This window comes from Chlamydotis macqueenii, chromosome Z, assembly GCF_036417535.1.
Source record: "Chlamydotis macqueenii isolate bChlMac1 chromosome Z, bChlMac1.mat, whole genome shotgun sequence".
In the NCBI taxonomy this organism is placed as follows: Eukaryota; Metazoa; Chordata; class Aves; order Otidiformes; family Otididae; genus Chlamydotis; species Chlamydotis macqueenii.
The window spans coordinates 66,440,576-66,511,778 of record NC_141593.1 but is presented as its reverse complement, the minus strand read 5'-3'; the positions used below and the strand labels follow the sequence as shown (position 1 = coordinate 66,511,778).

At 44.9% G+C, this 71,203-nt stretch overlaps 3 protein-coding genes across 3 annotated transcripts; 1 reads left to right on the top strand and 2 right to left on the bottom strand.

Moving 5' to 3' along the window:
* Positions 1-35,307: 35,307 nt before the first annotated feature.
* LOC147596383 (E3 ubiquitin-protein ligase Topors-like) lies at positions 35,308-36,297 on the bottom strand. Its single transcript, XM_086771221.1, has one exon. It carries the CDS (start codon positions 36,295-36,297, stop codon positions 35,308-35,310), a length of 990 nt encoding a protein of 329 aa, XP_086627347.1.
* A 14,693-nt stretch (positions 36,298-50,990) lies between these two features.
* LOC147596382 (uncharacterized) lies at positions 50,991-52,816 on the top strand. The gene is made up of 3 exons (XM_086771367.1): positions 50,991-51,065; positions 51,725-52,250; positions 52,296-52,816. The coding sequence occupies exons 1-3, from the start codon at positions 50,991-50,993 to the stop codon at positions 52,814-52,816; spliced, it is 1,122 nt and encodes a 373-aa protein (XP_086627493.1).
* A 5,967-nt stretch (positions 52,817-58,783) lies between these two features.
* Positions 58,784-67,777, bottom strand: TMED7 (transmembrane p24 trafficking protein 7). The gene is made up of 3 exons (XM_086770590.1): positions 67,412-67,777; positions 64,502-64,747; positions 58,784-61,735 (listed from the first exon to the last, which is right to left on the bottom strand). Exons 1-3 carry the CDS (start codon positions 67,592-67,594, stop codon positions 61,499-61,501), a joined length of 666 nt encoding a protein of 221 aa, XP_086626716.1. The 5' UTR covers positions 67,595-67,777; the 3' UTR covers positions 58,784-61,498.
* Between the last annotated feature and the right edge of the window lie 3,426 nt (positions 67,778-71,203).

Sequence of the window (71,203 nt, the reverse complement as noted above, 5' to 3'; positions counted from 1 at the left end):
ATTTTCTCGTGAGACATGAAATCTGCTTTTTGACCAGATCTAGATAGGAGATCTTGAGCAGATGTAAGCCCTGGTGTAGCACAAATTGCAATAAAGACTCCTTGTCAAAGCAGATGAGGACAATGCCCTTCAGAGGACTTGAACCTGCTGCAAAAGCAGGAGTGATGAATACCCTGACCAGGAGGATGGGAAGACTGAGGAGCAAAACCATGGATGGTGCAGCAGCAAACTGGGAACTGCAGACCTTGCAGTTAGCCTGAAGGCAGTGTGCTTCAGAGCTGCACCTCATCTTGAATGAGAAAACTGCCTCTGCTGACCTTTTCCAACCCACAACTGGCTTCATCAGCAAGTTCTGAGGTTTCCCGCGGGAGCACAACAGAAATGTCCAGCTCACTGCATCACCTGCCCCGACCTGGGAGCAAGGAGCAAAGCACAAGCCAAGGAGCAAAGCACAAGCCCCAGCTCTAAAAAGGCATTAGTACATGGTATTTCTTTTACAACATGGCCATCCGTTTCTGTTTGAGCACAGGTCTTTGTTTTCTTTCTGTTCTTGATGATACCTGAAAAGCCCAAAAGTCCTTCTGCAGAAGAATTTGAGTCCTTTGGGATTCATTGCTGTCATGCCTCCTGTATGGCAAAGCAGAAAGCCCGTGAAATAAGGTAGAAGTGAAGTATTAATCATCAAGAGAAGGAAGGACTGAGTGAAAACAGAGAAACCATAATTTATGAACTTAATTTATACCACAATACTTTCCATATGCTTATGCTCTCGGAGAGATTTACAGCATTGTATGCAGTTTTACCATTACTTAAGTACTGACCCTGAAAACGAGTAATGTAATTTCACTGAGATGGATACTGTCTTTCATTGGCCTTTTTCTGTTGTTCCCCAGCTGCTTTTAAGCCACTGCCTTCCTCTCCCACACCTTGGCTGCACCTCCAGCCGCGGGGTGATGTGGGTGGTGGGGCCGGACAGCATGGCTGTCATAGCTGCAGAGCTGCCCATTGCAGGAGCGGGCCAGGCAGCAATGCTGGGGGCTGCACCCCTGCTCCAGAGTGCTGTCTGTTGGCACACAGGGGCCTGCAAAAAAAAGCATGGGTTAGCTGGGACAACGGATTGAGCAGCAAAATTTTCTCTCCGTCTCAACGCGTTGACTGCTGTCTCATCTAGATGCTCAGACTGAGCTTTCCTCCTGCTTCTTCTCACAAAAACTGCAGAAAGCCTGCCTGGCCTGTGGGGCTTTGTCACTGAAAAATTTTCTCTTGATTACTGGGGGAAAATAAATTTGCACATCAGGATGCAAAACCCCTCTGAGATGTGCTGTGCAGTGGGGAGCTGTGATGCTGCTAATGTCTGCTGAAACATGTGTGGTATGTTAATATTTTACCGGTGGTGTTGGTGTTTGGTGTGAGAACTACTGTTGTTGGGTGGAAATTGAGCATGCTACACCAATGATGAAGAAAAAGGGGAGGATCTCAGGGTGAATTACTCCTCACACGCGAAGTTGGCCTCTGGTGAGGTCCAGGGCTAGCCTTTGGCATCGAAGCAGTTTTAAGGATGAAGAGAAGGCTTGGGAGGAAGGGTGATGCACTACAAATAGAAAGGTGGATGTTTGGTGGTGGCTAAGCAGGACCCTCATGGGAGGTACTGATGCAGGTGAAATGAGTGGATTACATTTTATATGGCTGGTTCCCACCAGTAAGCGGCAATACGGGAGCCACAGATGGATCCACCAAGAGAGGAAAGAAGGACAAGAGCAGTGCTTGCAAAGGTGGCATTTTTCACAAGTGCAGCAGCCTGGCTTTATATTTAATCCCACCACTGACAAAAAGCGATCCTGCCACAGAACTGCTGCTAGTCCAGTGCCTTTACCCGACACGCTCCCTCACTTTGTATCACAGTTTCATTGCTTCTCCTCTGCATGGATTTAAGCAGGCTTAATCAGTCACCAACAACGCTCTAGCAGCTTTCAGGATCCTGGCACTTGTGAAAACCTGCCCTCCAAACATAAGATGGTAAGTGATAGATGTCCTGAGCTTTTGCCTGATTTCAATGTCAATAACTAAGGCATGGGCCCTGTCCCTCTTCCTGGGATGGGGAAGAGGATGGAGCCTGTACAAGTGGTCACTTAGACCACCCTGATCCTGACAGCATTTTTAAAAAGGCTACTGAAGAATGGAGGGACACCTTAAACAGGCACCGGGTTCAAGAACAGTGCTCCATCACCCTGCTGCTGTCCACAGCCCTCCGGACAAGCAGGCAAAGTGTAAGAAGGTAGGTATGGGATAATTTGCCACAGGCAAGCCCCTGAGGCCTTGACTTGACTTCCAAAACAGCAGCTAACATGGTTCTCTGCAAGCCTGGATACTTCCATTGTGTGTGTCAGAGTGCTTACTTCTTCAATTTTGCTAAACTCATGGGCACAGTGACGCCCAGTGGCAGTGACTTCCACAGCCTGGTGGTACGTGCCACGCTACAGACAAGGCCTTTTCCTCTCCTCCCTGTGCTCCTCTGCCTTACTGCATTTCCAGAGACCATCATAGCAGCCAGCAGCAAAAGGAGGCCCCTCAGCTCCCAAAATAAATTCTTCCCTTGTATGCCCACCAGCTGCGAATGCTGAGGAGGCAAGAGATTTCTTGGCTACACTGAAGCTCCATATGAAAAGGTTTATACATGAATAAACCTTGTTGCTGCAGAGTGATGAGTTTTCCAGATTACAAGATGCATTTTCCTCTCACAGTGTCCCGGGAAATGAGGATGTGCTGTCATTCCTGTTCTGGAAATGGAGATCGAATGACAGGCAGTCTGTGCAACTTGCTTACCAAAGGGGTTGACAGCAGAAAAGACACTTGAGTCACCTGCCTAGTGCTTTTCTCTTTAAGCTGTGTTTCCCCCCTGTTTTCCACGCTGAGGCGGAGGCAGTGCCGTGGGGCCAGCTGTGTGCTGGATGCAGAGCCCTGCTGTGGGACCCAGGGCAAGGCAACTCCTCTCTCTGTGTGCAACCACCACTTGTGGATGGGGCAGCGCTGGGGCAGCAGGCTGGCTACCTCCTTGGGGAATGCATAGCTCACCCCCTCGCTTGCCCATTAATCTTTCTTCTGCTCAGGTACCTGCCTGTCTACTCCACCCCATGCAGGGATGCTCAGAAAACATTTGCTCAGTTTTTGGTACTGTCTCTTCCTACTGCCCCTCCCTTTTTCCTAGGCTGGGTTCTCTGCTGCCTCTGCAGATAGCCTGATGCATGAAGAATTTTATTCCCCCGCCCTCCTCCCATCAGACTGTCTCCCTCACTCTCATCCTTCCAGACTGACTCGCTGCTGTTCCTGATTTGCATCCTGAGACTCATCCCGCTGACTTGCAGTTGGGAGCCTGAGGCGGGTAGCGCCAGGAACACTGAGCTAGTGAGAAGGGAGCTCAGCGATGCATGGGGACAACTCTCCAAAATAACCCCCCCGCTAGAGAAAAGATACCTGCCTGTGGTCCTAGGGATGTGACACCTGGCTGCCTGCCCTGCCCAGCCCCAAGGCGCCTGCTTCTGCTCCGCAGACAAAAGCACAGGAGGGGATGAAAGTCTCTAGGGCAGAGAGTTTCCAGCTAGCACCCATAGGACCAGGCAGGTCCTGGCACTGCTGGATCAAGCCTGGTGGATCGGTTGCCATGGAAACATGCTGGGGAAGAGGGATGGCGGCCATGGGAACAGAGAGCATCCATACTCACCCGACTGCTGGGGTGGGGATTTCCTCCTCAGCCCACTTACGGTGTGTGTGCAGGTGGCAGGGTGAGACAGTGCTCGGTGTTTCTCCTCTTGTCTGTATCAGAAACTGCTTCATGAGGTTGAGCTCTCAGCCCTCTTCATTTATTTGGGTTTTTCCTCTCTCCTGATTTCAGCCTCCCCTTAGGAGACTGTGAGGAGTGAACATGAAGGATGCCTCAGTGCTGCTTCCAGGCAGAAAGGGAGGCAATCGAGCAATGAGCTTTTCTTGAAAATGGTAAGGGCGCTTCTGCCCCAGGCTTTATGTGTGAGTACCTACACCAAGCTGTTAGGTACATGCACTGCAGACCAGCAAATGAAAATGCAGCAGAAGTAGCCAGGAGCAGGATATTGCACTGTGCACACACTGTGTGTACATGGCGCATATAGAAGTAGGACTGGTGTGGTATCCTCAGGGAATGCTTTGAAGTGCTGCATTACAAGTATCTGTTCAGTATAGAACTCCTAAAGTATGTAGTATATAGGCTTTGACATTTCATAAGGATTTGGTTCCTGCCTATCTTTAGCCCTGTGATTCGTGCTATCTGTGCGCTCTGCGTGAGCCTCCTCCTGTGTGAACCTGCCCATGCAATGTCCCAGCAAGGTTAAGGAGTCTTTGATGTAAGAGATGAGGAAATGCAAACTCCTAAACTTGAGGACTTTAACCAATATGTGCTCAAAGAAATCTGCATATTTATTGGACTTTAACCAATATGTGCTCAAAGAAATCTGCTTCCTTCCTCTTGTTAAGAAAGAGAGAGAAAAGGACAGAGGTTTCCAGTGCGTTGTTGGGAAGAGAGAAACAGCGTAGCTGATCGGGAGCAGAGGAAAGCAGTGCTTCCAGGAGAACTTCCCACACACCTCATTTGTTCTTCAGGAATAAACTGTGTGGGCTGGGAGGGGCACTGTGGATGTAACTTGAAGCTGGAAGGAGCATCAACCTGCTGTGGACTCCGCTCCCAGCCTCTGACCGTCTCTGCTTCTCCTGCTTCTTCCTTGTGTCTTTGAGCACCTCGAAAGGACTCACTGAGCAAGAGGCTGCATTTCTTTCCAGTGTTCAAAAAACATCCAGTGGGCTTTTTCATCCCCACAAAGTCACTCCTCCTGTTCACCTCCCTCTACAGCTGCAATGCTGGAGTTTCATGGGTGGGAAGCTCAGGAGCAGCCCGTGTCCTGTGAGGTGCATTGGGAGCATCCCGCCACAGCAGAGCCAAAATTTAGTATTTAATGCTGAATTCTCCGGGGCCTGATGCATGTAGAGTCTCACGAGGAGCTCAGCTGCTCTGTCTGCAGCGGGGAACGTCACTCTCCCAGTGGCCTGCACTGCTCAGTAAAGGTTTTACTTTTGCTGGGACAGGAGCTTGCCACATCCAGTCAAGCTTCTATCACACTGCAGTTGATAACGCAGTGAAATGGTGCCCTTCCCAATGAGGCTGGTGTTAGCATGTCATCAGGACATGAAACTTGAGCTGTAACGACTTCTTCCAGATCCTGAAATGTTTGTTCAGGCCAATTTATTATTTTAATTTGTGGATTATCACTGAGGTGGAGCCATTTTACTAGTGCAACTTCTGTTATCACCCTGAAGAAAAACACAATCCATTACATTGTTATCGTAATGAACTGATAAAAATGCTTGAACAAGACTTGAAGGCCCATTGTTAATGAGTCCCACTATGAAGACGGTGGTACAGTATGTGATATTCAAGCATTCATACATTTACATGTAAAGTCATCACATCCATGAAACAAAAATAAACTTAACCGAGATACTAATGTGAGTGGAGCCATAGTACTTCTCAAAGCAGCGCTGAATACATCTTTCTAAAGAACAAAGCCCGCAAGAGCTTTCAGAATGAAGTACAGTATTAAGAATGATGCTGATTAACAATAATTAGTATCTATCGCCAATTTACAGAAAATCCTCAAAATAACTGTCATTAATTAAGTGATTAATCTTACTTTGTTACACTCCACATATTTAACATTCTTTTTGCAGTAAGTCCCTTGGGGGAAACAGCAAGGATGTTTCTCCATCTGATTAAAAACTGCAAAACCCATAAAATTCCCTTTTTCATCCAGAGGACTTGAGATGGACAGATTTTGTCCAGCTGTTCAGAGAGGCTCAATAACTCCAGCCAAACAGTCTTCCTAGACTAGCAGAATTTGGTGTGATAGGCTGTCTCAGCTCCTCCAACACTGATGTCTGGTCTCTCCAGAGGGCATGAACAGACACCTTCAGCTCTCTGTCCATGTCACCTCCCCACCCTCTCTCAAAAAAAATCTGGGAAGTTGCTCCCTTACCTTGTCCTCTCTATGTGGGGAGAATGAAAGGCAACAAGCTGCACATTTCTTTTGGTCTGGAGCACTGCACATCAGGACTAGCTTGGAGACGAATGTAACTAACCATGCTCTACATTGAATAACTGCCTTTTTTTACAGTACTTTATGATTCTATTTTTTTTTCCATTTCAGAATTTCTCCCAACATGCTGGCATGATGGAGAAGCTAGAGATTTCAAGTGTGAGCAATTGCAGAAGAGAGCAAATAAGACCAGCATTCTAAAGGTGTTCAGACCTTGACCTCCCAGCAGCTTCCTGAATCTCGTGGGAGTGCACCGGAGCTGAGGCACACACGTACTCTGTCAAAGCCTCTCATGCTCTGCCCTTCCTCCTGCTGAGCCATGATGAACTCTGCTCTTACTTCTGCCTTCTTTGCTCTTTTCAAAAATCAGTTTTCGTAATACTGTGCCACATGCAACATTCACACACTCCTACCATTTTCTTTTTGTCTTTCAAACACAGTTTGAGGGCTGACAGCCACAGAGTGCATAAATGAAAGCTGTGATATATGAACAGATAGGTACATATACATTACATGTATTGTTTACACAAATGTATATGTATATACTTGTTTCTAATTATTTAAATAACAACTGATACCTTATAATCTATAATTAATCTACAGGAACTTTCCATAATAGCTCTGTTTGTCTGTTTTGATAATGATCTGCCCTGCCTGCATATCAAGCAATCTTTGGCTGTTTCCCATGCATTTCAGAGCTGGCTTGAATGCATGACATACCTCTCAGGTTTTTTGTGCTGCAAAAAAGCACTGGGTTAGTCTTTGGAAAGTCTGGAGAGGTGGGATGGGTGGCTGACCAAGTATTTTATGATTCTGTGACTGTTTGGTATGGACAGTGATCACATCATCAATCAAACCTGCTGAGTGCAGCCATAGATACTTAGAAGCAAGAGCAGCCCTTTATGACATTTCCAAATAAATTTGATTCCCTGTCTGAGGATCCAATTGAATTATTTTCCACCTGAAGAGTAAGGAAGATCTTATATTATAATCCGAATGTTTGGGCACAGTTCTGCAGCTTCAACGGGGAGGAGGCTGAGAGGTCAGCAGAGCAGCTGAGCAGGTGAGCTGAGCACCAACCTGCAGTCCAGGCTGAGCCACCTCCTTTTTGCAGGCATGAAGGGGCCAGCAGCCCAGGGAAACAGCAAAAGGACAGACAGCTGCCTCCTCCTGCTCTGCTGCCATTCCGCTCCCTGCCTTCCCTTTTCCCCCTGCACAGCCTGTGCCCACCATCTCTGCCTCCGAAAGGAGCCACGGCACGTGGCACTGGCAAGAAAATCGCTATGAGAGCTGTGCAGGATCTGAACAATATGCCTTATTGCTCTGCTGGTTGCACTCTTACCAAAATTGCCTGCTGTCATGCTGCTGAAATAGGCTGCAAGAAGAGGAGTGGCAGGAGCAGAGTGAGCAGAGGGCACAGCGCAGCATGCACCCCATGAGCAGGTGAGTCAACAGCCCCTAAACATTAAGTGCAGGGACGGATATTGCATGAAGCAAAGCAAAGAAAAACAACCATGCTACAGCTGTGAGTTTTCTTTGAAGAGCTGGATGTTTGGCTGCCTTACCTGTCCTTGACTCTCATCACCTTGGGACACCAGGGAAAGAAGTGAAGCTCAGTAGGGTGGCTGCCCTTTGTCCCTCACCCATTTAGTAGGAAGCAGGTCCGTGGTATCCAGAAATTCAGACCAGCGCAGCTCCAGATGAAGCATGTAGCAAAGACTTTTCCATGGGGTGTGGGACTGAGGGAAGGCACTTTGTATCTCCGCTCTGGCAGGAAAGGGGAAACAGAGGCTCGAGCAATGCTCCATGAGCATCAATCTGGAGGCTGATGCCAGATCTCCGCAAACTGCCGCATGTTTCTTATTCAGGGCAAGAGGGAGAGCCCCAGTGGACTCCACTTGCAAGAGAAAAGACCTTTGTAATTTAGGGCTGAACATCTGGAGGACATGGAGCTGGAGATGACAATCCACGTGTCTAAGGGCAGAAATCAGAGGAAAGCAGGGTTTTGAAGCAGTCTCCACAGGCACACAGATCCTTGATTTCTGAGGTGCTCCATCAGTAGCCTGCCTTGTATCCTTCCACAAACCACGTCACCTCTCTGTGCCTTAGTTTCCCTAAGTATGAAATGCATTAAACATCCCAGACCAGACACCCCACACCCTTGGCCATGTAAACAATTACAGCCTGTCACTGCTTCTTTCTTTCTTTCCATTTGACAGTCATGCTGCTTTACTGAAAATTGAAGTCCTTATCCAGACACATGTAGAGACAATACATGAAAGCTCACGTTTCCAGCTGTGGCAGGGGCTAGGGAAACAAATGCCTTTTTTAGCACCTGAGAAGGACTGTAAGGCACAAGCATATCCCTCTTCCTATATAATTTTTTGTGGACTTAGAGCTTTAAAGCCTCCCCAAGTCTGCAGTCACCTTTCAGCAGACAGAAGGCTGCATGCAGTGGATGACAGCAGAGACCAAAGATCAGCGGCTTCAGTGAGGCTAAGGGAATTATGTTCTCTCTGCAAGACAGAAGACAGAGTCAAATGCCTGCTTTACTTAATGATGTTTTCTTTGGCAGTGGTCTAAACAGGCAGCCCATCCCAAAGGAGGGCTGTGGCAGATTGCATACACTGCTGTGCTCAGGAGAAATAAATGTGAATTCAGATGGAGAGGTGCTACACAGAAGCACAGCATTTATGCTTTGGAGGGCTCACAAAAGGACTTTGAGGTTAGCAGGTCTATTCCCCTGCTGCAAGGCAGAGCTGGCTAAACAAACTGAAGGTATTCCCAACTTGAGTGCTCATGTCTAATCTGCTCTTAAAAGCCTGCAGTATTCGGGCACTTTCCCATTCTGCATTTAAACTTGCATCTACCTTGTGACAGAAAAGGTATGGACATGGGGACAGAGGAAAAAAGTAAAAACAAAAACTTGAAGTGAAAAATCTGGCCTTTTCCATACATTTTAGGAGGCTGCATTCTAAGATGGAGCCAAAGATTTATAGGCAGAGCCAAAGTCATTGTGAGTCTTTCCACTGATATTCCTGGGCTCTTAAGAAGGTGTATTCATAACAGTTTCTAACAGTTACCATAGAATCAAAACATTTTAGATTGAAATTAATTTTCACAGTGCCCAATCTGGCAATGACATCAGACATTAATGCAATTCAGAGAAATAATGTGCTTGTGATTGGTTGAGAATTGCAAAAGCTGGTCCTGTGCCACTTTCCACAGGACTTCCCAGACTCTTTTGGCTCTGTTGCAGCTTCACTAGTTCCAGAAAACTATCAGTTATGTTGAGCATCTCTAACGACCACCAGTATTAACCCAGCTCTACGTTGAGCTGGGCAGAAATCAGCTCAAAGATACTCCAGCTCTATGCTGAATCTTGTACAAAGGAAATTGCTGACAGTACTGGTAACTTCAGTAATACAAAGAAAGTTGCATATGCAATTATCCATTCACACACACTGCCTCTGGTGAAATTCTGCAGTGTGCCCATATTGTAATGCCCAGGTGCAATTTTGCCCAAAACTTCTCTAGCTCTGCCATTGGTACCAGCCAGGGGAGCCCCTTGCTCCGTGTGCCGTACCGTGGCGTAAGTCACACAAATGCGTAGTGCCTCCTTTCACTTTTCCACCTGCAGTACACTTGAATCTGGCGTCACCACCAGCTGAAGAACTTTCTCAACAATACATTTACTAAGCACGTTAGGTGCTAACAGCATGTACAATACACGTGATGTATGTTCCCCTGGGTTAAAACACGTATCAACTTTTCCAGCTGCTACTGTTCCTGGGCTCATAATGCTCTCCCTTTCCATGATGTCAGAATCTAATATCTGATCTCAAAAAAACCAAATTAAATTCAAAATTACTGACTGTGATTAGCAAAGCGCGTATGCACAGGCTTGGCTTTAAAGGTGAGCATGTGCTTAAGAGTTTTATTGAATAAAGATGGACTTTGGCTGTGCAATTTGATATAATTTCTGAAATTTGATGTTTCTGCCCCAGAAATCAGTGACGGTAAGTCTTAAGAAGCACTTTACATTCAGAGGGAATTTTGTTAGTAACTCTTACACAGTGTAGGCCTTATTTTCCCTGCCTCTTCTTCTATTTAACTAACAGTATGATGTGAAAGCTTCCTAAACAAATTTTTAAAGTTAAATCCAAAATCTTCAAAAATATAAAACAGTGCACGTTTGACAACTGACTCTATCTCCATGAAGGGTTTTGGGGCACTACTGAAGCAACTGTGCAGATTGTTCTGTGAATAGACTCATGAAGTCACTGGGATGGCATCCAACAGTGAAAAGAGATGCCTGGAAGATTGTAGGTTTAGTTATCACCGAGCTTCTGAAGTAGTTTTTAAGAGAAAGAACCTAAAGCAACTGGAGAAAACTGTCCCAATGATGCACTCTGTGAATGTGGAAAGAAATCAACAATAAATTGTATTAATGAAAAAAAACATTTAGTATGTCAGGACTTCATTAAAGAGGCTTACAGAACTATCGAGGTAGAGAGAAGGTAGACCCTAAACAACAAAAATAGGGCAATAGGTATGACATAAGGGTTTATGTCTAAATTTACAGTAAAAAAAATCTGTAAGTTGGGTTTCTTACAAGGTCCCCAGTATTGTAATATCTCAGCACACTATCTTAGAGTAAAGAAATGCAATAGACTGTAGACCTTAAGCATTGATTTTGTATCTGACTCTACAGCTTCGTAACATCTAAATACAGATCTTTCTTACATTTAATGAGAAAGGACTGTAGGAAAGCAACCTGGGAAAGCCGAATCCGTGCAATTAATTGTATGTAGCTCCGAGGGACAGAGGCAGATGCCATCTCTTCAGGCAATGGGGAGGATGCATCTTCTGCCTTCAACAGGGATCTAAAGGCATCTGTGCCATCCTACTGTGGAATAACCAAGGCGATTTTGTTCAATTTCAGTTTTATCTTAAGTCAGGGAATAACAGAGTAGCTTGACATCACTGACTGAATCATGGGATCGGTTTTATTTGCTGTGTATTCAGGAAGCTGTAGGAAGCATCGGCTCTGTCCTTCAGCTCTGCACCTACACAGACTGCTTTATGTATATTTAGGTATTCATTTGTGTATTTTTGGAAAGAAGAGAGGGAAGGGAGATCAGAATTGGACCCACTTAAAAAATTTCCCATCTCTTCCAAGTGAAGAGGAAATAATTTGTTCTTTGTTCTGCAATGGATATCTGCAATGGATGTGGACACAATTTTTACTGCCTTTTGAGGTCCCACAGATCTGTGCCCAGCTCTTCTCTGGAGGTGACACCTTAACTTCTCACTGCCTTTTCCACTGATAGGGACAAAGCGAGGTGGAATAAAAGGCAAGGAACAATAAAAGGCAATACTGACATGCAGGAACTGTCAGACTGCTGAAAAACATGGCTCTGGGTACCAACAGAAGCCACTTCCCTGTTGAAAATCTTGCTCAGCTGCGAGGTTTCAAGCCACCACATAATCTTTGGCCCCTCCAAAGTCGTTTCTGCCAAGACCATTGCAGAGGTGAGCTTTTAGTTTGGAGGAGCTGAACCACAGCTAGTGGCAGGAGCCATTGAGAACTGTCTTCTGCTTTTGGGCTGGTCATCCCCAAAGGCTGCTGGCCACACAGTGGCTTTGCTCCCATAGGTGTTGATGTGCGAGACTGATGGCACAGCACCATTTCTTCCCCAAAGTCATTTTGTGATGTGGATTGCTTAGAGTGAGGTCCTATTGACATCAAGAGTCCTATTGAATTCAGAAAGTGCAAACCAAAGTACCTTTCTTGTTTGGTCTCAGTAAGCATGGGCAAGTGCTGAGTGCAGATGAAAGACTTGCAAGAGAATAAAGGTTTTCATCAAAATATCTTTTTAATGGAGATATTTATTTTCATTGAAACTACTGACACAGGAAAAGGGGATTATTTGTCACATGAAGTATGTATCTTTGAACATTTTACAAAAAAGTATTAACAAATGTTTTCTAAACTGTGATTTTTATCAAAACCAGACCATATCATGTGAATGAGCTCAGGCAGTTACAGAGAGACAAATTAGAGTAATTCCCACTGTCCTTGCTCCTGCACAGAAGACTAAATGGAGATTCCTGTGTCTCATAGGCAGTCATAACAAGTTCTCTCTCTCCAATAGCAAGATCAAGGGAGGAAAAAAAAATGAAGGAAAGTGGAGAAAAAACTGCATACATCACAAATCTTGCTCCCAGTAAAATGCCTAAATATCATTCTTACTCAGCGTATCTGTCAGTAGGAATGGTAGAGTTGACACTACTCAAGAACAAGCTCTGTTCATTCAGTGTGACCAGTAGTGCTACGAAAAACGAGTTGTCATCCTCAGCAAGAAAAGTAAATGGCTGTTAAGGACGTCTGTGAAAACTGACTGAGTGCACTGGGTACACATACATGTCAGTATGGCAAGACATAGGGACAATAGGTTTGCAGACGTGTAATTAGGGTTAGTATTTGGCCTTCAGAGTTATTAATGCTGCTGCTGCTGCTGCCGCTGACAGAGAGCAGGACTGGTTCACACTTTTTACCAGAATACTTTCCAAAACCATCATAGATGCTTTCCAATTGTGATTTTATTTTAGGAAAGCATGAAAACATGTATTTTCTCTTTTTTTAATATTTCAACTTAGAAAGAAAGGAAAGGTTTCTTATGCTTCATAATGAATGCTTTAATCAATTTTGTTACAGGTCTGAAAATGTTTCTTCTTTTTGATTTCTTTTTACTTCGTTTTCTTCCATTTCTTGCCTCTATTTACTCTTTGCCACAGTGTCGTAATTCAGCCCTGATCGGAACCAGACTACGCAGTCTCTCTCTCACTCCCCCCACCCTCCGAGAGAATAGGGAGAGATGATGTAAGAAAAATGGCTCGAGGTTTGAGATAAGGACGGGGAGAAATCCTTAAAGTTACCATCACGGGCAAAACAGACTCGAATTGGGGAAAACTATTCATTTATTTCTAAAACTAGCAGGAGAATGAGACAGGGAACAAGATAACATCCCCCCACCCCTCCCTCTTCCCAAGCTTAACATTATCCCTACTACCTTCCCCCCCCCAAGCGGCACAGGGGAGAAGAGGGAATGGGGGTTGCGGTCAGTTCACCACACATTGTTTCATGCCGCTGCTTCATCGTTGGGGGAAGAACTCCTCTCATTCCTCCCCTGCTCCATCGTGGGGTCCCACCCACGGGCCACAGTCCTTCGTGAAACTGCTCCGGCGTGGGTCATCTCTTCCACGGAGTGCAGTCCCTCCAGAACGGCTGTCCCAGCGGGCCCTCTACAGGCCACAGCCACCTTCAGGCATCCACCTGCTCCGGCGTGGGGTCCTCTACGGGCTGCAGGTGGATCTCTGCCCCTCTGTGGACCTCCATGGGCTGCAGGGGGACAACCTGCTCTACCATGGTCATCACCACAGACTGCAGGGGAATCTTGGCCAGGATTCCTCCTGGCTCCTCCTCCCCCTCCTTCTTCACTGACCTTGGCGTCTGCAGCCGTTCCTCACAACAGGCTGGCAGACGCCTCTCAGGATACTTTTTACATCTCGTTCACTTCTCATCTCCTCTCCACTTCTTGCAGCCAGGCCGGGCCGAGTTGGGCCCAGTTGGCTGCCCGGTGGGAGGCCAGAGGGTGAGGCCTGCAAGGCCCATGAGGCTCGCGCTTCCCCCTCTCTGCCCCCACTCAGCTGCTTCACATCTTCTCCCTTTTTTTCCCTGTTTTCCCCTTCTTAAATACGTTATCGCAGAGGCGTTATCACGGGACATTCTGCTACCAATTGGCTTGGCCTTGGCCAGCAGCAGGTCCACCCTAGGCCCGGCCGAGTCCACTGAACAAAGGGGAGCGACTTCTAGCAGTTTCCTACAGAAGCTACCACCTTAGGCCCCCCTCACTAACAAAACCAGAACACAGAGAAACAGAGGACCAGAGGAATAAGAATAGGCTTTTGGAGGAAATTGATGTTCTTGTGTTCTCTTCTTTTCTTTCTTCACAGTGTGAAACAATAAAGAAGTAGAAATATGAAAAATCAAAACGGAAAGTGAGGAAAATGGATTTTGCATTTTTTAAAAGCTAAAATGGAGCACAAATTGAAAACTAAATTAAGCAAATCTTTTTGTCTAGAATATCTGGTAGAAAAATTTAAGACAATTTCAAAAAGGGACTTTTGTTGCAATGTGTTTTCTTGAGAAATAGCTTTGATTTTCAATCTGCCAAAAGCAAAGCAGAAGGCTTTGCTTACCAGAATAGCTGGAATTAGAATAAAGTCACTTCTACAGGACCAATATAGTTGACGCAGAAATTATTACTGACAGTTAGAATGAGGCGCCATTTCTGTAGACTCATTTTTGAAAAAAGAGACCAAGCACCAGGTACAGTCCCTCGCTCATGGTGCAGTAATGCCCTGTTTACTTTCTGCACAGTTGGTCTAAGTACCAATTCTTCTGGATCACCATACCATTAAAAAAAAAACTCATTTAATGACAGGCTTGCACATTACCATTTTCTGGCCTTGCCAAAATAATCTGCTTGTCAGCCAGCCCTGGCCATCAAATTTTTGCACCAGGATGTTTGTTACGGCTTATTATCTCACCGCAGCTCTTTCTTGATCCTCAACAAGGCCACAGCTACACTTTGATGCACTTGCTGGAACAACAAGACCTCCACATCACAAGGTTATCTCATTCAGGAAACGTACCTTTAATTTCACCTTTCACTGAGCTCTTATGTCCCACACTGGTTACTGTGCACCCGGAACAGACGTATCCAGAAAGGAGCTCTCTTCCCCACAGGTCTAAACTGTTCTGGGCTACATTTTTATTTAATATTTTGTTCAATACTGAACCATAGCTGCCTCACAAGCCCATCCTATGTGACTTGCAGCAGTAAATGGTCATTCTGAGGCTCTTTCTTGAGTCCCTCTGCAAAAAATCAAGGTGAACTTGAATGAGTTCAAGTTCTGCTAAGGCCTGCAACTATGACTCAAACTGAGCAAAGACAAATGCCAAGACTGTTATTTTGCTTATGTCCATCCACCGAGTTAGTAAAAGACTGGAGGAAAATGACAAAATGCTTGGCCTCCCTTCTGTTTCAGTGCTTTTTCTGCAAGCTGTGCTTTAGGGAGCCAGGCCATTAACATTTAGGCGTAGGCATGGGTCGGCAGCCGGCTGGGCGCAGCCTTCCAGCTGGAATGCCACTGCCTCTGCTGCTCATTAATTCTAATTGTCTCTACCACTGTTGTGCCTTGCAGCATCCCACTCCTCTGTGCTCTAGGGAGACTTTTAAACTGTAGCCAAATTAGCTTCTTCTTTGATTTGCATTATTAGCTTCTGACAGCAAGAATATCAGTATATAGCAAAAAGGTACCGGATTTGCTTTTAGGTTAGATTTTTCTGTATTAGTGCCTAAACTCTACTAATAATCTTGCAGTCGTTTCTATTCCCCAGGCCAATTCCATACGCCGTCACCAAATCTATATGAAATTTCTCTTAGTTTGACTTCTCCTTTACAGCTTCCAGAACTCGTTAGAGTTGGTGATAAGTTACTGCAGTCATTAATCTCACTCAAAAACATGTGCCTTATTTCTGCTCTGAATATGCCTACTTTCATTTCCTAGCTGTTGGGTCATACTTCTGAGTGACAGAAATGTCTGTTCTTTGTGCAAGCTGTTGCACTACTTGATATACTTATCTTCTTTTCTGCATAATGCACATCTACCTCCCAAGTCTTTCACTGACATGTCTTCCAAATCTCTGTTCTTGCAGCTCTTTTCTGATCTGTAGCCCACTTTCTAACATTCTGCTTAAACTGTGGCTGCAAGAACTGGACACATTTCAACAGAGAATGACCAGTGTGTGAAGAGAGGAAATAAGATTTCTCCCCTCCTATTTACCAGCCTACTCGCCAAACTTGTCAAGCAGTTAGCCTGCAGTTGAAGTGTCCTGCTCAAGTGTTTGAAAGCATGTGGTCAGAGCTGTTCATCAGTTGGGCTAGACAGACAGATAAATTAAACAGATTTTTATACCAGAAAGGTCTTTCATGTTGATCTGTGCACCTCTGTCACACTGTCGTACATCTTCATTTAGCAGAGCCTACATCAGGCTTGGTAACCCTGGCTGAGCTCCAGGACCTTTGGGTCTCAGACACTTCGACTAACAGAGAATCTCCCAGGACTGATGCAAACATGTTTATCTTCTCATTTTACCTCTGTACAGCATAATCCATGTAATCTCAATTCCTGTACCAAGGCCATCACTTCTGTTTCAGCTACGGCCTGCATGGTATCCTCATAATTATCCTGTAGAGCTATTGTTCCTCTTGTATAGGCATGGGACCCTGAGGCACAGTAATTTATCCCAACCCACATAGGAAAAGTGCAACAGAGAATTAAATTTTACTCACAACTCTTGGGATAACAAGACCCTCTTTGTACCCTTTGAATTCAATGAAGTCTGACTGTGCAGGTGATAAACCAAGGGGAATTATTTGCCTCTCCAGAAAGGTGAATTTCTTGCTGTTCTTCCAGTTACCATGGATGCACCTTAGATGTGCATGTAACTGCAAGTCTTGTCTCATTTCTTCTTGAGATCTTGCTCCTGAGACACGTTTTTCATCTCATTTCTGTGGGGAAACTTCTGTGGTCCATACATGTGGCTGAACAATTCCCAGGGGATTTTTGCATGCTTGTGTCAAAGTAGCCTTTTCTTTTATCAGCTCTGAGGATTGACTTATTCTACTTCAGGTTTATTAGCCATTGCATGACAAAAATATCCAAATGTGCCAAATTAAATATGCACAAGCAGATGTATTCAGAAGTATCATTGGAGCATTGGAGATCTTTCCCTCATGTAAGCAAGATGTTAAGGATAGAAGTGGTTTTAGCACTGTGTATAAAAAAAAAAAGCTATGAGTCATTCTATAAGTCAGTAGAGGGCAAAAAGAAGACAATTTTTTTGCAGGTGAAAGGACACAAATTGAATACAAGACTCTCCCTGAGTATGTATGGGAGCAAGCTGCAGTATACCTGCTAGCTTTTCTTTGCTAGAAGAAAGCACGGTAGTCAGGCAGCCATCGACATCCTACAAACTTTTATCAACCTAACATGTTTCCACCAGCCTGCTCTAGTGTGAAAGGTGGCAAGGCTTGCTCTGCAGGCCCATGTTATGGCAGGATGCTGTAAAGAAGTTACTATTTCAGCTAAGAACTAGTGCAGGTGTTCAGGTCTTTGTTATATGTATTGAACTTCCTACTCATTCCTGGATATTTCTTTTTTTTTTTGCCAAGAGGTGCAATTTGGTGTGGCTTCTTATGCTGTCAGATACTCTGTCATTGCTTTACCCTGTTTCTGATTTGTCTCTGGTGATGCAAGGCAAACACACAAAGTTTTGCTGAGGGATCCCCACAGAGCATGGAGGAGAGAGAAGGTGACAGGAGAGAGTGCTTTCTCACGAGGCACCAGAAACACAGCGACGTCCATTGGGCACAGAGGTAGAGGCATGCAGTGCAGGCCTTTCTATCATTACTGTCTATCTGGCCTATACCGTGCTTCCAAACCTTCCTGGCCTTGTGCTGTGTGTCTTTTTCTTCAGCTCATGTCATAACAATGAGGTGACAACATCTTCATTCTTTTTTGGGGGGGAAACTGATACCTAGCCCCACGATGGTCATGAGGAGAGTGATGGGTATACAAACAGGACTGCTCATAGACTCAAATCCCTGAAGATTTACTGTTTGCAGTGTTGATTACATGGCACAGCCACATTTTCAGTGATCTGAAATACTATTCTGAGACACAACACCACTTCAGAATTAGAATTTACATGGGTACTACATTAGGATCCAAGTAGGTTAAAGCTGGAAAATCATTATTTGAATTGGACTGCTATGTAAGTCTCAGGAAATGCAATGAAGTGGAACTGCAGGGTTCATTTTAGTGCAGCTACTCAGTGCACTGTGTGCATCAGATATTATTAAAGGTTTACTGAAAAATAGTTCAACCAGGGAAAAGAGCACATTTGGTTTTCCCATGGAGTTGCATTAAATTCAAGGGCAATTTGTGCTAATGCATATGATTTTCCTACCTGTTTCTGGATATATATACGTAATGTAAGTCTACAGTGTTCTGACAGCACTTTAACATATGGTCTGAATTTCAGACTTCTGCACAGAAGCCAGCACAGGAAGACCCTGTAAAAGTTTTGCAGTGGCTGAGAGCTGAGTTATCTGTTGTGGACATGCTACATGAGTAATTCAGGTTTTTCTGTTCCTGAGTTGTCTTGTGAACAACTTCAACATGTATTAATTTACTTATTAAGCACACCACCATGTACAGCCTGTGAAACAATTGAAGCCTGTGATTGGTTTGCACCTTTTGATCATTTTGACCCAGCGCAATTCCCATTGAAATGCTATTCCATTGAAAAGCTATTTCCATTCACTGTTTGCCTTGTGTGGTGTGTGATTGTCCTCTTGGTGAGGGGATGCCATTGCTTCTCCTCACTGAAATGTTAAAAAAAAATGAATTTGGAAAAGAATACTGTTGTCTGTACATGAATATCCTTATCCAAACAAAAAGGGTTGTCTGCAAAAAAAAAAAAAGCCATTCTGAGTCATTAATGGAAACAAAAACCTGTTCAAACCAATGACCAGGCATCTCAGGGAAAAAGCAGAAGTGTAGTCACGGTTGCACTGGTGCAGAAGAGCCTTCTGCAAAACACTCCCTGACTATCCCTGCAGCAAGAGCTGCCTCAAAGCCACACAGAAATACACCCTTGCAAAATTAAGGTGGAAATATAGACATCACACAACCTCTAAGTCACATTTGAGAACTACCTTTTGCTCCATCTGCACCATCTCACTGCACCTGAACCTTGTAGAGCCGTTGCCTAACACTCCAGCTGTTTTTCTTGGTTGGTGAGATCAAGACTTAAAAATTACATGCAAGTAGTTTCCATGTGGAAATGAGAGCTGTTTAAGTACAGGCACCAAGTACCTAAAGCTTAATGCCTCACACACCTTCTGAGCTATAGCAGCTTTCTTGGTAGTGCCTCCTATATTTTCATTGGCTCATTTTCACAGCTATTCTTATTCCCTAACTAAATGCTCTGCACCACACTGGAGAGCAGTGTTGTCTCAGGATGATGAACATGTTGCGTACTGGAGGGCTAAGGCAGCAACACAAAGTACAGCTTTTCAAGCTCTTGTCCTGCTCAAGTGGCCAGAACTTGCTCTGACTGCAATCACTGGAGGTAAGTGAGGACAGAATTTGATGTAAGGATTTTCAAGTGAGATTTTCAGAAGTTCTCATTTTACCACTGGCTTCCGGGCACGCACATCTAAGTCTTTACTGAACGCCCTTGAAAATCTCCTAAGTCCTATTATTGTCACTGTGCACCCAAGATCAATAGCAACAGTAGTGAAAATGACAGAAGGACTAAGAAATTCAGAGACACTTACTGCTTGCTTTGAAGCAGCTGTAATTAGCCAAGTAAGAGGTAAATCTCCTGTCTTCAGTTGTAATCTACCTGAAGCCTTTTAAGTACAGGGCAAAACCCCAAAGGGATGTTATTGTTTTGTATTATATAGCTTGTCATGTAGGCTTGTGGGTGGCTGCAAAACTTGATTTGAATTCTATGGCTACAAGTAAAGTATCTCAAAAGAGTAAGCTGTTTCTCTGATTCCCTTTTTATGCACAACTGTATGGATGGGAAATGAAACAAAAAAAAAAAACACTTCTTTTACAGATCTGTAAAAACAATCTGCAGAAAAGATGGACCAAGATTTAAATGAAATGCTAGTTTTTGCAAGGGTGGTAATGCCACCGATTTCAGACAGCAATGGGAAAGGTGCCAGAGTGAATGTCACACAAAGCGCTCTGCCATTGTCCCAAGGAGGATCCCATCTGGACTTCAGCAAGGGTTTTAAGACCTGGGAGGTCAGTGGTAAAATTCCTCTCTGTTTCAGCAGGAGCTGTGTAAAATATTACTTCTTACTGCAACATTACTTTATTGTACCAGTATGAATTAAAAAAAAAAAAAAAAGAAAGAAAAAAAAGAGTTTAACTGTTATACCATATACGGTTGAACAGAACTGTCTCTTGCCTTAGAGAGTTTCTCTAAGAACTTCTCTAAACCAGAGTTCAAAATTAGTTAATGTTTCCCAGATCTTTCCACCATGAGCTTCTGTTTTCAGTTGTTTTAGGGCAGGATTTGACCAGAGAAGTGAGAAGGGCATAGAGTCCAAGGTAGCACACACATACAGGTCAAATAATGCAAAACGAAGAACTGAAAATCTGTTGGGGCGTAATCCTCATGTTCAGAAAGTGTCTCTTCTCACCTGTCCTGACTTGAACCAAACTCTGAAATCTCCAAAAGCTGTAAAGACCAAAAGTGATGAACTGATGCTGCGCACCTAACCTATATATGAACAAAGGCTAGACTCTAAAGCAAGGAACACCAAAGGAGAGAAAGGAGCCGTGGTAACACACAATCACCCTGCAGCTGATAAAGGAACTAGAGACATCAGTTTAGGGAGGGTCTCTTCAAGAGCCTCAAAGCCTTGCTTTTTCACAGAGTCCCAGATGGAACCCAAAAGGCATTTCTGGCATGACGTATGTCCTTCCATTCTTCCCCTGAGCAGAGGGAGGAAGGAGGAAGAGAGACCAAGAGAAAGAGAAGGGAGTACCTCACTCCTGCTCTTTCTTGTTGGCTCTGATTTCTGCTGCTTTTGAATTGGTGTTATGGTGACAGCCGAGATACCACCACTGAAATCACACTGACCTGTCCAAGGGAAGGGAAAAGGTACGCTTGGGACTGACGGCCAAACTTTGGGTACACCAGGAAGAGCGAATCACTCTTCCTAGAGGGAATGAAAAAAAGACTTCCTTTCAGTTTGATTAATACTGCCAACAATTCACACTTTATAGCTATAAATATATCATTGACTTCAAGGAATCTAAGAAGTACAAAGATGGATTGGCAAAATCATTTCCATCCATGGCTGTCTGGGATATAGAATCACTTTTAAAGCAAAATATACCTGATTTGCCTGAAAACATCAGTTTTACCCTGGAGCCCATCAACATGCACGTACTTTCTGCTTCGTAAGGAAACCAAGCCCAGAGGACTTTCACTTGCATTTCACTCCATCCCCAGCAAGGTCTTGAGTTGGAGACATCTGGCTGTGATGCAAAAGAAAGCTCCTTTCAAATAATGCTGGGTGGGAGGAAAATGCATCCAGAAACAGGGACTAAAGCCCTTTCTGGCCCTTCAGTTGGGAAACTGCTGACAAACCAACAGCATTAGGGGAGCCACACCACTGCCTGGCAGTGGCTAATTGCAGCACCTTCTCTGATGTCCACCTGCCTTAGCTTGGAGGAGTCACCATGGTAGTCCACATCCTTGTCTGAATCCAGCCTGAACTACCGAGACTTGTTCTACCTGAGGCTTGCAGCAGAAAAGCCCTGAGCATCCTTTCTGCTAATTACATTTTTAACAGTGTATTTGCTCCCTACACTGTTCATTTCTGGCAGCAAGTCAAGCTGTTAATTGCTGTTAGCTAAGAGCTCCATTGTCTGAGTGACCTCTTCTCTTTGTCCCCCCAGAGCAACCGCAATCTGGTGACTGTGTATTATAGCTGCTAGCATTAAATGCTGCCTACTCTAAGGCAGCTGGGTTTAATGTGAAATATGTATGCATCAGTCTATCATCTTTTCTCAAAGGAGAAATATTTTGGGGAAATTTATCAATTTTGACCACGTTTTTCAGCAAGCACATAAGTTAAAGAGATCTGAAATGACAAATGATTTTTTTATTGAATCAGACAACGGTGAAATATTCAAAATCTGCCCTTCCCTTCTCTCCAATTAGGAAAAAAAAAAAGTCTGAAGGCTCAGAAACTGCTGTGAAAGGGATCTGTGACTCCCAACTTCATCTTACCCAACCTCCTCTGTGCACACAGCCAGCACGGGAGTGAGCAAAGGCTCCTCTGGCACGAGCCCCGCTGTGCACAGGGACTTCTCTCCAGCAGTGTCTGGGGGAGGTTGTTTTCATTTTAATGGATGGCAATGAGAATCTGGGGAAAAGTGACTTTGAGACATTTTCCCATGTAGACAAGAACTGAGTCTGGCAGGCTTCTAGAGGCACCTGCTAAATGAAACCTCCCATTGTGTTGCCTTCAGACACGCTGACTTAAACCACTAAATGCACATCAGAATTTTCCTGTACTTTTTCAAGGAGAATATTTGGTATCAAGTTTGGATTTTACTTGGGAGAAGTGAGAGACAGTGGCTCTACCAGTGTAATGCCACTTAAGGAAAAAAAAAAATGGAAAGCATTTTTGTCTCCAGAAGCTTTAAAAAAGGGAACATGATTTCTTCAGTTAGCAGAAAACTTCTGCTACCTACTGGAACCCTTCCATGAGTTCCTAACACTTCAATTAAAAATATATGCCATTTTATTTATTTTTTTTTAAGTATGAGTTCAATAGAATCTGAATTCTGATCAACAATTCTCACCTATATCGAGACAGAAGAAATTTTTGGAAATGTTAAAGACACGAGTAACTTCTTCAATAAAAAATGAAAGTATTTAATGTAAGCTTACATATTTTTATATATTCACATATTAATTTCAGTATTCATTTTACTATATTTAAAAGTATTGTGTATATGTTTCAAATATACATATCACTGAGGTTTCAAATAGCTACTCAGCAACTTTTACCTTAATGAGAAGAGAGAGGCAGAAGAAAAAGCTACCCACCTCTATCCTAATTTTGTTTGAGAAAAACACAGTGTTGGCTGAAATATTTGCCCTTGTTACTCCTGTTCAATGTTGTTTGAAGAGTCATCCTCACAGGCAGATATTTTTCTGAAAGTTCCTCCTAGATGAAAGCTCCTTCTTGCTTCATGCTAGGGCCAAACAAAGCCCACTTCTGTGGAGGTGATAATGGGAGTCAGGACCCTGTTGTGCAGTTTTAACCTCTGTCACCGGTGCCATGAGGCAAAAGCTGATGTGAATCTCTTTGCTCATTGCGTTATTTGTTTTTAGACATGGGAGATTGTATTAAGAATGAAAGTTTGGTCCACAAAACGGTGAGACTTGAACCTCCCTGAATTTGTTAACTATGTCCAAGCAGAGACTTTTCTGCTGAGCATCCAAGAGAAAACCAATATATTCGTGCAATTCCTTTGCCTATTTTCTTTAGATTTGGGGTCAGATCCTAGACAGTGTTAGGGTATCACTCTTCCCATATTTTAAGAAAGCAGTATCCTTGATAACGCTGTAAATGCTGTATTTTGCATTGTTGAGCCGTTTCCTTGTGGAAACTGCAAGGGCTCAAGCAGCAGAAAAGAGTAGTGCAGCTGTTTGTGTGTAGGGGATGTAACAAACTGGAGAGGGACATTGAAGAGCTTCCGTCTTGAAAGGTGAAGCTCCTGCAAAAGAAGTCTGCAGTCCAGCATTAGACTCCCAAGAGTAGCATTTTACCATATCTACATGCCAAAACTTTCAGTTACTAAATTTCTTTATTTTTATTTTTAGTTTTATTTTTGTCCTGGCAGCATGAATAAACAGCACAGGAACTTCTAACTCAGCATTTCTTCTGCTGAGTCATAGAGAAAAGGGAAGAAAGATCTGCTTTTGTCTTTACCTTGATTTGCCAGATATCACTGTAAAATATGAGAACCCTTATCAGCTGTAAATGTATGTATAGCCTTCTGGTTCCAGCACCTCACTGTTCCACTATTTTAGGATGGACACACACTCCATCATACAATACATGCAAGAGAAAATGATTTCTAAAATTCCCACCGGTAAATTATGAGTAGATTAGAAAATCACAACAACCTGCTTCACGGCCTGATACACAAGACCTGTTTGCTCATGAGACTGCAAGTTATGCCATAAACTAAAATGCTAGATTTAGCCTATGTATTTTCCTTTTCCCAGGAAGACAACTGCATTACTTTTCTAACATGTCCTGTATTTCCTGCACTATGTTTCTATTTGGCGTGATCTTTTTTGCTCCTGCATGCTGGCAGTTCCACTATGCGCAAGGTTCAATGGAAGTTGTGTCTTCTCTGATTTATTAACTAGATTCAAGAGCAAGCCATTACTCAGGACTCAAGAGAAAGCCGAGGAATGCACATGATCTGTATGCATAGCGCATCCCAAGGAACAATTTGAAACGACTGTAATTAATTTCAGCACTCTACTTTGAAAGACGCTGAGCATCCAGGATCCAGACAGTCCTGTGGAAAATGGCAGCAAGACTTCTGCGGGATGCTGCTGATGAATGGGAATGTTTCAGTCTTTTGAGATTTGCTGTGATGGTAGCTTGCAGGTCAAAAGCTCTTTGAAGCCAGGTGGCTTTGTTTAAGCTGTGAAAGATTTCACTACTTTCTTTTCCAGGGGTGTTTTGGTGTGAAAAACACTAGAACAACTTGTGTTAAGATCCTTCATTTTCCACAGATGAGAATCATCAGCCAGGTACCTGCATCAATAAATTAGTCCCTAGTTCAGGGATCTCTTGGGTCCAAAACCTCCACACCCTGTTGCTTTTGTAATTTTATTATTTGATGGGCTGATTTTAAACCACCAAAACATCATGAGTGATGATCTAGGATGAGTTGTGGTCAGACTGCACTTTAGCAAAGTGAATTGTGCACAGCTTTAGTAATGCTGAAGGGCTTGCATCACTGTTTCTGACTCAGTAAGAACAGCGAACAAAATTCAAGGGGAGTCTGGCTTTGCAATGGTTGCCTAAAACCTGCAAACTCTCATTTCCTTCTTCAAATCCAATCAGTTTTGCCTTGCAGCACTAATAACTGCCATTGCTGATAAGTTTCCTCAGTTCATAAAAAAACCTCTCTCTCATTGGCAGCACAGTTCAATTGTCTTTCTGCAAAAGAAGCCGGCTTTTGAGAAGCTTACACATTGCTGAAAAGTTCAGTTCCACTTTCATCCCTACCAGGTGCCAGCAAGCTCAATTCAGAGCATTGATATTCAACCGTGCCACATGAAATGCAGCCTTTGTTATGCTGAGAAATAATCATTGCACTCCTATCCTACCTGCCAAGGAACAGGCACGGCATATAGCCTTCTTGTTTTCTCTGTGCTTAATAGTTCAGTTCACTTGCTGCCCCCAGATTTGACTTTCCTCCAGCACTGAGGAAATTGTGCTTGCTCTGCTTTGCTCTTTTCCCACTGCTGTCACTTTAGAACTGTACCTTCACACTGGTAGGTCACAGATGTCATCTTCTCCCCCTGTGCAGTAAATCAGGCACAGGAAACCCCACAGTCAAGCAGCATGTCTTCCTTCCCAGAAGATCAGCATGGTAGGACCCGTCCAAGCTGACAATTATTTTCAACGTGTAGTTTGGTTGCAACTAAAGCTCAACCTGAAAATTAAAGCCAAGGGGTCTTTACTGAGGAGGTAACTAATCCCAGGTTTCAGGCCACCTTTAGGTGTTCAAGATCAAGATGCACATATCCAAGTGTTCAAGCAATATGAACTATAATTCATTCTCTTGAAATTACAAAGACAGATAGCAAGGGCTACTGAAGTCCTCCATTTCCACTTCTCTTAAGATTAAAATAAACAGAGCTCCTCACCTCTTCCCATGTGGCTGCTACTCTGTCATCCAGTTTCATCATATGGGGCAATGTCAAGGCTGATTTGGAGCCCTACTGCATGGTGCACGTGTAATGGAAATTCAAAGGAAGCCAGAGCCAACCCATACTGTAAATGTGAGAGACCTGTTAAAAAAAATCCCAAGCTGTAAAGTGATGTAAGAGGAGCATAACTTTCTTCTTTCTTATGGGATGAAGCCCAACACAAATAAAATAATAAAGTTTTATTCCTGAGCTTGCCATGGTTACCCTCTGAGCAAAAAAAGAGAAAGAAAAATCCATGCCTGAAGGGAAGGCTATCATGAAGTCTTTCTCTGTCAAAAGTTGATAAAATAGCATAAGATTTGTCATAGTGGAACTAGAGATAAAGTTTTGATGCAAATCTCTGCTCCAGACCAGAACTATCTCTGATTTCAGTGGCCATCTCTGGGTTTTTTGGGAGGCTCGTCTCTGCCTTAAACAGACCCATTGCAGGTAGCTGCTCCGGCTGAATGTCCTGCCTCCTGGCACTGGCTGATCTGATGCTCTTTGACAGAAATCTCACACCTCCCAACTCTTTTGACACACTCAGGGTTTTGTGGACTGCACACACTGTCTTCTGACACAGGGGGCGTCGATATCCCTAATATGTGTTATACACTCTTGCATGAATGCAGAGTGTTTAAGCGATCCATTCCTGTCTGTGGTAAGGGATACCTCACAACTTACACAAAATAAAAGGTGTAAATATATACTGTGAATGAGAGTGTTTCTAAGGGAGAAAAGTGTGGCAGTGACTAAAACTATAAGAGGAGTCTGAATTAATTTACAAAATATGTCCTCTGTCGAGAAATGTATTTTCTGCCTATTAGTTGTAAGAATGTGGAAGGCTCATTATAGGAAAACTGAAGGACAGAAACAGAAAATTACTTATGGAGTATACCTATAATTTGTCATTGCAGCTGTAGAGGTCTTGGAGCCATGGCTTTGTATCTGTGGTTTCCTGGAATTTTCTCACCAGTTCTTAAGTGTTTCTCCAAAAGGGGTTGCTATAAAACTACAGCCTATACATATGTGAATGCCTGATGAAACTATATTAGGAGACACTGGAGAAGATCAAGGCAGCATGTGCACCATCCAACTGTCAGTAGTGTGAGTGGCATATAGAAACCCTGTAGCTAAAGCCTCTCAAAAATGTCTTTAGTGAAAGAGAAATCCTCTTGCTTTGCTCAGTGGTGACAGGATCTTTGATCCTGGTTTCGATCACAGTAGTAAATGCTGGTGATGTCACTCAAGTCATACAGACTTGAAATTTGATATATTTTCTTCCTCATCACTGGATTAACATTCCAAAATCTGTTATCATTTTCATATGTATCAGCCACAGCCCGTACACAGTAAAGAACCTGTCTCCAGGGCAGAATTGTTTTAAAACCAGACAAATTAGAAAAGACAGAGATTATGATGTCCACAAGGAACTTTACTCTTCCAGGTTGGAAAGTTCTCAAAAACAAGTGAAAAATGGCACAAAACCAGAAAGTGACGGGAAAAAAAAAAGAGAAAGAAGGAAAAGAGAGAGAAAGAAAGAAAGAGACAGGACTCAGAGTTGCAGTTGGAAGCAATTTTAGGCTTTGTATTGTCAGGATATCTTTAGACCATTCCCCAGTGAAATAAGAAACAGAAAAATGGGAAATCACCCTTTTCTTTGTGCCTGGTGAGGACCTGGCAGAAACATACGGACCCCTTTATCCTCTGTCATTTATCTCATACCACCTGAACATCCCTGGCTTCAATGAATCTCACCTAGATTGGCACCCACACTGGCAAAGTGATCACAAATGCTTTGGATTCGTTATCTGTTATGATGAATGACAGATGTGCATTCTAGCAGTGGCAGCACCTAATTTTAAGGATTCTGGATGCATCTCCAAGGTTAGCACAACATCCCTCAGATTAACCGTCTGAGCGTTTTACTTGATGGATTTAATGGCACCTCTGGGAAACCTGTGGAAAGTCAATGAGCTGCTGAGGTAAGGAAGAAGAGAGGTTTGGTACAGATACAGATTACCGGACATCCCTGCTCACCCAGAGTGTATTAAGAGCTGCTAGTTAAGGCAAGCGATAAAAGTGAGAGTGGCTCTGGCCTTGCCACTGTCTATATTAATTGGCTGAGTACCGTTGATCTCAGTGGTGCAAGTTAGGACCAGCTTTCTCTGCAGGCAGATCTGTGCCTGCCATGGGTAGCACCATGGGCAGAAGCTGATTGAGACACCTGAAGGCACATGTCAGCCCTGAACATTGGGAACACAAGATTTTGCTTGTCTACTTGCTTTAGAAATGATATTTCAGTGCTGGATGACATTTTGTCACTTTTTCCCATGAAAGCATGGTTGAAACCTTTGATCCACAGTGCCTCTCCAGGTTTGGCAAGCCAGATAAATCACTCATCAAATACTATGACCCCTGTCCTGACAGACAATGTGTCCTCTATGTTTTTATCCTCTATATTAGCCTCCTCCTTTATTTTTTTCCTTCTTTTCACACATCTTATTAAATAGCTCATTTCCTCTGTGACACATCCCAGGAAACATGATTGGTTGGGTTTTTTTATTATTATTATTTTTATTTTTTCAAGGCTAGGAATGTTTTGGAATGGGAGGTCAGAAGAAGAACAATAAGAAGTAAGGGAGCTTCATGCAGACTACTTAAAGAAGTTCATTATGATGGAAAATAAGGGGATATCCCACGTAACAAGGGATATGATCTACAGCCGTCTGACAGAGGACCAAAGGGGTGTCTTCTATTCTAAAACCAGCTAAGTCACAGTATTCATGTGGGGAGAGCAGGCCACCCTTCACCTGCCCTTTCAGCACCATCAGACCAGGGTAGCTAATTGAGTGACAAAAGCCTTTACTGTTTTCCTCACAAGTACCCTGTACCAATCCTCCTTGGCTGAGTGTGGCCAGGATCAGACCATGGAATAACTCAGAGTCTCAGAGGTTTCCCTCCATCTACTTGGAGTTTGCAAATAGACGTGTGTATTCTTCTTCACAAATGTTAGTCTCACTAGCTAAATCCCAGGGTCTCAAGGTTTTGTTCTAGGATCTCAAGCATGGGTTTTCCATCGTCATATCCTGCCACAGGCAACAGTGCTCTGTCCAGCCAGGACTGCCTCAGCTGTGGATCCTGGCACTGGACTTAGTCAATCCCTTTCTGAAGGAGGCAGAAGATGGAGGTGCCTCCAGTGCAGCCTGCCAAAACAGTGCTGACCCTGCTGTGCTACAATGGGATGTTGGTTTTAAGTCAGAAATGTCAAATATTAATTCCCTCACAAAGTTTATCTGTTGTTTGAGAGATGCTCTTTCGTAAGGATACCACTCAGAATAATATTAGATCAGGATCTCACCCTCAAATTTCAATACGTGAGACAGGAGCTGCAGGAACATGTGTAACTAATCGTACTGCAAGTATAAAATAGAAGTTAATTCTCTCTTTAGTGCTCGGAGTGGCATAGTCTGTAATATTTCCTTAAGTCAGTGAAAATAAGCTTGTGATGTATACCAGTTAAAAAAAAGGTTTTACAAATGCTTCTAAATGCTAAGTGTTTCCCATTACGTTGTTCATTCAAAGCACTTAACAACTCTTCGAGTCAATGTTGGTAGTTACATGAGGACAAAAACTCCTCAAGGAGTCATCTGGAAAAAAAGTAGAAGAAAAAAGCACATCTGTCTTGTTTGAACTTCCAACCTGGGATCTGGATTTTCTAATTCTTTTTCTTGGAAGGAAAGGGAAAAAAAGATATAAAAGTTTCTGCAAAAGCTATGCCTCCTTCAGAACAGAAGCATGTGCCCACTTGTGAATACACCATCGGTGTCCATGTATAAAATAGACAAGCGTTAAGAAAAAAATCCATAACCATTTATTTCAGTCTTCTGTGATCTGCTGTCTGGCTTGAGCCACATTTTGCAGGGCTGGAAAAAGACCAAAGAGATGCCAAAGAAATATATACTAAAATGCAAGATATTTTTATAGACTAGAACTAAATCCAGCATTCCTTCCTAGCTTAACTCCAGTCAGATGTACAAACAGACACGAAGTGCAAACCGTTTTGATCTTACCTCCTACTTTCATCTTCTATTCATAATAAATACTGTGTTTAAGTTAGACCACTAGAGCCTGAGATTGCCATTCAAAGAATTTCACACAGATCAGTCTCAAAGTGTGTGCATGCAGGAGCATGATCCTCACCAACCATCCTGGCTAACATGGGGAGGGTCCTATCGCAGCTTCTGTGGTGGTGCTCGCCCAGGCTGAAGACCCTGGGACATGGTAAGAGAGGATTTTGTGTCCATGGAGGGATCCTGCTCAGCTGAGCAAAGGAAACACAATAAATTTGTAAGAAGGGACAACACTTCAAGCTCCTGACGCAGCAGTCAGCATGACAGTGTTTGGGCAGCCCTGGGGCTGTTTCTGTACAGGGAGTTGCTGACACTGCCAACACCTTGGTGAGTCCCATGTGCCCTCTTCAGCACTGCCCCTCTCTCAGTTGTACTGGTTTACCACGGGTTATAGTTATGACAGGGTGTATGTGACAAGAAAAACTGTAATTTATTATGAGAAAGGTGTTTTTCTTCAGGAGGGTTATTCAGTGTCTCCAGGAGCCCTCCCTGCTGTGTGTCTTTGCCTCTACAGGTGCAGAGCAGAATATCCCCTTTGCCAGGAGCTGTCCTTGTCCCCTGCGCTGCTGGTGTTCAGCCCTCGAGCATCCCAAGGGGTGATGCTGGTCCTCTTCCAGCACTGACCTCCAGGGCCAGGTGCCTTCACATGCTGTGCTGGACCAACCGTCCCTGCAGACCTTGCAGGTCGAGGACTCCCGTGGCCCCAGCTCTCCTGAACTGAGAGTTGCTCCTAAATTATTTATTCCACGTGGAACTGGGACTAAGAGTTTTGGGCTGAGCTCTGTGCTCATGACACCCACTCAAATCTCAGACCAAGGGGCTGGTCTGCCAGTGGAGCCTGCAATAGAACCATAAAGGCTAATTCTAATACAGTATTATTAGTGCAGATAATAAAGAACTGCATTAATGCAATTTTTGTAGTTGCAGATTAATGAGGGATAATTTCCTGTAAAGAATCAGAAATTTGGGGATGGGTTCTAGTCATTGTTTTTAGTCATTCAATAGTCATACTCCACTCATAGAAACTAAGGATTTTAATAAGAAAGAGTTGACTTTAATACAATTTCTATTTACAAATAGTAATCAGAATTTGAAAATGTTGAAGTGTTTTTCTCAGACATTTTCGAATGGAATACTTGTTTCCTTTTAAAATGTTATAAGTACTGTAAAGTGGACATGTAACAAAAATATACAAAGCCTACCCACATAAAATGAAACGGTCAAAATTATTTTCCTTATTTATACTGGAGTAGAGTGTACTTCACCATATCTTCAGCTTACAAGCATTTCTTTATCTTTTAACTTCTAATGATGATTTTGGATGGGAATACTTTTGGACATGAAAAGATTGTTCTTCAAAGCTCTTCTTTGTCCTGCTTCCGTCATGTTCATTCTTTTTTTTCTCCAGAGTGAGAAAACTTACTAGTTTTACTGGTTTCAACTTCGTTGTTTGAAACTATACATATCTTAAGTGATGTCATGACTCACATATCACACTAAGAAGATGGAGCTTCCATTTTGGTACAAAAAAAAAAAATTCCTGAACTTCTATATAATTTTTGCACTTTGGCAATACTCCAAGCATAAACTTTTCTTGCACTATGAGAAATGGAAAACTGCCCAAGGATTACTCCTCTTGTGTCATGTTAGCAACATCTGCTGATAGCTGAGTTTATCTACTAGGTTCTTATGTAGAAAAGACTATGTTCAATGTTTCTATATAGATGAATTCAGACGAACTTTTAATTACCAGTGTCCTCAGCAGTCTGACAAGAGGAAATCGTAACAGCATTGGAGTAAAGGAAGAAATTATTGCAGACCAAAACTGCTTTAGCAGGCATTCTCTCAGAGTCAGATCAGTCATGCGACATGCAATTAAACTATTATCTAAGACACAGCACTACAGGGACAAAGAAAACCCCAAACCCAGAATCCAACAACCTTACTAACTGCCAGTAATTTAAATTTGCCGTACATTTATAACATGCATATTGTGCCTCACATATTTGATTTTTCGGGGGCTCTATCTGGTATGATGGAAGTGTTATGTCCTTAATAAATGGATCTCCTTTCTGTTTTCACAGTGGTTTCTCAAGGACGAGGGAAGGGCATGTTCATCACATCCTGGCCCTCATGCTTCCCTCTGCTGTGCAACCAGGAGAAAGGCAGGAGCCTGCGGGAACCATTTCCTGATCTTTTGAAATGTTACTGTCGGCCTGTCTGGTGCATATCACCCTGGCATCAACACTGTTTATCAGACAAGTCTTATAAGAAGATTCATTTTAGATGGATGAGACATTTTGTACTGAAAAAAAATGTTAATTTTGACTTTGTGCAATTAGATAGTATTTTCAACTTAACATTTTTTTGGAATATTTTGCTGTTGCCAGAGTTTTTCTGCTTCTTGCACTCCTCTCTTACCTGAAGTACAATGCTTATGAAATGCATCATTTTGCATTTTATCCTGGAAAAGTCTTCCCTTGCCTTTTTTCCAGCAAACTTTTCTGTTTGTCTGGGAAATGATAGCTGCAGGTTGGAGCATGGTGATTCCCATTCATTTTTTTTTTCCACTGTGCAGCTGATGGTGAATGAGGCAGCAATGGTTTGACAAAGGCACCTGCCAAGAGCTGGAGGTGTCTTGGGAAGGAATGATGAGTATGGCAACAATAATTCCCTGCAGCCTGGAAATAGGGGGTGATTTATGGTGCTGCCTGGTAACACTACTGCTTTCTGAGTTTGTGCCCCTGTCATGACTGCTGCTTTAGACAGCAGATACTGGTTTTGTCCTCAGGAGCAGGGTGTTTTGAGATTCCCCAAGTTCCTAAAAACACATCAAGAAGTTGTTTCCCATGCAGGTCATGGCACCGAGGGAGGGTGAGGATGGGTTTGTGTGTAAAAAGAGGATGACATTGAGGAAGTCCTTCCTTCATCAGAACCAATCCCATCCTCTTGATTTCAGGTCACCCCTCAGGTCACCAAAGCGTCTCAGAGAACTGCTTCTCTCCACTGTGCTGGGATGAGTTCTATTAGCAGGCACATTCTGTATATTTGTCTATGTCTGTTCTCGCACCTCCTGCGAAAGTAGCTGGGCTCCTCTGACTGCCAAGAGACAAAGAAAGAAGGAATCTGTGTTATAGAGCAGTGTTCAAAATGCTGTCTTCTGGGAGAGAAGAAATCAGATACCTACAAAGAAGTACTCTGCTGTGATTCCCACTGCCATGGAACGCGGCAGCTGCTGACACCAGCAGCAGAAAGATCAGCTCTCTGCACCCTCTTGTGAACGTTCTCCACAATTACACCATCACAAATCCACAGAAGCATTAGAAACGGGGGAACTCACTGGATTATTCAGCCAGTACCTTGGCAGGTCGGTTCCTTCCACACCCAGCTTTTTCACTGCTTCCAAAGACACCTGAAACTGAGCTCTACAGGCACATACACAAAGCCCTCAGCCTCCAGCAGGACAAACATCTGCCCACCTCGGAGAGGTTCCTGCTTTGTCACAGTCTGTGGGGTGCAGAGACAAGTGCTGGATGTGGCAAGGTTGTAGTTCAGCCCAACTCCTTTTATTGATCATAACAGAACTCAAGTTCAGTCCATTTAAAAAAAAAATCAGTCTAAATTTACCTTTTTAAAATTATTTTATCTATTTACTCATTTTTATGGTACTTTCAACTTCTGTAAACAGTCCTTTCCTTCCTTTGATATTTCTACTTGTTCATTTTTTTGCACCCTTCCCTTCCTGATTTTCAGCTGAGCTATTTTCAGACCTTTTAGGTACTTTTTTTTTTTTTTTACCCATCTGGTGCCAGATCTGCCAAAACAATAATAATTCTCATTATTTTGCCCCTAACTGCCTTCTCTTTGGACCACCTTCACAGCTGGCAAAGTTTTGATCTTTCATCTGCAATAAGGTAAGTAAGGACTTAAGCAGGTTATCTCCTAAGGACTGAAGTGCAACAATGAGCCACAAGACAGACCTATTCTCTCTCAAGCAAAGCTGCTTTGAAAGGACTGAAGAATACCCATAATGGAAATGAAGAGATGTTGACAAAAGATCCAATAATCCCGGGCTGCATCAAAAGAATCATGGCCAGCAGGTTAAGGGAGGTGATTCTCCCCTTCTACACTGCCCTGGTGAGACCCCACCTGGAGTACTGTGTTCAGCTCTGGAGCCCCCAACATAAGGAGGCCATGGACCAGTTGGAGGGCCACGAAGATAATCAGAGGGCTGAAGCACCTCTCATATGAATTCAGGCTGAGAGAGTTGGGGCTATTCAGCCTGGAGAAGAGGAGGCTCCGAGGAGAACTTATAGTGGCCTTCCAGTACCTAAAGGGGGCCTACAGGAAAGATGGGGAGAAACTCAACAGGGCCTGTTGTGATAGGACGAGGGGTAATGGTTTTAAAATAGAGGGAGGTAGATTCAGACTGGATATAAGGAAATTTTTTTTTTACAATGAGGGTGGTAGAACACTGGCACAGGTTGCATAGAGAGGCAGTAGATGCCCCATCCCTGGAAACATTCAAGGTCAGATTGGATGGGGCTCTGAGCAACTTCATATATTTGAAAATGTCCCTGCTCCTTGACGGGTGGTTGGACTAGATGACCTTAAAAGTCCCTTTCAACCCAAACTATTCCATTATTCTATGATTCTACGACTTGAAAGAGGATAGGAAGTTCAGCTTGCAAAATGAGATACAAGAATCTTTTTCCCCACAAGAACTTTGGTGTCACTTTAGCACTGCTCCATGCTGGCGAGCTGTACCCAGGAGATGAGCTTTGTCAGCCCCCCTGTTTGCACAGCCCTCATGCCAGCGCTGGGATTGCTCTGGCCATAGGCAGGCAGCCCACTGTGCCCAACTGGGAGAGGACCCCCATATAAGGACTATCAACTACATGTTGGGTAGGGGACCCTGCCTTGCTGTCCCCAAGACAACACGGCACAATGGAGTCCAGGGCTCCGAGGATGCACCTTCCAACTGGAAAGAGCTCAAGATGACCCTGAAGGTACTGGGCTGGGGCAGGAGTACTGGGAGCTCCAAACAGAGACCAGGGGTGATGCCCAGTTGTGTGCCCATTGCACCTGCAACAAAATCAGCTTCCCTTGCTGCCAGCTCTGCCTTTGGCACCTGCTGCACTGCAGGTGTGCAGCTGCAGCAGGATTTCTTGCTGGAGAAGACACCGCCAACATGGCCCTGGGGCTCCGGGGACCCATGGCTGTGCCCCTCAGCAGGCTGGTGCCAGCCACCCATGTGGGCTGCAGGGGGCAGGGAAAGGCACCAGGAGAAGGGGAGAAAGCAGGACCTAGACACTGTGTCAAGGAAATAGAAATGTATTTGCTTTTTCTTCAGTTAATGGAAGCTGGAGCTCTGCTAGTGTCACTGGCGGCGTGGCCTCTTGCAGGCCTGGGCAGAATCCTGGGGGCTGGGGGCCCTCCTTTTTTTGGGGCGACAGGGCCCCCCATGCGAGTCCCTTCCCCAGCGGGGAGCAGAGGGGCTGTGGCTGCCGGCCTGGGCAGAGGGACCTGCCTCCGCCGCCTGCCCTGGCTCCCTCCCGGGCTGCTCCTGCTGGGGCTGCTCCTGCTCTGCAGTGACAGGCACAGATGCGGGGCAGCCAGGACCCCCACGGCGGGCAGCCTCCGTTGGGCCAGCTTCCTCCTGCACATTGGAGCCTGCGGGTCTGCTGGAGGAGGCCAGTTGGGCGGCAGGAGTAGCCCCTCGGAAGGCAGTGGGGCTGGGGCTGGCTGCAGGGCTGTTGTCCTCCTCCCCGGGAGCACAGGGGTCCTGCTGGTCCAGGTGCCGGCGGATCTCGCTGCCGCACAGGCACACGGCGGCGGTGATGAGTTGGTGGACGAATGGCTCTGCATTGTTTGGCAGGCAGTTCCGCAGGTGCTGCACCAACACCTCCTCATCCAGGCCCCACAGGCACAGGTAGCCCACAATGGTGCCCTCCCCGGCAGCCACCTCCCACCATTGTTCCCCGAAGATCAGCCTGAGCTCTTGTCGAAGCCATGGCAGCAGGGGCCTGATGTTATCTGGGTGGCTCTCAAAAAAGTCTGCCCAGACCTCAGGAGAGAAGCCACCCACCTGAGGCCTAGGCAACAGCTCTGCGGCCCACTGCTCGTTCTGGTTGTCTTCAGCTGATAGCTCTGCGGAGTCCGGGACTTCAAACATCAAATAATCACTTTCCGACCTCACCAATGACATGACGGCTGTCGTCCTTGACCTGCACAGGGGGCAGCTTGGCTTCCGCTGTACCCAGCGCAGTGCACAGCCTATGCAAAATTGGTGGAGGCAGGGTGACATGTAGGCGACGTCCTCTTCATTGTCGCAACAGATGGGGCAGCTCCACTCACTCTCAGTGGCCATGTTCTCTGCACACTGCAGTGAGCTGAGGAGTGCTGAGGACACGGAGCTGCTCCCTTTTGCTGACAGCCCAGTGGTGAGTGTCACGTGCTGCAAAAGGGAGAGGGGCCATGGTCACTCACTGTACCAGGCAGGGAAGAGCAGGGGGAGGGATGAGAGGAGGAAGAAATGTCCAGGCCGCTCAAGACAGACACCCTCCCAGCTCCCTGAGCTCCATTGCCCACACCATCGCTGCCCCAGTGGGCCGTTTCCCCACACAGTTCACCCTTCACTGCTGCAAGTACACTGCACGGTGCTGGGCTGCCTGCACTAGGAAGGACCAGGGAAACACAGAGGATGGCTCTGGGATGGGCACCGAGAGCTGCTGATGGCAGCCCCCAAAGCACCACCCAGCACCAGAAGCCTCGCTCCACCCTCCACACCCAGAGGTGCGAGCCAGTGTGGGCCAGGCTCTGCCAGCGTCTGAAGATGAGCAGCGAGGAATGTGGGGTCACAATCTGTCACTCACTGACATCACATTCCACTGCTTGGTAACATCAGCCTCCGCTACCCAGTGATGTCACAGTAGGCCTTCTGTGCCTGCAGGTGCATGGCATGAGGAGAAAAAAATATTGTGTCTTCTGTTAATTTTCTGCTTCTCACTGCTGCTCTAGCTTGGTCACCTGCAACACCCATCTGCCACTGTGTGTCTTGTCCCCAGTCCTGACGCCTTGCAGAGGTCTCTTGTGAGGGGGAGCATGGTGGGACCAGTCAGTGTGGACTGCCCGCAGCTTCATGATGCCTCCCCAAGTTGGCTGCCTCTCCCTGTGCAATGGTAGGATTTGCAGGCAGGACCTGGGTGGCCAGCGGCCAGCCCTGGGTGAGAGTCTCCCACCCTACTAGGTTGTGATTTCCACCAGCAGGGAGAAGCCTAAAGGGGCATTTTGCTCCTGCCCCATCAACTCCCGCTGGCAATCACCACAGTGCCAGGTCCCTCTCAGCTTACCCGGTCTGCTGTGCTTCTGGTAGCAGGTGCTTCTGACTAGATATTGTACTGGTGGCCTTCAAAAGCACTTAGCAATAGAGCTTGACCCTGTATATGCTGTCGATAGGCAGGCAGGCTGACCCTGGGCTATACTGCACAGCAACCTCATGTTGACAAACAGCATGGGATGTGTTTGTCCAAGGAGACTGGCATTTCCACTAGGTACATTCTTTACAGAGCCCTGTAATACTTGGTTCTACTACTTGTCTCTCTCAGGTTCAAATCTCTGTGAGATGAGGCTATTCCTTTGCAACTGTGCATTTCTCTTTCCTGTCTGATTCTTCACAAATTGGGAAATTCAATTTGTAACAAGCTTAGAACTGTAGAATCATTTTGATTGGAAAAGGCCTTTAAGGCCACTGAGTCCAACTGTAAACCTGACACTGCCAAGTCCACCACTGAACTGTACCCAAGAGCCACATCCCCACATCTTTTAAATACCTCCAAGGATGGTGATTCAACCACTTCCCTGGGCAGCCTGATCAAGTGTTGGATAACCCTTTTGGTGAAAAAAATTTTCCTGCCTCTTGCTCTGATGTTAGGAGAACACAATACCCCTGAGTGTCAAGGAAGTATCTCAACAGGGAGAGAAAAAAAGGGGGAAAGACAGGCAGGAGAGAGAGGAGGAAGAGAAAGAGGAACAGTGAGGGAGGAAGAAAGGGAACGAAGGAAGAGAGGACAGAGGGGCCAGACCAGGGAAAGAAGCCTGTGTGCTGGGTTTGGGAGGTTTAAGGAGTGCCCAGCTTGCTCCCCATGGCCAACAGATGCTCCCTCTCCTGGGGTGCGGGTGGCTTTTTGTGGCTGCTGCCCCCCGCGCAGGTCTGCAGTGCAATCTGCAAATAGCAGCTGTAATTCAGCCCAGAGTCCTCTCCCTCTGGTGCATATTAGTGCACTGAAAACAAGGAATTCAATGAAAATTGCCCCAAGGGAAATTAGAAGTAACGTTTGTTAAAGGGTGGATGGAGGTTGGAAGAACAGTAGGCTGTTATGGAAAGGAAACGTGAAGAACAGAGTATGGTAACCTCCAGGAGGTGCTGCCACCTGTGAAATACTCTGCCTCACAGCAAAGCAGCCTGTAATCCCACTGATACAAACCCAGAATGACTTCACAGCTCTCAATGCGCATCTTGAATTGACGTAAGATGGTCAGCTGCTCTCTGATTCTGCACTTCCCTTTAATTCACAGTCAAGGACGCGTTAGACATTAAAGTCCTCTGGTTTGGATGCTGCTGCCCGCTGTCCGTGCTTTTCTGACAGCCCTCCATGTAGCAACGTTGCCCTGACCGATGTCAGACAGCAGAGAGAAACCAGAGCAGAGCAGAAGCATCTGCTGGGCAGAGAGAGGGGCTGGATGCAGGGGTAGCTGTCTTTGGTTTTCTTTCTCTCTCATAGCTATGCTATATTATGCTATGCTATACAATGCTATGCTATGCTGTGATATACTATGCTATTCTAATTCATCACCCGACTGTTTTCATGGAGATGCTCAGGTCATTTGTCTTGCCCTGGCATCATGGTGTAGCAAGCAACAGAAAGACAAGCATTTGTGTTTCATCTGACCTTACCTTCTTCCTTCTGGAGAAAGATAGGTTGACTATGGAGATGGTAAGTCTGCAAAACAAGCATGGCTTGTCTGCTGTGATCGTAAGCGGAAGTTAAGGAGACAAAAAAAAAATTGTTTCATTGTGTTGGCAGTAGAGTGAGACACAGCTAGGAGTGGGAAGCAACAAGCCCCAGTGGAGAAGGCTGTGAGTTTGCCTGGGCTACTCTGGTCCCCTCTTCTCTGGCTCTCACATCATCTCCCTATGCTTTTGCTTCCCCCTTTTATATTGCAGGCTGTGGGAACACTAATGCTTTTTTACAGCATGCCTTATAGTCTTTATAGAGCGGGGCCTTGGCTGGGCCTTTGAGGTGTTACTATAATATATGTGACTGAAGCAATTCCCAAATGCTGGTATTAGCAACACAGCTGATTTCTTTTTGTGACCACAAGATTTTCCTCATTCTGTCTCTGTGGGCATGAATGACAAGCTGATGGAATAGTGAACTCAGGGGAACATGGTGGCTGATTATATTGTAAAGTGTGGCAAAGTCTTTGGAAATAAGGATTAAATAAATCAGAGTGGGAAAATTGTCTTCTCCGCTTGCCTAAGGTGGGTAATATTGAGGGAGGTGAGTAAACCATACTTTTTCCCATTACCAGTATGATAGAAGTTTGGTTTTGTTCTGGGCATATGTGGAGGGTTTTTGTGAAAAATTTCCCAAAGAACTTTCTCAGGCTGCTATTCAACTGCAAAGAAATACTTATAATCATCCTCATTACTATTATTGTCACACCACTAGCATTACCATCACAATTATGTGTCAAAACATCCAATAGCTCTATTGTAGGAGATCCCAAAGGACATGCTGAAAAAAAAAATCCAATTTCCAATTATCCTATTGGAGTTAACATGCTCCCATTATTAGTGAGCCTGTTCTGCAGTATCTGAGAGACTGAACCCTTGTGAGAGATGTGGTCATATACATTTTTAAGATGTATATTACAACTTTCTAACACAGATGCATACTTTTGAATCAGCGAAATCATAAGGATTTCAGTCCTCAAAATGGTAAGCCCTGTCAGGTTAGATCAGTGCTACATCTGCCATAGAACTCTGACGGTAGCAGAAGGGGAGCTGTTTAGGAGAGCAGGTGCTCCTGCCACGACATGCTGACCATTACCCTTTAATTCCTCAGCATCCATAACTGTTGAATCAGGAAGGCAGCAATACAGGCTGAGAGAGTTGGGGCTGTTCAGCCTGGAGAAGAGGAGGCTCCGGGGAGACCTGATAGCGGTCTTCCAATACCTCAAGGGGGCCTACAAGAAAGATGGGGAGAGGCTGTTCAGTAGGGCCTGTTGTGATAGAACAAGGGGTAATGGGTTTAAATTAGAAGGAGGTAGGTTTAGATTAGATATTAGAAAAAAATTTTTTACAATGAGAGTTGTAGAGCACTGGAACAGGTTGCCCAGAGAGGTGGTGGATGCCCCATCCCTGGAATCGTTCAAGGCCAGGCTGGATGAGGCTCTGAGCAACCTGATCTAGTCAGGGATGTCCCTGCTTCTTGCAGGGGGGTTGGACTAGATGACCGTTGAAGGTCCCTTCCAACTCTAACTATTCTATGATTCTATGCTTGTCAAGCCTTTCGATATATGCTTATAGAACTGCCACCTGTGAATTCGCCTGATCCTTTTTTGGATCAGCTGCTACTCTCTGCCTTCAAAGAAACCTGGGAGAAGAACTTCAGGAAGATTGATACCCCCTGGGCAAGGTAGTATTTTCCTTTTATCCATTTCAAATTAATCTCCTGACGGTTTCATTGGGCTCCCCATACACCTCTAATTACACTGAGTGGTGAATAAGAATTTGATGTTTGCCTGATCCACAGCCCATTACCCCCTTTCTTAAGTATGAATACTGGAATACCTGAATGTGGCATTTATTTGGCCTGTCTTCCCTGCAGTAAGAATCAGTTTTATGCTTGTACTTGTTAGACAACAGCCCTTGTAATAAAACCTCCTCAGTTTACATGCAAGTAATTCACCATTCAAGAACAAATTGTATACTGCCTCTTCTCCTCCAGGCTCTAGAACTCATTGTCTTAGGCAGCAGTCATTTATAGCACCCAAAGATGTTCTCTCTGCACTCCATTCTTGAGAAGTCATTGAAGTAGCAGTCAGAATTCCCCTATTACTACTTGTCCAAAATTCACAGCTTTGCGAATATTACTTAGCACTTCTCAATCACTCTCTCCTTCCTGATCAAGGAGCTCAGTGGTATAACTACAAAAAGACATTTTTGGTGCCGGTGCCTGTGTCAGTGCATTGAACCTTAGTTGTATCTACATTTTAGATGGCATCTGTCTCAACTGGGTGCTCTTCTGCACCTGTGTGCTTTTCTCCAGCTTCTACTTGAAGTATTCTTCCAGAAGCCTTTGAATTTTCAGTGCAGAAAAGGGGTTTCAGTGCAGTGATCAAAGGGCAGCCTTCTCTTCTTGTTCAGGCTCCTCATCTCAGAATGCTTTCTAGTGCTTCATGGATCAAAGTCTTTCCTGTCTACATCTCATCTGGGCACTAAGACTCTGGACTTATGTGTATCCCTGGCTTCACATGTGGAATTGACAGAGTTTCACAGAATGCAAGGTCTTGATCCTGAGCCACCTGCCTGACAGACAAAACTTCCATCTGCAGGCCACCACTTACATCAGTGGTCTGAAGATGGACCAAAATAACAAGCTCTGACCCTGAAGTCTCAAATCTAGATATTGCATGACACCCGCTGCCTTTGTGTCCAGTAGCAGGTTGTATTTTAATTTCTTGAGCCCAGTTACCCAGGCCTCAAAAGATAATTTCCTGCTAGCACGAGCTGCTCCTTGCTGTCCTTTACACTCTCCATTGCCTTTAAGGTGCACTCTGATCGCAGCTCTAGGATGGGTCTCAGGTAGGAAATTTGGACAGGCCGAAAAGAGTATAATTGGCAGAGGACCGTTGCAGTACAGCTGGGACTGCCCTGCAACTCCCCTGGAGCCCTCTCTGTTTCCCCCAACTGCTGCCATTTGGAGAACTCTCCCACTGAGAGTATAAACAGGTCCTCTCCACACCAGCAGATCCTTGTGCCACAGCCACTGGTAGGAAACTGCCTCTGGGAAAGCAATCATGCACTTTGCAGCCTGCCTAATAACTACTGTAATGATGACCTTTGCGGGATCTCCACTTCCTTGTGTGCCTTAATGCACTGTTTGGGGGAAGTTTATGTTAACTGAACTTCTGTAGTTCTGTTGCTTCAGCTCTGCACCTTCCCCAGTGCAAATGGCCACAGCAGTTTCCCTCTTTGCTGTTCCTCCTGTTGCTCAGTTTCTGCTCTTTATCTTTGCCTGGGCCTGGGCGAGATCTGGCCATGCAGGCTAAACACTTGGCCTTATGATGACCACAAGACTTCAGAGAGGAAGATGGTGCTCACTTCCATTAAATAAAATTAAGCGCTCAATAATTGTATGGGTCCAGTTCTTACACGCTGCATTTTCCTTCCTGCCCGCACAGTGGGTAAGAGTGTGCCTTCTTCACATCATTTATTTTAACCCAGAGAGACTGAAGGTTCTTCAAGCTGTGTTTCTTTTTCTTCTCTATGTGTGTGTATAGAAAATTGCAATGCAATGATCTCTCAAGGGATGACTTACAGCCTAGCCATGGCACAGGCAAAAGTGAAAGAGCCAAGCCAACTTCAACATATCCCCCAGTTCTGAGGGGGAAGGGCAAGCGAGCACAGGTGGTACCTCTGAAGCCAGAGGTACCTAAAAACTGTGCTATCCTGTTTTTACTCAGAGTGCCTGGTAGAGCACAGTAAGCATTATTGCTTGGTCTAGAAAGTGTAAAGATGGACCCAAAGTACCCAGCTACTCAGCCTCAGGCATTTGCTATTGCGCTTTTTTATCTCCACAATGTACATGCAGAAGCCATTTAGTAACAATTTTTGTTCTTGCAAGTCTCTCCGTGTTGGCAGAAAAATCAGTAGATCACTCTTTGCATCCAAGTGCTGTACTATATTAATAATGTTAGAAACCAAATAGTTGGGGTTTCTTTTGAGATCTGAAAAGCAGTTTCCTGAAAAGTACAGGCGAAGGAAAATCCTGTTAGCCTTTTACCAGCCAAACTGAGAGATGAAACAGATACTGAAAATAAACCTTCCAAATGAATTTCCCAACATGTTCCCCATTCCCTGCCCCCCATGGCTTTTGAGGAGCTGAAATTAATCAGCAGCTGCCTGCTCTGTCCCAGATGGTCCCTGGGATGTGGCACCATCCTCGGACAGGTTTTCCACTGCCATCTGCTGTCCTTCAGATGCTATTTTAGCTTCTATGATGACGGCTCAGGGCTTGCGCTAAGACACGGGGCAACAGTTTTGAACCATCGCCAGTCACCACCACCTCTGAGGTGCCCAAAGCTCCATGTGCCCCCAGCTGCTGGGCAAAGTGCAGGAAAATTATCTCCTCCATCTCCCTTCTCCTTCTGCTACTCCTGGCTGCATTCACCCTCTGTTTGGTGAGCTGCTTGAGGTGAGACGAACGCCTTTATGCCTTGAAGTCCTAAGCTCATGGACAGACTTGAAACAGAAGGATCTACACTCCCCTGGTCCACTGCCTTATCTGTAAAATAGGAAAACGAACATTTCTTGCTTCAAAACCACATCAAAGGAGCTACATATTGCTGTGTTGAAACTAAATACCTGGTCAAATGCACCTTTTCCCATCTGATACTACTATCCAGGTGTCCCAGTCTGTGTGTTTACTGTCATTGTGTCAACCCGCAGACTTGCTGCATCATGTGAAAAGCATCCTTCACCTGCAAGATGTTTTTGGTGCCTCTTGAGATCCAGGGCTTGACTCTGCATTGCCCCTACTATTGGGGGAGTTTGAGACAAGGAACAGCATCTGCTGTAGAGCTTCCTTACTTTTACCACAAAATAATTGTGAGGACAGTCCTGAAAGTCCTCTCAGAGCAAGAGTGGAGGAGCAAATCTGTGTGCAGAGCTACGTAGGGTCTGCTATATCCAGCACAGTGCCAAAGAATTACCTGACTGTGCAAGTTTTGGAGGCGTGATGGCTCTGAGTTTTTCAGAATTCTCTTGTTTACACTTTATCTTCCAGTGTCGATCATTCTTTCAAGCCTGCTAAAGTTTTTCCGCTGGCTGCTGCCTGGGGAACGCTCACTGAGACTTGGGAGCTTGCATTTTATGACAGACCATCCATTTGCTATTGAGTGCTGAAGGCATACTCTGTAGTGGCTGAAGGATGTTCTTTGAGCCCTTCTGGCATAAACGCTGATTTCATGGTTGCTTGGTTGGTGCATCTGCTGCAGATGGGATTTAGTTCCTCTTCTGTTGACTGCGGAGACTGTAGGACTTTTGGCTGCCTACAGACTCAGCCTTCAACTCTTGAGGCTTTACAGTATAACTAAGGAGAGGTTTTGGGTTTTGATTGTTCTTACATGTGAGCATGGTAATCTGTAGAAAGGTGTTTTCCAAAAGGAAATTCTAGCAAGATCAAACTTCCTTTTGATATATTGTTTCAGGCATTTTGTCATGTGTTCCATATATTGCAAATAGTAACAGTTTCTAATGGAAACCAAATTGCAGTATTTTGACTGAAACGTCTCATACTTTGCTGTGGAAAAACAGTAAAAATGGGAAGAATGGAAAAATACTGTTTCCCAAAGTTCAGCTTATATTCTCGACACAAGCTGTAATACTATAGACAGTCTCAAGGTAAGATGCAGTTGCTGCTTGTGGGAACGGGATGTGATTGCCATGGACAAGGTTGACTCTGGCCTAACAGAATGTACAACATCCTTGAAATGGCGAACAGAGTGGAGGAACCGCAGCTCATCCCTGTTACCAAGACTGGCAAAGATAACTGCATAGCTGCTATCAAGGAAGATGGATCGCAACTGCTGTCTCAGCAATGATGGTGAAATCATGTCCTGTAGCTGAACTTTGCTCATTATAATGTCATTACAACACCAAAACACACCTCTGTCCCAAAAGCTACCTGCCTCCAAGGTACGACCATCCCTCACGGGAGGTGCATTCTGAATGCATTCTGAATTTCTTTTAATCTATACCTTTAAAAGTGAAGTGAGAAAAATGTACACCAATCCTAACAAAGGTATGTATGACTGGAGTCACTCAAGCTCCACCTAAAAGCAAAAACCAGGATAAAAATGGATTAAGGAAAGAGGAATATTGGGGAAGACCTCTATTGGAATGTCTGGGATCAGTCGATGGCCTGGATCTCTTCCCCCGCCCCCCCATAGGGACACCTATTGGGTAGGAGCTCTGTGTTATGTGCACTTAGATACTAACATCTTGCTAGCTATTAAAACTTAGAATAAGTTCTGACACACAGACACACACATCTATATATGTATAGTTTCAGGTCTATTTTTGCAGTTGGTATCTTATCACTGGCTGTCTTAGAACATTTATCCTGTCACAAACCTATATAATAAAATCTGTCTATCTAGAAATTTAAGTTTCCCGAAACTTTAATAATTGATGTAGGGGCTATAAGGGATTTGTCCTAGTGTCCCTGCCTGTGAAGACCCCTGGTAAGACAAACACCCTCTGACCTTGTGGGCTGCCAAGAGGGATTTGTCCCAGTAATGCTGTCAGCATAAATCTGGCAGGCTGGCCAAATTGCAAAGGGTTTGAGGAAGACCCCCTTCTCCTTAAACAGAGTGTGGCAGGCTGGTTGGGCACAAGGGTCTCATCTTTCTTGGGAAACTGACAGGCTGGTCAAATTGAAAAGAGTTCAAGGTAACACCCCTCCCTGTCCTCTACTGACACAATATGATCTTACCGTGACATTTGCCTAAAGACATTATTTTCCAGTGCATTTCAAATCTTGTGATCGTATTTTGAAATGCAAGTGGATTTCTTTCTAAGGTGGAATTTGCAAGAAGGTGGAAGTTCCCCTTGCTATACAACTTAACGAGATGTAACCCATGAGGAGCTTGGCCCAGGGATTTGTCCAAGTGATGAGTTACAGCCTCATTTTCTGGCCTGTGAATTTTCAGATTTTGGAAGGTTTTTTTTCCAGAGAAGAGCAAGTGTGGTATGGTACAAAGTGAGGCCTTTAACGTCTTACACATCCTTAACTGTGAATGAAAGGGACGTGCAGAACCAGAGCACAGCTGACCATCTTACATCAGTTCAAGACAAGCAATGACACTGAGAGCTGCAGAGTCATTCTGGGTTTGTATCAGCGGGATTACAGGCTGGTTTGATGTGAGGCAGAGTACTTCTGTTTTGCCAGTGGATGGGGTTAGCACTAAGGAGACAGACACCAAGATAAAGAAGTAAGCTTATCTTTACTTGCAGTTAAAGCAGTGATATGATATATACAATGATATTGCAAAGATAAAGCAAAATACAGTAATGCACCTAATTACTACCTATGGTTAACTACAGTGATTAAGAAAGATACAACACCACTTGCGCTGATACCACATGTTCTGGTTTTGTTAGTGAGGGGGGCCTAAGGTGGTAGCTTCTGTAGGAAACTGCTAGAAGTCGCTCCCCTTTGTTCAGTGGACTCGGCCGGGCCTAGGGCGGACCTGCTGCTGGCCAAGGCTGAGCCAATTGGTAGCAGAATGTCCCGTGATAACGCCTCTGCGATAACCTATTTAAGAAGGGGCAAACAAGGAAAAAAAAGGGAGAAGATGTGAAAGAGCTGAGCAGGGGCAGAGAGGGGGAAGCGCGAGCCTTGTGGGCCCTGCAGGCCTCACCCTCTGGCCTCTCGCCGGGCAGCCAACTGGGCCCAACTCGGCCCAGCCCGGCTGCAAGAAGTGGAGAGGAGATGAGAAGTGAATAAGATGTAAAAAGTATCCTGAGAGGCGTCTGCCAGCCTGTTGTGAGGAACGGCTGCAGACACCAAGGTCAGTGAAGAAGGAAGGGGAAAGTAATGCGGCTCCTGGCCAAGATTCCCCTGCAGCCTGTGGTGACAACCGTGGTGGAGCAGGTTGTCCCCCTGCAGCCCCATGGAGGTCCACGGAGGAGCAGAGATCCACCTGAAGCCCGTGGAGGACCCCACGCCGGAGCAGGTGGAGGCCTGAAGGAGGCTGTGGCCCGTGGAGGGCCCACTCGGGCAGCTGTTCTGGAGGGACTGCACCCCATGGAAGAGATGACCCACGCCAGTGCAGTTTCACGAAAGACTGTGGCCCATGGGAGGGACCCCACCCTGGACCAGGGGAGGAATGCGAGGAGTTCTTCCCCCAACAACGAAGCAGCGGTGTAAAGCAACATGTGATGAACTGACCGCAACCCCCATCCCTCTTCCCCCCTGTGCCGCTCTGGGGCGGGGGGGAAGGTAGTAGAGATAATGTTAAGCCCGGGAAGAGTGAGGGGTGGGGGAAGGTTATCTTGTTCCCTGTCTCATTCTCCTGCTAGTTTTAGAAATAAATGCATAGTTTTCCCCAAGTCGAGTCTGTTTTGCCCGTGACAGTAATTTTAAGGATTTCTCCCTGTCCTTATCTCAAACCTCGAGCCCTTTTTCTTATATCATCTCCCCCTGTTCTCTCGAGGGTGGGGGGAGTGAGAGAGAGACTGCGTAGTCTGGTCCCGATCGGGGCTGAACTATGAGACCACAACACCATCATCAACATACGCAGTCACTGGGGAGCCCTGGTTACAGTGAGGATTTGGAGAGCCTATCCCAGCAATTAGGAGGTCCTATGCAGTGCTACAATAGAATGTGAGGTCTCCAAAATTGCTGCAAGAGAGTCCAGCCTTTTATAGTGCTAAAAAAAAAAAACCCTTTTCTTTTACTATTCTAAAATGTGGAACCACCTGGTTTCAGCTACCCTGTTGCCCCCCCTGTAGAGCTTGGCCAGAGCTCAAAAGAGGAAAGAAGGGAGTTGCTGTGATGTAACGCTTCTCTCTTGCATATCTTCTGGTTTTTTTCTTACACAAGGCTAAGGAGTTGTTATCCATTCTTATGATGTAGTTTCTCACATTCTGTCTATAGTGAAGTTATAATTAAAACAACAGAAACAACAGAATCCTGCTGAACATAGCGATGCGATACGGATCATCCATGGGTCAACTCTGCTAATCAGGCCTGGTCACTTCAGTTGGTCCTTTGACCCATGGAATACCTGTATCCTAACTAATTATTATTAACAACCAGTATTACAGTACTAATTGTGATTCACTTATTTGTACAATTTAAATGTGATATTAAAATCATCTTGCGGATTTTAGATCAGGCTCACAGGCATTTCCCTCTGCCCCTCTATCAATTTTGGCTCATCAAGCATAGCTACCATTTGCATTCCCTTTAAAACATGCTTAATCGATTGCATGAAGCAAGGAATCAAACACAGAATAAAAATCAAGCCACTGGTTGTGCAAAGGAGAAAGAAAAGTACATGTTTAACCCATGGTCCCCCTGGCAACCATGAAAAACATATCCAACTGCCAACCTTTCCATGTTTGAATGGGTACATGAGCCAACTTTCTGATGTTTTTTGTTAATTCCACAGGTGGCAGCACCTCCTGGAGGTTACCATACTCTGTTCTTCACGTTTCCTTTCCATAACAGCCTACTGTTCTTCCAACCTCCACCCACCCTTTAACAAATGTTGCTTCTAACTTCCCTTGGGGCAATTTTCATTGAATTCCTCATTTTTAGTGTGCTAATACGCACCAGAGGGAGAGGACTCTGGGCTGAATTACAGCTGCTATTTGCAGATTGCACTGCAGAGCTGCGCAGGGGGCAGCAGCCACCAAAGGCCACCCGCACCCCAGGAGAGGGAGCATCTGTTGGCCATGGGGAGCAAGCTGGGCACTCCTTAAACCTCCCAAACCCAGCACACAGGCTTCTTTCCCTGGTCTGGCCCCTCTGTCCTCTCTTCCTTCGTTCCCTTTCTTCCTCCCTCACTGTTCCTCTTTCTCTTCCTCCTCTCTCTCCTGCCTGTCTTTCCCCCTTTTTTTCTCTCCCTGTTGAGATACTTCCTTGACACTCGGTGATACTGTGTTCTCCTAACATCAGAGCAAGAGGCAGTGCTGTGTCAAAAAAAGCCCTTGTCTCATATCAATACATTAATGTTCCAAAAGCCTTTTCCCTCCTGTTTTGATTTCTTATAGAAATAAAATCCTGCTCCTCAGTTTTTGGTATCCTCCATATCAAATAATATCAACACACTTTCTTTTCTGTAATTATTGATAAAGAATACTCATTTGCAGTAAGGAATGAACAAATCTGCTGTGTTTGGCATCATGAAAATCTGTGTACATAAATTTAAGAAAGAATCAACAGGTAGATCTTGTAACCGATCGCATAGAACCAATCACACCCTGAACAAGAAGGTTCCTGCCTCAACCGGGAATACTCCACCATGTGGAGACCTCTCAGATGCCCTGTCACACATTGCTGGCAGGACGGTTGTGACAACCATCCTGTGGGAGCACTCCAACGAAACGCATTCAGCTACGAAACATGTACCTCAGCAATGCAGGCTGTTGAAGGGACGGCATCCTGCTGTATTGCATCTCATTTGCTGCACTGCAAGCTGGATAGTGTCTCACGGTGAGAGGTGAAGGCTAGGAAAATATTTAGGAAGTCCTGTTCAACAGCCTCTATTGATAACCAAACACACAATTAACAGCAGTGGAATTGAGGAACATGGTATTCCAATATCCTGGTTTTATTTAGTGAGGGGGGCTACGGTGCCAGCTTCTGTAAGAAGCAGCTGAAAGTTTCCCCTTTGTCCAGTGGACTCGGCCGGGCCTAGGGCGGACATGCTGCTGGCCAAGGCCAAGCCAATTGGTGACAGAATGTTCGCTGAGAACACCTTTGCCATAACTTATTTCAGTGAAAAAAACATGAAGAAGAAGATGTGAAGAAGCAGAAGCAGGGGCAGAGAGGGGGAGGTGTGATCTTCCTGGGCCTTGCAGCCCTCATCCTCTGGCCTCCCTCCAGGCAGCCAACTGGGCCCAACTCGGCCAAGCCCAGCTGCAAGAAGTGGAGAGAAGATATGAAGAGAACCTGAGAGGCGTCTGCCTGAGCCGGTTGTGAAGAATTTCTTGTGAGAGGACGGCTGCAGGCGCCAAGGCCAGTGAAGAAGGAGGGGGAGCAGTGATGCTGCTCCCGGCAGAGATTCCCCTGCAGCCCGTGGTGCAGCCCGTGGTGAGGCCGGCTGTGCCCCTGCAGCCCATGGAGGCCCACGCAGGAGCAGAGATCCACCTGCAGCCCGGGGAGGATCCCACACCGGGGCAGGCGGATGCCTGAAGGAGGCTGTGGCCCGTGGAGGGCCCGTGCTGGGGGAGCCGGTTCCTGAGGGACTGCACCCCATGGAAAAGGACCCTGTGCTGGAGTAGTTCACGAAGGACTGTAGCCCTGGGAGGGACTCCACGCTGGAGCAGGGAAGGAATGTGAGGAGGAAGGAGTGGCATAAAGCCGAACTAACCATGACTCCCATTCCCTCTTCCCCCCTGTGCTGCTCGAGGGGAGAAGGTGGTAGAGACAATGTTAAGCACGGGAAGAGGGAGGGGTGGAGGGAAGTTGTCTTGTTCTCTTTTTCATTATCCTGCTTTCGTTTGAATAATAAAAAAAAATAGTTTTCCCCAAGTCAAGTCTGTTTTGCCCATAACGGTAACTTCAATGATCTCTCCCCATCCTTATCTCAAAGCTCAAGCCTTTTTTCTTCTACTATCTCTCCCTATTCTCTCTGAGGGTGGGGGGAGTGAGAGACTGCGTAGTCTGGTCCCGATTGGGGCTAAACTACGACATCCAATTAAGAATAGTTTCTGCACATAAAACATGGATGCAAAAGGCAGTCGAATTGCATTAAATCATTGTGTTGCACACCAGTGATGCTCACCAGACTACTTCCATATGTATCCTGGTTCTTGTCCCCTGGTGAGGGAGAAGGTGAGTGGGTCAAAGCAATCTGGGAGAGAAATATGGAGGAGCTGCCAGGGCACACCAAGTGCTGCCTTTGACAGCCCGTAGCAGAAAGCGGGGGAGCCCAGAGTGCTGGCCAGCAGCGCTGGGCTGTGGGGAGGGCCTGTGGGAGTTGGTCCTGCAGCCTCTGAGGAAGGCACGAGGTGTTGGCCAGTGAACCCTCTTGCCATATATGCCTGGAGACATCTGCCACAGCCACAGCCAGAGCGACGTGACGGGGCCCCAGGAAGACAGGGCGGAGGCCTCGGTGACTGGCGTGAAACACCGATGCCGAGAACAAGACAAGAGATGGAGGGGATGGAGCGGGCAGTGGCGTTCTGGTAAGCCCAGACACGTGTGCCGGGGCCGCAGCGCTGCCAGGGCAAGCGCTGTGGATGAGGACAGCCTGTCGTGGTGTCCCTGACCAGTGGACAGCGACTTCACCAAGCGATGGGTTCCGATGCCATCGAGTCCCCAATTTTGTAAACAGGTTTTGTTGTCACCAAGGGATGGACAGAGACGTGTCCAGGTGACGGATTCTGATGTCACCTAGCAACGGCTTGGAATGTCCCTGAGCAACGGATTGTGACCAGGAGACCCTCAGCGGGTGCTGAGTCTCAGCCGGTCGGCTCGTGCCTGGACTCCAGCTGAGCAGCTGGCGAGGCTGGAGTGCTGAGCGAGGCCTTTGGTGCTGGTGTCGTGCTCGGGGAGTTGTCCGTTGCAGCTCTCCGTGTGCGACCCCAGAGCCGCTGAAGGATTTTCCCCGGCCCTGCCAGGTTCAGGCAGCCGGGATACCCAGAAGGTGTGCTCGCAGCAGCAGAGGTGAGCTGGCCAGGGAGGTGGGAGGGTTTCCTTCTTGAGGGACCTGGGCATTTCTTCCACCTCTCCATGGCCAACCAACGACGGTAGCCTCTCTTCCTTTCCTAGCGTGACACCCGCTGCTGCAGCACCAGGGAGAGGGAGCGGCTCAACATCCCCAGCTCCCCCCAGCCCACTGCACCGGTGGAGAGCATGGCCACAGAGCTGAAGGACCGCTGTCCAATATGCCTGGACAGCTGGGAGGAGCCCAGCTACGTGATGCCATGCCTCCACCAGTTCTGCTACCTGTGCATCTTGCAGTGGGCTGAAAGCAAACCCGAGTGCCCCCTCTGCAAGAGGAGGATCCTCTCCATCTTGCACTCGGTGCGGGCGGACGATGACTACATGGAGCACGTCATTACACCACTGGGGACATCGTCAGTCATTGTCCGCCAGGCGGCAGGAGCTCCCGGACCCCAGGGCGCCCACCAGCTCCATCGCCGTGGGGCAGCCCAAGGGCGGGTGGCAGAAGGGGTGCCCAGGCGTCCTGCGGGCAGCTTCCAGCCCCCAAACTGGCTGAGCCATTTTGAGAACCACCCAACGCTCTTCCAGACCCTGCAGTCCTGGGTCCATCAGGAGCTGGAGGAGCTCTTTGGCAACAGGGTGCTGGAGGCAGCCACGGCGGAGGACACCAACACAGGCATCCCCACCAACAGCAGGAGGGACGCAGAGCTGCCGGTCCAGATGCTGGGAGGCTCCCTCCAAAACCGCACGGTGACAAGTGCACAACAGCGGGCACATGTCGCCGTGCAAGGGCCCAGCGGAGAGGCCCATCGTCCCCTGGGCCGGCAGGATGCCCATGCTGCCAGGGGGCGGGAGGGCAGCCCCGCAGGTGCTCCCGGCCCTGCTGCCTCCCCAAGAGGGTGTCTCGCCCCCAGCACAGCCCCGTCTGGCAGCCCTGCGAGATCCAGTGGGGAGGAGCTCCCTGGCACCTTGTCCACTGCCACTGGCGGGAGTCCTGGCAGCCACCCCTCTGCTCCCATTGCCATCTCCGTGGAGCAGGAAGAGGCCCGGGTGCAGCCACGGGAGCCTGTGCCCGGGCCCTCCACTTCCAGCCCGGGCAGTCAACGCTCCCCTCGGGGGCCACAGCGACCCCCAAAGAGGAAGACTGGCAGCTCCGAGGCCTCTCCGCACAACAAGAAACCAGCACCACGCCTGTGACCATGGAGGGTGCCTCGGGGGATGACCCAAACAGGACTGTGCCATCTGCTGGGACATCTGCCAGCCCTCAAGGGCTCCCAGCCCCCTAAACCCAATTATCCAAGTAAAATAAATGCATTGAAACTACAGAAAAAGTCTCAGTGTCACTAACAGTGCAGGTGGCCTTGCTATCCTCGCACTTTTTTAGTTGTTTTGCCGAGTGGGCTGGGATGTAACGCTGAGGGCTCCTTCTACGTGTGCCCCGTACTATTTCACTGTTCCCCGCAAAGCAGGTGCTCCTCAGATCCGGGCCTGCACCTCTGCAGCTGGTTCCAGGCAGAAGTTTCCAGCTGGGGGCTCTCCAGGGCCAGCGCGTGCCCCACCACTCACCACGCCAGGCCTGGTCTCCTCAGCTCCTCCTCCTCCTCCTCTGCTCCCCTGTCCCAGAGCTCTGCTCTCCTACCACCTGCACTGCCCAGCGCAGCCGCGCCACGGCAGCAAACAAATCCTTCATCCTGCGTGCAGTCACCGCTTGGTGCTGCTCTCTGCATCGAGGAGAGGAAGAGGAGAGGGAGGTGCTGAGCTCTTCCCCCTGGGATCCAGCGACGGGCTGCATGGCAGTGCTTCAAAGCGTCATCAGAGGAGGTTCAGACTTGACATCAGGACACCTTTCTTTACCAAGAGGGTGGTCAGACACTGGAACAGGCTCCCCAGAGCCAGGTGGCCGATGCCCCGTGCCTGTCAGTGCCTTCAAAGGAGCTACTTGGACAAGGCCCTTCACAACAGGCTTTACCTTCTGGCCAGGCCTGGAGTGCTCATTGCCATCGAGTCCCTGAGCGACAGGTTCTGTTGTTACTGAGGGATGGACTTCCCACTACATCACTTTACAATCACATCACAGTTACGATCACTGTTGTGGTCTTGCGCGTCTTCAGGCAGATTTTTAATCCATTTTTTGAGATTTTATACTGTCATTCAGTTTCCAGGTACAGTGTTAGTCATGTTTGTTGTTTATTTCACGATGAGCTCCAGAGAACATTCCACTATCTTTTTTTTTTATCTGTGACCTTTTAACTCCTTCAAAATCAAGCATAAAAATTTGTTGCTGTAAGCTTTCTTTTTTGTGTGTGTGTCAATTTAGAAACTTTCAATATTTAGAAAATAGGCTTTGCATAAAGAAAAATGTAGATCTGTCTTATTTGTATGACAAGGAATTTGTTAGTGACAATCGAGGCTAGTTTTAAGTCATGATTTTGTTTTTTATCCTAACTCAACATCTCAAACAAACAACTTTTGTTTAAAGAGAAGTGAATCTGCAAACAATAAATTAGGGACTTAAACCAGATGATCTGACTTAAATAGCTTTTTGAGACTTACATGTTATCTAGCTATTATTTCTGAACTGCTTCTCTTGTATTGACCAGGATGAAGAAGTCCAGTAGGAGGATTAACGCATCAAAATCTCAACACATCTTCCATTGGCAACAACAAGCAAAGCTGTGAAAAGATGAGGAAAGGAATGTACCTGTTTAGACTGCCTTCACCAGCTGAAATATGGTGTCTTTAGTCTGACCTAAATCACATGAAAAAGACAGGTAGAGACCATTTCAGACTGCTCAGACACATGCATTTATACCAACACTTTTATAATTTAGCCACACCATAGTTTTGGCTTAAATGGTTCCACTTTGTATGCAAACTAAACAAAAGAGTACTGTTTCTTTTAGTTGTTTTCCAGTACAAATGGCAAACTGGAAGACAGACAGGAAGGCCAAGCGTATGGATAGTGATTAACATTGACTGTTCATTGAAGGTTTCTGAATACCACAACTAGAGTCACATTTCACATTTACGAAACACAAAAGTAAATAGCGAATGTGCCATTTTCCTGTGCCCGATGAACTGATTTTTTTTTCTCTGTTACCATGGATGCTGTAAAGTTTATCATACTGCTATGGCACCTCAGCTCTAAAGAGTGGTTGCTGATTCTCCAAGTCTCCTCTTAGTATGAGTCTGTCTAGCTGGGTTTCTTTGACACTCCTTCTCATTTACTTTCTCACTGAGGTTGAAGCAACAGTGCAACGTTTTCTTTCAAAATCAGTTTTCTTTGGAAGACAAAGTACAAGGGGAATAGTGCTGAACAGCCTCTACAATCTTGTAACTACTTGGAAAAACTTTTTTTTTTTTTTAACATCACCTAGAATGTGACCTGAATTTTCCCCCACATCAAATTGGATTATAATAGGAAAATAGAGTGAATAAGATTTTAACTTCTATTACACTGACCATGGGAAGGATTCATTTTCCTTAGTATCTTGTAATACTTTTTATGATTTACAAAAGCTGGTATTCAAATGAGCTATATGTTTTTGCAGATTCTTTTGTAGGTTTCTACTTGATTATTTCTTTTTCCAATTAGAAGCCACACACAATTTTTCCTGCCTGGTACCATTTGCAAAGACCAGGAATTAAGCAAAATGATCCATAAGAGAGCACTTGATTTTCTTTTTTTTTTTTTAAAAAAAGCTCTAAAATGTTAGTATGTGCGCATTTGATTAAGCAGATGGTGCATGCTGACGCAATACCCTGCTAACTCCCCCCATGCACACAATTTCCTCTTCAGTAGAAAAGAATTGTGTGGGAGTGAAAGGAAGTAATTTAATCTGAAGAGCCCTATTTCTTTTGTTTGGGTATGTGTTGGTTTTGTTTAGTGCAGGGCAGGGGAGGAGGGGTGGTGGCTACAGTGGCAGCTTCTGCAAGAAGCTGCTAGAAGTTTCCCCTTTATCCGAAGGACTTGACTGGGTCTAGAGCGACGAGTTGCTGGTCAGGGCTGAGCCAACTGGTGAAGCTTGTTCAGTGACAATGCCTCTGTGATAAAGTGAAAAAAAAAAAAGAGTGAAGGAGCAGAAGCGGGGGCAGAGAGGGGGAGGCAGGAGCCTCCTGGGCCTTGCAGGCCTCATCCTCTGGCCTCCCTCCGGGCAGCCAACTGGGCCCAACTTGGCCCGGCCCGGCTGCAGGAAGTGGAGAGGAGAGGAGATGTGAAGAGATCCCGAAAGGCGTCTGCCTGAGCTGGTTGTGAAGAATTTCTTGTGAGAGGAACGGCTGCAGACGCCAAGGTCAGTGAAGAAGGAGGGGAGCAGTGATGCTGCTCCCGGCAGAGATTCCCCTGCAGCCCGTGGTGCAGCCCATGGTGAGGCCGGCTGTGCCCCTGCAGCCCATGGAGGCCCACGGAGGAGCAGAGATCCACCTGCAGCCCGGGGAGGACCCCACACCGGGGCAGACGGATGCCTGAAGGAGGCTGTGGCCCATGGAGGGCCTGTGCTGGGGGAGCCGGTTCCTGAGGGACTGCACCTCATGGAAAAGGATCCTGTGCTGGAGTAGTTCACGAAGGACTGTAGCCCTGGGAGGGACTCCACGCTGGAGCAGGGAAGGAACGTGAGGAGGAAGGAGTGGCATAAAGCCGAACTAACCATGACTCCCATTCCCTCTTCCCCCCTGTGCTGCTCGAGGGGAGAAGGTGGTAGAGACAATGTTAAGCACGGGAAGAGGGAGGGGTGGAGGGAAGTTGTCTTGTTCTCTTTTTCATTATCCTGCTTTCGTTTGAATAATAAAAAAAAATTAGTTTTCCCCAAGTCAAGTCTGTTTTGCCCATAATGGTAACTTCAATGATCTCTCCCCATCCTTATCTCAAAGCTCAAGCCTTTTTTCTTCTACTATCTCTCCCTATTCTCTCTGAGGGTGGGGGGAGTGAGAGAGAGACTGTGTAGTCTGGTCCCGATTGGGGCTGAACTACGACATCCAATTAAGAATAGTTTCTGCACATAAAACATGAATGCAAATGGCAGTCGAATTGCATTAAATCATTGTGTTGCACACCAGTGATGCTCATCAGACTACTTCCATATCCTGGTTCTTGTCCCCTGGTTGGGGAGAAGGTGAGTGGGTCAAAGCAATCTGCATAGTACTGCAAAGTAAAACCACCTTATGCTTACATAAGATCTTGCCCCGAGGTTTGTAACATGGACTTTTAAATACAAATAATGAATCTTTTGAGAGCTGCTACTGTCAGGTAACCAGAGTATTTCCTAAGCTGAGATGAGTTGCCACTTGCCCTCATGTCTCACGCACACCACTTACCCGATCAAGATCAGCAGCACCCTCAGTATGCACACATGGTAACGTTACTTTTCTGGAACTTGATTCAACAACTATGGAAGTCAAGGGGAGGAATGTGAGAGAAAGACTTTCCATCTGTCTCATTTAGGGCTTATGTTAAACTTTTGGTTTCACCTCATCCCTGCAGGACCACTCCTCCACTAAGCTATATAGAAAAAGGAGTTCAATCCATTTTTTCACAAGAAATCAAATGATATTGGAAGATTTCCATCACTTCAGGGAGCATGTCCATGGTCTTACTGAGAAGCAGAACTAGCACTCATCAGCTAGTGCATAGCGACTACTTCAGTGGCTGAGCGAAACAGCAATTGTAATGACAAGTACTAAGACTTAGTTTTAAATAATCACTAACATTAGAGGATGCTGCCCTTACTGGTGGATTTCTCCGTTAGTATGAGTACAGTTACTTTCTGTAAAGAACTCAGTGAGGCAGAAAGCAAAGACAGGAAACATTTGCACCTCAATAATAATGATTAGGAGACACACTTTGATGGCACCTGAAGTTAAATCCACACAAAAGCCTCTGAAGTCAACAGCAATGACTCCAGACCTGTGTTACATAATGTAAATCCCAGTTCTTGATAATATGCAATAAGCTTGCTTTCATTTAGAGACATAAAAGCTGCAAAAAAACCACACTACTTAGGAAATTTGATCTGAATTACATGATGAACTTCACTCACATAACAAATACAGAACTTCTAGAGTAACCTGGTGCAGTATATCAGCTTTCTGCACACTGCTGTATGAGAATGTAACTGCCCGCTGAACTTCAAGGTCAAGCTTTAAAAATTTATTTCAATAATTGTTGCTGCTGCACAAGTCATGCAAAATCCAGGTTGCAGTGCCCCTGCTGCAGGCAGTCTGGCAGTCCGAGACATTGTTTAAAATCCGTTTCAGTGGTTCAGAGCACATTTCTCCTTCCTCTTTGAGAAAAGCATTAATTCTCATACAAGTCAGCTGATCTGCTGACTCATCTTTTTTTAAGATGATCAGCTTTCAGTGGAAAACTGCTTCAGACCACAACCTGTCTTAAGCTACTTTCAAATCCTGGGTGCCAGGCACCTAAAAAACCCCAAACAACCCCTAGACCAGAACAATAACACATCACAGAAAGAGAACTTACTCATACTACCAGACAAAAACTTTTAAAAATCCAAGTGCTGTAAATATTATTGAAAATTTTGGAATGTACAGCAACCGTCATAGTAGAAAACACAAACAGGAAGAAAAAGCCATTTTGGCACATGCTCACACAAAGCAATGACGCCTACTCTATCTGGTTTTTAAAACTTAACTAGTAAGATTCAGCAAGTAGCTACACAATGTAAAATATCTCAAACCACACATTTAGTTACTACATAATATTTGAAGTTTATATCCTATCACTAGACAACACTAATTGGATGCACCTGTCTACCTCATCTCATATTCACCTTGTATCTACAGAATTAAGATGCATTAGGTCCCAAATAATTTCTGGCATCTACAGTCAAATACTTTGAATTCCACTCTAACAGGAATAGATTTATCAATATAACTGCCTGCACTGCTAATATGCTGAGCAGAGAGCCAGTAACCACACTAACTTGCTGAAACTTGAGTTTTTCCAGTGACCTGAAAGCACAGCTAATTATGAACAGCAGTGAACCGGTACACTTCTTGATGTACAGCAACAGAAGTAATTGTGAAGTCTCATGTGGTAGATTAACTGTAACGTGTTAAAATACAAGTCAATTAAAATAATATTCAGAGCTTTTTTGAAGACTCATACTCCCCACTTCCACAGGCAAACAAAACAATCAGACCACATTAATATATTAATTTTTATTTTCCCATACAATATTCACAGGGTCTGCTTTTTGTCTTATTCAAACTAAACTTTTTTTTCCCCCTCAAACTAAAACAACAACTAACATTTCAGGACATGAAAAGTTCTGTAAACATAAAACATCAAAGGAATAGCTGAAACTCAGGGCCTTTAGCAATTAAAAACACAGTTATATCCCCTTTAACACAGAAGTGTTTACTTGTGTATCACACCATTAAGCAAACTGTTCTTTTTATATATTAAAAAGATGCAGCTTTAACCAAAAGTCACAACGCATTTCTTCACCCACTGTGTGTTATCATGTGTTTTATTATATCCTATTCAGTCACTTACTTTAAAAATTATATACAGCTATTGTTTAAACGTGTATTTGTGCCATGTCTTAATAACACAAAAATAAAGGCATTTTTAAGCTATTGCTGCATATTGTGCAGCAGGATACCAGAGGATTAGTTTGGATACCTGACTTCAATGCAAAAGTCAAGTCCACTAAACCTCTGCAGTGGGAGTAACATTGAGCTGAACAGTCCCATTTCACACAAACACAATGAAAGAAAATAGAGAGACATGTATATAATGGCCAACCAGTAGCTGTTTTATCGCATTGTTTACCAGCTTTGACAGTACACAGAACAACTCAGTGGAAAAAACCCCACCATCTTTCAATCTTCCAAACAAATGCTTTTGTTGTGATTAAAGCTACAAATGACATTCCAAAGCCAGAAGATAATAGTGGACACTATCAAAATTAAATCATGTTTTCATCAGACACTTGCACCCAAAGTGTACCTTGCTTCATTACTGTGTGCAATGCAACACAAAATGTACTGACCCTCAGTTGCTGAAACACAAGAATAAAGCATATAGGTACAATCAAGAACATTGTGTGCAGGCACAGATTTGTATTGTAAGAAAGTATTAGTTTGTTGTTTTCTTTTTTTTTTTCTGATCTTTGGGAGTTTAACTATTTCTGTGAAGCTTGCATCCCAAAACGGGACTGCAGTATTTAAAATTCAGTATAAGACAGAAAAACATTGCATATAATCCTGCATTTTACATACATTAACATTTTTAATATCCCCATGACGTTTTAAGTAATTTTTTAGCTCTTTGACGTTTTTCTTCAATTTCCAAAAGAGCAGTTGTTCGGAACAGAGTAGTTGCACTTCTGTTTATTTTTTTCAGTCATCACAAGATTTTAAAATCAAGTCATCTCAGATCAATCCTTCAGACTGCTCAAGTGTCACCTGTACATGTAATTTCAAATTTTTGCTAGAAATAATACAGGCAATTAATAAGGGTTTAGCACTCTTTCTTACTTGTTGAAAACTCGTTTAAGAAGCATCTTTTGAACTAGCCAGTAATATAATAAATTTTTTCACCTTAGTTTGTGTGCACTTAAGAATTGGTCAGACTACTTATTCCTCCAGAGCTACTTGAAGGAGTTTAGCCTTATTATGACCAGCTCAATTCAAGCTACTTGTAGGTACATATAGGTACTACCTTCCACATCCAAATAAAACAAGACTTTACAGTACATAAGCTACTGAAGACATGAGCAGTGGAAACAGTGTAACTACACCTCTACCAAAAAGATAACCTGAAATCTTTAAAATATTTCCTGACTACTACCAAAAAAGAGTGGCAACTAGATGCACAAGGCCATCAACTATCAGTGCACCACACAGAGGAAAGTAAAATTTACAGCACTTGTGCAATGCAGTGTCAATATCAAATTAGCCTCTTGATAGGAAAACAATCTAGTAAAAAGCTGTGTATGTGCCCAACACATAATGTAACTTTGTCCAGTGCTGGTGCTGTGCTGCTTAACGAACAAAGCTACTCCTGGTCTTAAATCCAAAAAGCAGCAGCAGCATATAATGATGAGTACAGAAACTGTACAGTTTCAGTGACAAAGTTAGAAGATTCACTATTTTATTGCATGTCTTTTAAACAAACTTGGGGATTTAGATTTTTGAATACAGAAAGTGGATTTCCTGAGTAATCTCAGCTTACAATTTGTTCAGTGAAACAAATGTTGTAAAAGAGGAAATGCATTTATTTTAATACAGAAGAATGTATGTTTAAGCAAACATACCCAAGTATAAAATGTAGCAAGTTTTGAAGGTGGAGACTTACCAGGCTGACAGAGAATTTGCACTATGATGTAGTGTCAAGCTTGCAACAATTTTACCATCAAGAGATACCACTGGATTATTTTTTAACAGTAAATCAGACCAGTACACTGCAGTTAATCACATTTGCTGTTCTGTAATCCAATACATTCAGCCAGAAAATTTAAGTCAAATAAAACTTTTGTATCTATTGGTTCTCATATCAGACACTAGACTGTCAGGTTATTTTAAAGCACTACACTGCAGATAGTAAACTTACTGGTAGAACTCTAACTCAGTCTGGATGAAAACCAGTAGAAATGAAAAGAGGCTGGTCACTGCCAGATATTTAATACAGGAATAAAATAAAAAAAAAAATCTTAATTTCCAAAGTATTTTTAAAATATTTCAAATCATGTGTCCCTTTTGTAACATTTTTGGTCTGTTTTGTGGTTTTTAAAGGAGGAGGGGTAGACAAATTTGAATGCTGCATATATATTCAGATCTTTTGTACCTGCATCTAATTGGAGAACAGTAATTTTTATAGATGAGTAGCACACAATGAAGCATTACCACTACCAGTTATGATCCAACACGGGTCGTTGTGGTTCTTTTATCTGAGAAGAAGCTTTTGAGGAGAAACACCTGCCCAATACTAACGACAAGAAGAATGATTGCTTCCCCTATTGACCAGTAGGCCACCCTCGTGTTTAAATCCTCTGCTCTGCTGCGGCCCTGCGCTTCCCTCAAGCGGAAGTGAGTCTGATAATCGATGACAGACTTCAAAGCTTCATGAATTGAAACACAGGCAGACTCCATCTAGAGAAAAAAACAAATGCATACCACTGAATTACAAACCCTTCTAGTGCTTTTACTGCAAAGTTTTGTCATTTATACTTAAAATTAGGATTCATGTAACTTTGCAGGCTAAAGATTATCTCAGTCCAGTGTCAGACTGAAATACTGTAAATGCAGTAAAATCTAACTTACATTGATCAAACTCTACACACAGGAACATGACAAACTATTAAATACAGAAGCATGTAAAACTGTAGATCTACAAAAAGCAATGGGCTTGGAGAATAACTAAACAAGTCTTAAATTCATGTATATTTGGGCTCAAAATGAACATTAGAAACTTTTGAAATGCCAGTCATCTTTTGGTTGTTAATTCCACACACACTAGGAAAACAAACAGTTGGTTATAACATTAAGATGCACACAGTATATATTAAATGCTTCTGTGTTTCAGAAGTATGACATTCCTCATTGCATAATTCTCACTTAAGTCGTACAACATCCTAAAAATCTACACTACTGAACTCCACATGTTATTGTGGCAACAGACCCTTCTCTTAGTCACATACACAAAAAGAGGTTAGAGAAAGGGCAATTCTGTTACCTTTCAGTGTTCCTGAATGTTCCCATACAACAAACACTTAACAAATTGCCCAACTTCATTGTCATTTTTTATTTTTAAAAAAGTATTAGCAATTTTCCAAGCCCTAGATCATTTTTCATATAAACTTCTCCCACTTTCAGTTTACATTCTGTAAGTAAAAGTCAGTGCCTTTCACTGTGTTTTGACCACTGAGATATTAATCAATAGATTTTCAAAATACTTTATTTCTAGTCACACTTTTCCTCTTTTATGGCTTAAAATTAGTATTTCCTGAAGATCAAACAGCACAAACTATTATACAAGGAAATGTTTAACACCCTGACAGGACCACTCTCAGTTATTTATACAGAACCATAGAATGGATAGGGTTGGAAGGGACCTTCAAAGGTCATCTAGTCCAATCCCCCTGCAAGGAGCAGGGACATCCCCAACCAGATCAGGCTGCTCAGAGCCTCATCCAGCCTGGCCTTGAATGTTTCCAGGGATGGGGCATCCACCACCTCTCTGGGCAACCTGTGCCAGTGTTCCACCACCCTCATTGTAAAAATATTTTTCCTAATATCTAATCTAAATCTACCTCTATTTTGAAACCATTACCCCTTGCCCTGTCACAACAGGCCCTACTGATTCTCCCCATCTTTCCTGTAGGCCCCCTTTAGCTACTGGAAGACTGCTATCAGGTCTCCCCAGAGCCTCCTCTTCTCCGGGCTGAACAGCCCTGACTCTTTCAGCCTGTCCTCATATCTACGTTTAACCATCTTTTCAAGTTGATTCCTTTTAAGACAGATGTCTGAACAAGTTTAAGATATTCTTCAAGAAAATTCAAGAAGTTTTTCAAAACAAAATTCTGCCATTGGTCTCACTAATAAATTCTAGATCTCTCCTAGTCTGCACAAGGGATTTAAACACAAAGTCACTCTGACCGTAGGGATTTACCTTTTACTGTCCCTGTGAAAAGCTGCCCGAAATTGGTTATGCTACAAGCTTCAAGAAAACTGCAGTAAGAACCTTCTTACCAAAGATGTGTTGTATTCTGAAAATTAACTTTCCCTTTCCCAAATACTTTGTTTGCATTGTGTATTCTACAACTGAATGCTAACTATTTTTTTATATACCTTCTCCCACAGGCTGCAGAGATGCTAGATGCAGCAACTGCATGTTCTGCATTCTCAGAGTCCCTGTGCTGATGCTAAGATAGTAAAATAAAAACTAACTTAACAGAATACACAGACTGAAGAGAATGAAGAGTAAAGTAAGGAAAAGAGATGGAAAGATACAGGATCAAGAATCTGAATACAAAATAAAGCAGAGCAGAAGAGTGACAAGAAGAAAGAGGCAAGAGCTGTAGTTCAATTCACTATGTGTCATCTACTCAATAAAGACCTCAGCTACCACAGACTTACGTGAGGTAAATTCAAGCAAGATTGGCGCTTCAGAAGTGGTATTTATATCTCTGAAGCCAGACTAGCAAAATAGCAGCCACATCCAACATTCCTCAATGGCTGTTGAAAGCCGTTTGGTGATGATTACAATGTAAAGACATTAGTGGGAATTCATGAAGCAAATGTTGTAAGGGAAGTTTAGATGGATTTAGATTGGGTAGAGGTGGTACAAAACTGTAAAATCTTGAGAATATAACAATAATGCTCTGACACTTTGCAGTGTCTTATGAAGGACACACCTAGAAGCAGGTAAATATCGCAAATTTTGTGCATTTTTTTATTACTTGTTTTATTTTGCTAGAATTTTCTTCTCAATTTTAAAAGTGGCAGTTACCTGAGAGGTCAACTTAAGTTCTCCCTCAGAAAAGACTCTACTGTTATTTCTGGTCTGTGAAATCCACACTTCAAGAGATGCAGAACCATGGCATTAAAGGAAACTTCTTTAAACAACAAATCCAAGAAAACAAAGCAAAATAAAAGAAGATAGTGGCCTAGAATTTAAGGTTTAAGTAACTGCCCTCAATTTTCTCTTAAGTAATTGGTGATTTCTTCTCAGCCCTGCTCTATGTTCCATAAAACCTACCTTCAGAAGAAAAGCTTATTTGTAGTAATTCAGATATTTTAAAAGCTCCAATCCATTGATTTTCAAAAGTCATACAGATATCTAATGCATGCAGCTGAACTTGAAAAAAAAACATTGCCTCCACCTAACAGCTGCTGTCAAACACAACAGCATTTTACCTGGGTAAGCGCAGTTACTCTGTTCTCACTAGGAAACAGTGGTGGATCTTCTCCAACCTGGAAATCAAAGTACACAGTTTTGTGTGTGAAAGTAGAGAACTCATTGCTGAAGCAGAATTTGTATGTTCCATTTCTGGATGCAGTAAACGTGAAGCTGTCATATTGTTTCTTCATCTCTTTGTACAATACAATGCCATCAGGATCTTCCAGACGACAGTCGACATCATAATGACCTCCAGTGATCACCTGAAAACAAAACCCAAGAAATTGTTTTTTTAACAAAACAGACATTCATACATTTCTTAGAATAAGTAAGATTTGTTAAATGGAATTGCAAATTTTTTTGCTCTAACAAATGTTTTAAAACACAACATGCGAATCTGAAAACCTTTCAAAACAATTCTGCAAAGTTATTTTCTCATGGAAGACATTCAAAATACTTTCAGGTTCAGGATATGTAGTGTCAACTACATTTTCAATCTTTTATGAAAGCAATTTTAGTTACTTCGTTATAAGTAATTATACAACAGCAAAGGCTACAGTAGATTAAACTTGATGGGGCAGCAAAGACACTGTTGTGTCTGTATCCAGAAGTCCATTTGCTGTATCCAGAAGTCCTCCACAGAACTGATTCAGCTGGCTGAAATTGCTAACACGCAGTAAGACGCCTCCTTTCTGTACTGGCAGAAGAGTGCAACTACCCTACCAGCTCAAGCTGCTTTAGGCTGCAGGAATGGCACACAACCAGCAGAACAGGTATTTCAACCTGGCGCCTCTTCACCCATGCTTCAGAACAGAGCAATGTTCCGAGGGGTCTGCTGCCTCCCTCTTGCACAGTCAGCACTTCATCCTAAAAGCAGCACACCCCAACAATACCTACAAGTGACTCAAAACTTCACCTTGTCTCAATGTTTTTTTTTCAGGCTTTGATTATTGTTGATCTACAGCATTTTGCTCTGTAGACTAGCCATCCCACCTCTACAACAAGACTAAACCATAGCTTAGCTATTCATAGCTTGGGTGTTCTGATGACTCTGGGGCTGAGTTTACACTTAAGCCTTGCTCCAGCCTTTTTGCTTTTAAGACAAAGCAGGCTGAAGGAGGAAGAGAATTCTATCTAAAGGCATGTCTCTTTTATGTGTGTGCAGAAATCACTGAAATATTTTAGTGTCTGAGTATCTGCACTTCAGTTCACATAGTATTATTTAAACTCACAGCAGTTGATCTAGGTATTAAGTTATTAAAACAAAAACATTAATAACCAAAATAACAAGAGATCTGAGTAGTAGCTGCTTTGAAAACAGGTATTTTTTTTTAAATATTCAGTTGGCAAACAGTATCTTCACAGTTTTTCAAAAAACGTGAGGACAGGATGCAAAGAGCAAAAAAGTTTTTTGATATCTGGAGGTCTCTCCCTGGATGTCTGTCTGCATCTACTTGGGATTTTCATACAGTAATGCTTACTGGTTGGGAGGAAAGACAAAAGTAAGATTTCCTATAATGAAACAATAGCTCATTTTTGAAGTATGATCTCAAATTTGACAGAGGTATGCTTTTTCCCAATTACTTGAATGTATCACTGAGCTGTATCACACACCCTGAAAGGGTTTGTTTACGTATACATGGTAAAGATTTGCCAGAGCTCTAAAGTTCCCCTAGGATTCCTTCCCACAAAGCTTGCTTGAGCCTCCGTCTCAGCTCTTGAGACACACTGCCAAAGGACATGCAGCCAGCACTTCAGTCTACCGGCAGCTAGTCAAATCCAGACGTTTCCTTTAACAAGTCTGTTCTGATCACTGACAAAAGTGGCAGCAGCAGGCCTATCTGTCCAGCAACCTCCAATGATACTCATTTCAAAACAAAGGGAAGAGTACTGCATAGAAAAGACTTTATGAAAGTAACAGGCAGGGAGAAGAAACATTTGGAGAGGGAAAAATGCACATCTAAGACAGAACCAGAAGGTGTAGGACCAGTATTTAGTCCTACAAGGACCAATATTTGGCAGCAATATTCCCCAAAATATGGAAGGGCAAGACAGCAGCTAGGAAATGAGAAAAAAAAAAAAAAAACAACAACAAAAACCACTGGACTTCAGTAGGAAAAGTCAGACCATAAAAGCACATAGCCCCTTCAAAAACCCCCAAAGATAACTGTGATTCCCATAAAAAATATCTCTTTCTCATACTGTTGCTGTACTGTCAGTGACTGCCAGCTGAAGTGACAGACTGAAAGATGTGATTCTGCTGATACACTCAAAGGCACCACAACTGCCAGGGCTGTTTGCTCGATACATCTCAAAGCTGCACAGTGCGCTCTACCACAATGGCTGCACATTCAAACTGTTACAAACCGGGCAAAGGAAGAACTGTGCAGCCTCACTCAAGATGTGCACGTTAACCACAGTCTTACACAGGACGCCAGCTGCCTGCACGTTTTATTTTCCGTAAGACTCCTGCCTTGCTGCACGCCTGGGGCACTTTGCCAGTACTGCCGTCGGGCCGGGGGCGCTTCAGGGATTCTCCAGGCTCCGCGGGTGGGACGCTGCACGACAGGGGTGCGGGTAAAACCCACCGCCAGCTTTCAGGGCCAGCTTTACCGATCTCGCTCACGGACGGCACCCGCGCCTCCCCGCCGCTCCCGCGCCCACGACAGCGCGCAGCGCTTCCTGCGCTGGGCCGCGAAATTCGCCTCGGCCTCCACCGCGCCGGGCGCTTCCCCTAACGGCCCACAGCCGCCGCGCAGCCAGCGAAGAAGGCGGGGAGCCCCACCCCCCCGCCGGCACAAAGCCCCTCGGTCGCCGCTCCCCGCCGGCGGGGCCGGGCTCCGGGCCGCGGCCCAGCGCCGGCAGCGCGGCGCAGCCAGGCCCGGGGCGGCGCTCCCCGCTAGGCCCGCCCCCGGCCGCCCGGCTACCTGGAACTCGAGGGTGCACTTGGTGCCCTGGGGGATCTCCTCGTAGAAGCACTGCTTGGCGTTGTCCGGTAGCTCGAAGGTGATCTCGGAGGCCCGTGCGGCGCAGGCCGCCAGCGCCAACAGAAGCAACGGCGGCGTAAGCCGGCCCCGCGGCCCCGCGGCCCAGGAACCCCGCAGCGACATCGCCCGGCGAGGGGAAAGGGGGGACACAGAGCTAGATGGGCCGAGAGGAGACGAGAGGAGGAGGCCGGCCCGGCGACGAGAGGCAGCGGCGGCGTGGCGTAGGGGCCGAGAGGGGGAAGAGCGCTGCGAGCCGGAACCACTCGCGCTGGGCGGCGCCCCCCTCCGGAAGCGCTTCCGGGTGAGCACCGCCCGCCCCTGCCCCCTCTCCGCGGGTGGTTTTGCAGACGTGGAGCGGGCGGGGCCGGGGAAAGGGGTGCGGCGACGGGCGTGGCCCGAGGGGATGGGGCGCGGCCGAGAGTGAGGCCGCCGTGGTGTTTTGGCTGGGGGGGGGAGATGTCCGGGGCGTGGCTTGGAGTGTGGCCGCCCGGGGGTTAAATGGCCGCCGGGGCCGCGGGAGGCCGAGCCGGGCGAGCGGGAGGCGAGCCGAGCCCCCTCGGCGTCTCCACCCCGTCTGCAGGGCGCCGAGCAGGCAGCGGTGAGCCGGGCGAGCTCAGTGCACGGGGGGTGACCCGTCCGTTGCTCCGGAGGGGCAGAGGACCGGCCAGGGTGCTCGCACTGGTTGCGGGAGTGTCGGCTTTAAGCTGTTCTCTGTCATTTTTACAACGTAAAACAGATTCGAAAGAAGAAATCAAAGATAATCTCAATTTTTATGCTTGTCTTCAGCTCTGTGGTAAATTGAGCAGAGTTGGAAAAAGAAAGCTCTGCTCCCATCTCCGAGGCAGGAGGGTAGGTCTGGCCTCCTGCTTTGCCCCTCTGGAAAGGGGGCTAACGCACGTGGAGCACTACTGCCCAGCGAGGGCCCGAACTGGGATGCCACTTCGTCCTCTAGCCCTAACAAGGTGACTCCAGGGTGGTCTTGTGGAGCCCGTGAATTTCATTCTCAGCACTGTACAAGGAGCTGGGACATCTGCTTGAGGACTGTGTAATTCACAGGACAGAGGTACCCAAAATCCATGTGTTGAAGGCTCTGGTAGATTTGTGGATTAAAGTGAGACTGCAGATGCTTGACCAAGCATCCACCCACTCTGTGAGGCAGACTTCATCCACGTACAATTAACCCTCAGATCTTGTCTATTTTCATTTAAACACACGGGTTTTCTTTCAGGTTGCGTTTAAGTGCTGGCTGATAGCTGAGGTGGTAGCTCAGAAGGAGATCGTGTATCTGTGACATAGGAGGCAGCTTCAACCATTTTGCTTAAATCAGTGAGTACAACCTTGTAGGATGTGTGTGCCTGTGTGGAGCATTCCCAATCACCTTCTCCTTCATGTGGCAAGAAAAACATTTCAGGAAGACTCACTTGGTGATTTTTCAGAGCAACTGAAGTGATCCTGTACAGCTTATGGTTTCCTAGTTTGCTCTTTCCATCTGTTTTCTTAAAACCTCATTGAATAGGGAAAATCAAGCTTACCTAAAAAACAACAATTGAAAACCTGTCACCAAATAACCACACAACAAAACAGGAGGGGAAAGATGCCTGGTAAAACCAAGACAATCCTGCAGAGCAGGCAAGAGAGGTGTCTGGTGACACCTGCAGAATAAACAAAACCCAGAACGTGTCCCAGTCCCCAAATTAAGCCATCAAGAGCAGATGAGATCACTTCCTTTTCTTCTGGACTGGGGACAGAGAGTACAAAACATCAACTGAGTAAAGGAGAAAGAAGGCAAGCTGCCTGCAAGGAGCTCTCAATCCTGGTCACCTTAGCCCTGGTGACTAAGGACCACCATGGAGCGCAGCCATCAGCGCTAACTGTGTAGCATCAGCTCCACAGTGTTGTCTGTAATTAGCTCATCTGGGATAGATTTGTTAAGGACTAATGATTTTGTATATGTAGCAATAATGATTGATAGTAATTAAGAACTATTAGCATCATGAACTGCTTCTGAAAGTCAGTACTTCTTTTGAAGCTCCAAACTGTCTTAATTTGTCTATTTCCTAAACACTCCACTCACAGCAATATCCAATTCCCTAAATGATATATGGAACTATATGTTAATTTGTAACAGGATCTGAGCTTTCCTCTTTTAGAAGAACCTTACATATGCCTTTGTAGTTGTTGATTCTATTATAACTTTCCTTGAGTTAGCCAGTTAATAATTTATAATCCTTACAAAGAATAAAAAAAATTAATCAGGTTGCTGGTTCTCCAGGTTGCTGGTGCTGCTGTTAGTGTTAACAGATTCTTCCCAGTTTCCATTGTTCTGTCTCCATGTGTAACTATTCTGTTTGTCAAATAATTTCAAAAATTTCACAGTTGTCTTTATTGTCTTACTGCAAAAATAATACTTTGAATGTTAAACCCACAATAACTTCAACCCACAAAACTCCCTTTTAGAGGGAGTCACATGAAGAGTTTTTCTTTCATACTGGACAATCTAATTAGGATGAGACTTGGTTTCAGATGCTCTTTAGCATAGCTCTTGCTTGAGAAAAATTAACATTTTTTCTCCACTATGATGAAATATTTGCAAGCTGAATTCTGAATTATAACCTTCCCCAAACATACATGCATAGTTAGATATTTTTATTAATGTGATTTTTTTTACCTTACATGTACAATTAGAACATAGTTCTCAGCCAAAGACTAGAAAAAAAAAATAAAGATTAAATTGGTTTCACTTCAAGTTTGTAAATGTATGTTGCCACTTTCTGTCTATGGAAAATGAAAATTATCAAATGGCAAGTGGTTTTTTTTTTTTTGCACAGGTATTAATTAAAACATGCTCTCCTGAAGAATGTTAATGAACCATAGTGGTGCAAACAGTTCATTTCTTCAGAAACACACATGGAAGCACCTTCAAAAAAAATAAGAAGAAACCTGCAAAGTAGAGGAAAGTCAGGTGTCTATATTTCTTCTTCTCTGCTTAGTAGCTGAGATAAGTTTCATATCTTTTCTCCTGAGGTAGTTAGACACCTTTTGCCAGTATTAAGGCTGTAGATGTAGATGTAATTTCAGGCAGATAAAATGAGATCTTATGACTGAAATAACATCTCCTATTATTTGAGTAGTAAAATGGAAAAGGCTATTCTTCAGCTTTACAGTCCCTTAACATGCAGTCCTCCTCACTGGAGGTTTTGAAAGGTGTTTTCATAAAATTTCTTGGTCTGTGTGGCTATCATACCTTTCCAGAAATACAATTGTGTGTAACAGTTAAAAAATGCACTTTACTGTTCTCACTGAAAGTACATTCCATGGTATGCTTTATCTTGCTGCTCAAACTCGCCTAACATAGTAAAGCTTCACCATTTTAAGTACCTCAGCTATAAAAATCTTTGCTTTGGGCTTGCTTTGACAGGTTTTACATAAATAGTAGACACTGTAGTATCACTATAAATAGTGATATCCAGATATGAATTTCTGTTTGCTTGCTGGTACAGCACTCAAATTTTGATAGATTAAAATGACCAAAATAAGCTGGTCAGGTTATAATACGAGTTAATCTTCTGTTTCACTGTCCTTCATACTTGAAGAACCGGCCTTGAACAACTTTGGCATCTACAAAACCCTTGAAGGGCAGTCAAGTATACTAACTCAACACAGTTTCATCCCACAGTTCCAGTGTGATTTGTGCAAAGTCATGCTGTGGAGGAAAAAATCACCAGACCTTAA

Bases quoted from the DNA above. Each gene is read 5' to 3' on its own strand.
- TMED7 (XM_086770590.1), bottom strand. From the start codon at position 67,594: ATGTCGCTGCGGGGTTCCTGGGCCGCGGGGCCGCGGGGCCGGCTTACG. The intron at 64,748-67,411 runs GTAGCCGGGCGG...TTTTGTTTTCAG, and splicing joins AGTGCACCCTCGAGTTCCAG to GTGATCACTGGAGGTCATTA. The intron at 61,736-64,501 runs GTAAAATGCTGT...TTTTTTCTCTAG, and splicing joins GAGTAACTGCGCTTACCCAG to ATGGAGTCTGCCTGTGTTTC.
- LOC147596382 (XM_086771367.1), top strand. From the start codon at position 50,991: ATGCCTGGAGACATCTGCCACAGCCACAGCCAGAGCGACGTGACGGGG. The intron at 51,066-51,724 runs GTGACTGGCGTG...TTCCTTTCCTAG, and splicing joins AAGACAGGGCGGAGGCCTCG to CGTGACACCCGCTGCTGCAG. The intron at 52,251-52,295 runs GCAACAGGGTGC...ACACCAACACAG, and splicing joins GGAGCTGGAGGAGCTCTTTG to GCATCCCCACCAACAGCAGG.
- LOC147596383 (XM_086771221.1), bottom strand. From the start codon at position 36,297: ATGGCCACTGAGAGTGAGTGGAGCTGCCCCATCTGTTGCGACAATGAA.